Raw genomic sequence first — 72,089 nt, 5'->3', positions numbered from 1 at the left:
ACTTGCTGAACACTTATGTGCTCACCATTGTTGCTGGCCCTTTGCGTGCATTATCTCAGTGTCTTCAGAGCAAGCCCCATCTCACAGAGAAGCCCCTGATCATCAGAGAGGTTAAGTAACTTGCCCAAGGTCACACAGCAGAGTTAAGACTCAAAACCAGGCAGTCTGACTCCAAACCCTAAGCTATTAACCAATACAACATACTACTAAAAAAAAAAAAAGAGACTGTTTAATAACAGTAATGTCAAAAACCACCACCTGACCATCGGTTCATCATACCATGGTGGCTTGCGGCAACGTAACTACCAAGAGGGTGGGGGCTGGATCTGTCTTCCAAAAACCAAAAACCAAACCCACTAAGTCGATTCCAACTCACAGTGAGCCTGTAGGACAGAGTAGAACTGCCCCGTAAGATTTTCAAGGCTGTGATCTTTTTTAGGGAAGCAGATTGCCACATCTTTCCCCCACAGAGCGGCTGGAGGGTTTATGCTACTGGGACCTTTTGGTTGGTGGCCAAATGCTTTAACCACTGCACCACCAGAGCTCCTAGGTCTGTCTTACTCACCATTATATCCTTAGGACCCAGCACTGTGGCTGATGCGTAGTGTGCCTTTATAAACACTTGCTGAGTGAAGGGTTGTGTGGGTTGCAGGCAATATGTGATTAAATAGAGAAGGCTGTGCTCTAGAGGGTGACAAGTCACAAATCAGCTTTCCCTCCCCTCCTTCTCCTCCCCGCCCCCTGCTTCTTCTTTTTCTCCTCTCCTTTTCTCTCTTCTTCAGCTTCGATATGCAGAACACCAAGGATCCCTGCTGGTGCCACTGCCAAGTACTTCACTGCTAACCCAAAAGCTGGAGATTTGAACCCATCCAGCAGCTCCGCAAGGGAAAGACCTGGTGATCTGCTTCCATAAAGATTACAGCCTAGAAAACTCTATGGGGCAGTTCTACTCTGTCACATGTGATCCTTATGAGTTGAAACTGGCTCGAGGGTAAACAAGGGCAACAACATGCATAAAGTTAGAGTATGTCTTCTTATCTCCAGAAGTCTGATTCTGGTGTGTTCAGACTCCTCCAGCCCTCCAACTCCAGGGAGCGTTTTTGTTTTGTTTTGTTTTTCTCTTGTTGAATAATCAAACACAACTAAACAAAAGCAGCTTGTGGCACTTTTAAGTTAAAAGTGGGCAGGAGCACCCCCTCCAGCCCTACCACTGAACACATCAGCCCATGCTCACAGACAAAAATGGTTCTTTGGGTGTAGGCAACTCTGGCTTTGCATCTGTGATTTTCCAAATGCCACTCATATACCTAAGGGTATGAGTTGCCTCTTCTAGCGAGTGCAGTACCTTATAAACCCGTTCCAAACACGGTCCTGAACATCGCTCATTACTAAACACAGTGCTTTGAGGGAAAGAGAGGAAATGAACAATAAGAACAACCCACCAAACCAAAAACCAACCTGCTGTCTCTTGAGAAAAGCACAGCACACTCGTGATAATGGATTACTGAGGTGAGGTGCTGGGCAATTTTCTTCTTCATTCGCATTTCCCAGTTTTCTGTCATGAGACATTACTATTCTAATTTGAAGGATAATAAATAAGCTTGGCCCAGTCTGTTACTTAGTATAAACCACGCTGACCTTTTAAAGATGCAATTTGTTTTTTAACACCTAAAGCAATAAATGTTCCAGACGCAGGCTCCTACTGGCCAAGTTGCCATGTCAACTGCGGCCGTGGCGTCCACCCGTCTCTGAAATGCCAGCAAAGGGCTGCGGCTCAGGCCAACACGCTGCCTTGCCTCGAGTCTCCAAGTCCGTCTTGTCCTGAGAAGTATTTAAAGCAGTCATCCCCCTTTTGCTTTCGCCGCTAAAGAACACCACAGAGAATTACCAGTTTGGGTTTACAAGGCTTACATAAAACTAAACTTGCCGGGAGCTGAGTCTGCACTCTCAGACGTGCTGGATACTGGCTGTCAGTCTCAGATGAGAGCAACCCACAGGCTCCAGCATCCTTATTCATGGAACTCCATCCTCGTCTGGGCAAAGCCTGCCTACCTGCTCCCACTTTTCCACTGTGGACCGGAGTGGCACAGCCACTCATTGTGGGTTAGTTATTGCTCTTCCCCTGGCTTCAGCCTGATGGTCTTGCTTTTTGTCCTTTCACCAAGAACCCTTTAGATTATCCTATCGCCTGAGCCGCTGTCCTCAGTGTAAGGGGCTTTATAAAGAGCGTGGGTAATATTCCCTTCTGTTTTACACAGTCGGCCCTCTGTATCCACGAGTTCCACATCTGCAAATTCAACCAACCACGGATCTAAAATATTTGAGGAAAAAAAAAAAGTTCCAAAAAGCAAAACTTGAATTTTCCTCGCACCCAGCACTTTGCCAAATCTATGCCAATGAAATGATGTGTAGGCACCCCCTGCTGTAACCTCCTGCCAGGCCACAGCTCCTCAGTCCCTCTCCAGCACTCCTTGTTTGAGTTTGCAAAGCCTGAGAAGGCATTAAGTGTAAGCATTAACAACTATTTACATAGTGTTTACATTGTATTAGGTATTATAAGTAATCTAGAGGTGATTTAAAGCACAGGGGATGATGTGCATGGGGGTGGGGGATCCTGGAACCAATCCCCCACAGCTACCGAGAGAGGACTGTGTAAGGTTGCATTCTGCTATACAGGAGCGCTGACTCACTGCCAACTACCAACGACAGCTACAATCCAAAGAGGAGAGGTAGTCCCTACAGTGTCAAACATGGCAAACCCAGATATCTGCGTGAATTGCACTTGTTTGTCAGCATCAATTCTCCCTATATAGACAAGCTATGAGTGGTTCCTCATCAGCCCTGGAATCTAGTATAGTTGCTGATACGAAGGGATGAGAGTTCCATTACCATCTTGCAGTGAACTCACGTTCAGAGATGAGGGTTTGACGCTCATTCTGAGAAGAACAGTGGTCAAGAAATAAGCTAGGCAGAGGTTTGACTCACTGTGACCAGCCACAGAATGTGACTAGGAAGCATCCATAAATATGTCAGGCTTTAACATGAGAATATAACAGATTTTAAATACATCATGTTTTTTATTCTGAACTAAATAACTATTTCAGTCAGCTCACCAGAAGAAGCATAAATTTATTTTTTATTTAAATAAGGTATGTTTCATAAAAATTCCCTCCTGACCCTGTACACTTCCCTTTAGCACACAAAAGTATTGGTGATCCCATCTATCCTAATGGCTAAAGTATAGAAAATGCTGGATGATCAAAATCAAAGGAAAAAGATGGAACCATGACAAATAATTTAATTTGACATGGTACCGTATTCTCAATATTTGAGGGAAAATGTAAAATTCTAGGGCCACTGTTGTGATGATATTTGGTAAATGAGCAAACACACAAAAGTTTTTTATCACCTAGATGCAAAAATTCTTAGGAGGACTAGTCTACAAAACATAAATTTACCTGAATTACAATGCTCAACAAAAGGTCAAAATCGTGTAGTACACTTTATGGCCAGAAATTTCCATGAATTTGCCTCTCTAAAGCCAGCTGCTTCTTCGGGTTGATTTGCATAGTTCTGTGTTGATTTATCTGAGGACAGTTAATCTAAAAAGGAGGGTGACTTCTGGTCAGGCTTTACTGTCATCTGGCATTTGAGTATGCCCTAGAAACCATGAAATTCTGGCCTATGCTTACCCTTATAAATGCCCATGTTTGCTGAACAATATTAAGCTGTGTTTTCAAAAGCGAGGTACTCTGAAGTATATGAAATAATACTTGCATTTATTGGAATTTTCTAAAAAGTCCTCAATGCCGTATGTTAATAGCAACTGTAACATTTAACTCCCATTCCATGTCTTTTTTGAAATTGTTTTCCTGGCGGATCTGCATACTTTGGAGGAACAAAAATAGAAAATTTACTCAAAATCCCCTAGTAACAATGTACAATTAGTTCACTTCTGAAAAGAGCAGTTATGGAAATTTTTTATATTATGAATAGGCAAGTCACTTTTTTTTAACAAAAAGGAAAGTTTGTTAAAACAATCCCTATAAGAGTAAAAAAAACAAAAATGCCTTTCCATTGAATCTTAATTATGAAAGTAGATTTTCCTATATTTAATTTCTTAAAATGACAGCCATAGTTTCATTCCTGCACTGAAATTTTCACTCAATTCCTAAAATAACCAAGTTTCAGAAAAGTTTACATGACCTTGAAATCTCCCAGACAGAATTCCCCAGATATTATATTTTGAAAGTCTTTATGATAAAGAATGCTAAAATAACCTTGTTTGTTTTCTTTCGTTTTTGTTTTCTTTTAAGAGACATACTCAGTAGACAAGTCAATTTTTTGTTTCTTTAAGATGGCCAGATGGCTTCTTCTTTCCTTTCTCCCTTGCTTCCTCTTTCCTTCCTTCCTTCCTCCCTCCCTTTCTTCCTCCCTTCTCTCTCTCTCTCTCCCTTCCTTTCTTCCTTCCTCCTCTCTCTTTCCCTTCCCTCCTTCCTTCCTCTTTTCCTCCTTTGCCCCCTTGGGCCTACCTTTCTTCTGTCTCTCCCTCCCCTCCTTCCTTCTTTATAAGCATAATTGCCCAGTGCCTGCTTTATGCCAGGCATTATTCTAGGCATAAGGGTTAAGACAGTAAGCAAAACAAAACTTACCCCCTGCCCTCCTGGAGACACAGTGTGGCTAAAGGCTGCTAAAGATGGCTGTTCCCAAGCTGCCCAAAAGTATCTGGTAGACCTCCAGGCAGCCCCGGAAAAACTCCGAGCCAAAGGAAAGCCCACCTATAAGAAAGACAGCCTCGCATCTATATGGAGCACTGTTTCCTTAATGAATCCATTAATAAAGGAAAAATTAATGGAGAGTGTAAATTGGGAAATTGCAAATAATTAAACTATGAGGATAAAAGAAAATTGAGGAAATCGTAGCAATATTGATAGACTGTATTTTCCTTGTAAAATAACCACAATAGACCTATTCACAAAAAGTTTAGGGGGATATTGTTCAAGTTATTGGCACTTACAATCATAAATTTTCCCCAATTGACAGAATAATAAACGTATATATGGTTGTGTGAAGTGTCTTGAAAGCCTCTTATTTATGTGTGCAGCAGGCTGCTATAATTAGCCATTAACTGTCAATTTCTTAATCCTGAAGCAGCCAGTTTGCTCTAGTTAATGAGCTCTTTATTTTTATTTTTCTTCCTTCCTAAACAAACAACAGCTCTTCCTGCATTTGGTTTTAATGGATTTAGCTCTTAGCGGTCCACCCTTTTCAGGCAATCTCGTCCACAGGGAAAGGTTTCTCTAGGGAGACGAGGCTATAGCTTCAGGGAAGAGCGGAACTTCTCTTGGATGGAATAGAAAATACACCTCTCCCAACATATTTCATTAAAATAGCTTAGATATCAGTGCTCAGAGGTCAATTTATATCGATAAATGCACACACACAAAAAGAAGAAAGAGCCAAAATCAGAGAACTGTCCCTACAACTTGAACAAATAGAAAGTGAGCAACAAAAGAATCCATCAGGTACCAGAAGAAAACAAATAATAAAAATTAGAGCTGAACTAAATGAATTAGAGAACAGAAAAACAATTGAAAGAATTAACAAAGCCAAAAGATGGTTCTTTGAAAAAATTAACAAAATTGATAAACCATTGGCCAGACTGACTAAAGAAATGCAAGAAACAAATAACCCGAATAAGAAACGAGATGGGCCACATCACAACAGACCCAACTGAAATTAAAAGAATCATATCAGACTATTATGAAAAATTGTATTCTAACAAATTTGCAAACCTTGAAGAAATGGATGAATTCGTAGAGAAACAATACCTACCTAAACTAACACAATCAGAAGTAGAACAACTAAATAGACCCATAACAAAAAAAGAGATTGAAACGGTAATCAAAAAACTCGCAACAAAAAAAAAAAGCCCTGGCCTGGAAGGCTTTACTGCAGAGTTCTACCAAACTTTCAGAGAAGAGTTAACACCACTACTACTAAAGGTATTTCAAAGCATAGAAAATGACGGAATACTACCTAACTCATTCTATGAAGCCACCATATCCCTGATACCAAAATCAGGTAAAGACATCACAAAAAAAGAATATTACAGACCTATATCCCTCATGAACATAGATGCAAAAATCCTCAACAAAATTCTAGCCAATAGAATTCAACAACATACCAAAAAAATAATTCGCCACGATCAAGTGGGATTTATACCAGGTATGCAAGCCTAGTTTACTATTAGAAAAACCATTAATGTAATCCACCATACAAATAAAACAAAAGACAAAAACCACATGATCTTATCAAGTGATGCAGAAAAGGCATTTGACAAAGCCCAACACCCATTCATGATAAAAACTCTCAGCAAAATAGGAATCGAAGGAAAATTCCTCAGCATAATAAAGGGCATCTATACAAAGCCAACAGCCAACATCACTCTTAATGGAGAGAGCCTGAAAGCATTTCCCTTGAGAACGGGAACCAGACAAAGATGCCCTTTATCACCGCTCTTATTCAACATTGTGCTAGAGGTCCTAGCCAGAGCAATTAGGCTAGACAAAGAAATAAAGGGCATCCGGATTGGCAAGGAGGAAGTAAAATTATCTCTATTTGCAGATGACATGATCTCATACACAGAAAACCCTAAGGAATCCTCCAGAAAACTACTGAAACTAATAGAAGAGTTTGGCAGAGTCTCAGGTTATAAGATAAACATACAAAAATCACTTGGATTCCTCTACATCAACAAAAAGAACATCGAAGAGGAAATCACCAAATCAATACCATTCACAGTAGCCCCCAAGAAGATAAAATAGTTAGGAATAAATCTTAACAAAGATGTAAAAGACCTATACAAAGAAAACTACAAAGTACTAGTGCAAGAAACTAAAAAGAACCTACTTAAGTGGAAAAACATACCTTGCTCATGGATAGGAAGACTTAACATAGTAAAAATGTCTATTCTACCAAAAGCCATCTATACATACAATGCACTTCCGATCCAAATTCCAATGACATTTTTTAATGTGATGGAGAAAAATCACCAACTTCGTATGGAAGGGAAAGAAGCCTCAGATAAGTAAAGCATTACTGAAAAAGAAGAAGAAAGTGGGAGGCCTCACTCTACCTGATTTTAGAACCTATTATACAGCCACAGTAGTCAGAACAGCCTGGTACTGGTACAAAAACAGGCACAGAGACCAATGGAACAGAATTGAGAACCCAGATATAAATCCATCCGCATATGAGCAGCTGATATTTGACAAAGGCCCAGTGTCACTTAATTGGGGAAAAGATAGTCTTTTTAACAAATGGTGCTGGCATAACTGGATATCCATTTGCAAAAAAATGAAACAGGACCCATACCTCACACCATGCACAAAAACTAACTCCAAGTGGATCAAAGACCTAAACATAAAGACTAAAACGATAAAGATCATGGAAGAAAAAAATATCGACAACGTTAGGAGCCCTAATACAAGGCATAAACAGAATACAAAATATTACCAAAAATGACGAAGAGAAACCAGATAAGTGGGAGCTCCTAAAAATCAAACACCTATGCTCATCTAAAGACTTCACCACAAGAGTAAAAAGACCACCTACAGATTGGGAAAGAATTTTCATTTATGACATCTCCGACCAGCGCCTGATCTCTAAAATCTATATGATTCTGTTCAAACTCAACCACAAAAACACAAACAACCCAATCAAGAAGTGGGCAAAGGATATGAACACGCACTTCACTAAAGAAGATAATCAGGCAGCTAACAGATACATGAGAAAATGCTCTCGATCATTAGCCATTAAAAAAAAAAAGAAAAATGGAGAAATGCAAATTAAAACTACGATGAGATTCCATCTCACTCCAACAAGGCTGGCATTAATCCAAAAAACACAAAATAATAAATGTTGGAGAGGCTGCGGAGAGATTGGAACTCTTATACACTGCTGGTGGGAATGTCAAATGGTACAACCACTTTGGAAATCTATCTGGCGTTTCCTTAAAAAGTTAGAAATAGAACTACCATACAACCCAGAAATCCCACTCCTCGGAATATAGAGAAATAAGAGCCTTTACATGAACAGATATATGCACACCCATGTTTATTGCAGCTCTGTTTACAATAGCAAAAAGCTGGAAGCAACCAAGGTGTCCATCAACGGATGAATGGTTAAATAAATTGTGGTATATTCACACAATGGAATACTATGCATTGATAAAGAACAGTGACAAATCTGTGAAACATTTCATAACATGGAGGAACCTGGAAGGCATTATGCTGAGTGAAATTAGTTAGAGGCAAAAGGACAAATATTGTATAAGACCACTATTATAAGATCTTGAGAAATAGTATAAACTGAGAAGAACACATACTTTTGTGGTTACGAGGGGGGGAGGGAGGAAGGGTGGGAAAGGGTTATTTACTGATTAGTTAGTAGGTAAGAACTACTTTAGGTGAAGGGAAAGACGATACTCAATACACGGAAGGTCAGCTCAAATGGACTGGACCAAAAGCTAAGAAGTTTCCGGGATAAACTGAATGCTTCGAAGGTCAGGGGAGCAAGGGCGGGGGGTTGGGGACTATGGCTTAGGGGGACTTCTAAGTCAATTGGCAAAATGATACTATTATGAAAACATTCTGCATCCCACTTTGAAATGTGGCATCTGGGGTCTTAAATGCTAACAAGCAGCCATCTAAGATGCATCCATTGGTCTCAACCCACCTGGATCAAAGAAGAATGAAGAACACCAAGGTCACATGATAACTATGAGCCCAGGAGACAGAAAGGGCCACATGAACCAGAGACTTACATCATCCTGAGACCAGAAGAACCAGATGGTGCCCGGCCACAACCGATGACTGCCCTGACAGGGAGCACAACAGAGAATCCCTGAGGGAGCAGGAGATCAGTGGGATGCAGACCCCAAATTCTCATAAAAAGACCAGACTTAATGGTCTGACTGAGACTAGAAGAATCCCGGCGGTCATGGTCCCCAGACCTTCTGTTGGCCCAGGACAGGAACCATTCTGGAAGACAACTCATCAGACATGGAAGGGACTGGACAATGGGTTGGAGAGAGATGCTGATGAAGAGTGAGCTACTTGTATCAGGTGGGCACTTGCGACTGTGATGGCATCTCCTGTCTGGAGGGGAGATAGGAGAGTAGAGAAGGTTAGAAACTTGCAAAACCATCACGAAAGGAGAGCCTGGAAGGAGGGAGCGGGCTGACTCAGGGGGAGAGTAAGTGGGAGTATGGAGTAAGGTGTATATAAGCTTATGTGTGACAGACTGACTTGATTTGTAAACGTTCACTTAAAGCTCAATAAAAATTATTAAAAAAAAAAGAGGACAGGTAAACTGCAAAAAAAAAAAAATAGCTTAGATATTGTATTTAATATTCTTGTTGTTAGTTGCCATCAAGTTGGCTCTGACTCATGGTGACCTGCTGTACAAGAGAACGAAACGCTGTCCAGTCAGTCCTGCGCCATCTCCATGACCTTTGATACACTTGAGCCCATTATTGCAGCTACTGTGTCAATTCATCTCATTGAGGGTTTTCCTGGTTTTCGCTGACCCTCTACTTTACCAAACAGAATGTCCTCTTCTAATGACTGGACTTTCCTGATGACATGTCCAAAGTTTCGCCACCCTCCCTTCAAAAGAGCATTAGATTATTATTTAATATTGTTGCTGCTTACCGATGTTTACTGAATTCCACTCAGAGGACCCCGTTTCACAGAGTAGAACTGCCCCATGGGGTTTCCTAGGCTGTAATCTTTACCACAACAGGTCACCAGGTCTTTCTCCCATGGAGCCACTAGATAGGTTCGAACTGCTCACCTTTTGATTAGCAGCCCAGTGCTTAACCATTACAGGGCTCCTTTATTTAGTGTTAACCTGTGTAAAATATACTTCATCAGGAGAGAGGCATGGTGATCTAGGGTGTCCAAGGAGTGGCTGGTGGATTCGAACTGCCAACCTTTTTGTTATCAGCCAAGCTCTTAACCTCTGTGTTACCAGGGCTCCATATAAAAATTACAGCCTAGAAAACCCTAGAGGGCAGTTCTACTCTGTCACATGGCATTGCTATGAGTTGAAAGTTGACACAACGGCACACAACAGCAACAAAAATCCACGTCACATGGGTAATACTACGACTATTAGCAATTTATTTATATTTTATTTTCAATGAAACTTCAGGTTTAACTATCCAGGTATTCACTTGTCTCTTCAAATTTTTAACTTCTATTGGCCCTTGCTGGTAACAAAATAAAACTGTCTCAGGCCCAGGTTGTCTCGGAAAGGATTTGGCTTTAAAGGGGTAGAGCATCAAAACGAAAAAGTGAGATTAAAAGACAGCCTAACTTCTACATGCACACCTTTGGCCCCAGTGTTCTCTAGGCAAGAATCAAAGGCGTAAGGCATTCTATTTTTAATGTGTCCTTACCAAAGCACCATGAACTTAGCAATGCACAGAATTTATGACATGCTCAATTTTATAACACCGGGGCTGCTGAGAATGACTTTTCCATTGCATTTCCCATGAGTCTCAGATCGTTTGTAAATTACAGAGCCTGACATTTAAACTCTGCCATGTTGATGGTTCAGGTGACACCCTTACTCCCTCTTCTTTTTCCTTCCCCAACGCCAGGAGAACCGTGGCTGATATTTCATTTCATAAGGCAGCCTGATGGGGAGTCAGGGTCATGTGCAGCAGGTTACATCGAAAGCTGTTATCTTCTACTGAAGATCCAGAAAAGCCCATGTTTCCAGCTCTGAGAGGAGGAGAGATGAGCAGAGAGGCTCAGAAGACCATATGGCCAGCTTCAGCTGGCAGTCTTGACATCCTGGAAGACACCTGGTCAAAGGCCAGAACTCCGCATGGGGCATCCACGGCCATTTCTCGCCAAACGCTCATCTATTTCTGGAGACTTAGTTGGCCTTTCCGGGTGGCTGTCCTGAGATTCTAAATTCTACCATGATGAGTTCCTGCCAGCTAAAATCATATGTTCCATGTACATTTTTAGAATCGAAGATTAAAATGGCATCCATCCCTCAACCATGTAGTGAAAAAAAAATTTTTTTTAAATAGTGAATAACTTTGTTATTGTCTGTAGCTGTATTTCTGCGCAGCTTGGAGTTTTACTGTTATTGCTAACTGCCATTGAGTCACCCCACAGAATTAACAGTGGCTGATTTTCAGAAGTAAATCGCCAGGCCTTTCTTCCTCATCTGTCTTAGTCTGAAAGCTCTCTTGAAACCTGTTCAGAATCACAGCAACACACAAGCCTCCACAGACAGATGGGTGGTGGCTGCACATGAGGTGCACTGGCTGGGAATCAAACCCGGGTCTCCACATGGAAGGAGAGAATTCTACCACTGATCTACCACTGTCCTCTAGCTTCTAATTTAGCAGTATTTTATTTGAACAAATGATTTCCACAACAGCTGCTGTTCTGCAGTCTTAGAAATTGGAATGTTTTTTAATTGGTGCTTTCCATTTACTCTCTCAAGCCCCACATCTAGGCTGTAATTCTTCATACTGCCATGAATGTGAAGACATGGGAAATACATCTCATGCTAGTACACTTCCGAAATTATCCTTCTGTTGACACTAGGGGACAGCCCATCATACTGGAGAAACCCTGTAATTCAGAACCCAAGTATTATGGTAACTTTTAGGTAAATCATTTCAACCAACTGAGCCTCAGTCTTATCAACTGTAAAATGGACAAATCCATCCCACAGAGCTGTGGTAAGCATTGCAGGAGATGATTCATGGGCGTGGCCTGGAACGTAGTAGGTCTACAGGCCAGGGTACAGTGGAGGAGCCAGAGCTCCAAGCCAGTTCTTGCCACCATGTTGTGATACTTCCCGATGATGAGAAGAAACAAAAGTTTGGTGGCTCTTCAAAACCAGTTTGAGGAGTGAGGATTTCTTTCTGTAGCTGCTGGCAAATCTCTGCAGGTTTCGGAGCAGACAAAGGAGATGCCGAAGTGATTCACTGAGGGTAGCACAGACAGGGGAGAAGGCAAGAGCAGGAGGAGGAGAGATTTGGAAACAACGTTTGATGCCAAGAGCAGAAGCCAGCACAGGAAACAGAATACCCAAGCAAGATAAGAAGTATGTGCAACAGCGTTGAAACCAGTTCCCCAGCACAGGGGGAGCACACCATGGGCAGGGGTCCCCAAGTCTGCCTGGGCATCCAGAGAGTCACGTGGGCAGCTTTTTTGTTTGTTGTTTGTTTTGTTTTGTTTTTTCAATTACAGATCCTAGACCCTACTCCCAGTGGCTCTACAGAAGAAAGGCCTGGAGATCTACTTCCATAAAGATTACAGAGCACAGTTCTACTCTGACACACATGTGGTCACCATGAGTTGCAATTGGCTCAAAGGCAATAGGTTTTTTTTGCGGGGGTGAGGCAGGGGTTAGACCTTACTCCAGGTCTGTTGACTTAGACTCTCCATGCCTTGGGCCCAGAGATGTTTGTTGTGTGTGTGAGCCGTGTGTGTGTATGTCTGTGTGTCTGTGTGTGTGTGAGAGAGAGAGTGGGGTATGTGTGTGTGAGTGGGCTGTGTGTGTGAGAGTGGGGTGTGTGTGTGAGGGGGGGTGTGTGTGACAGTGGGGTGTGTGTGACAGTGGGGTGTGTGTGTGTGAGAGACAGTGGGGTATATACGTGTGCGTGGGGAGCACATATGTGTGTGGGAGTGGTGTGTGTGTGATTCAAATACAAGGTCAGTGTCATGGGTTCAACTGCATCCCCCCAAAAGACATGTTGAAGTCCTAACCCCTGGTACCTGTGAGCATGACCTTGTTTGGAAATAAGGTCTTTGAAGATGTTATCAGCTAATACGAGTTCATACCAGAGCTAGGTGGGTCCTAATGCCGTCTGAGTGGTGCCTTATAAAAGAGGGGAACAGACACAGGGACACAGATAAGACAGAGGAGAAGTGGCCACGTGACACAACGACGCAGGCAGATGCACCTGCATGCAAAGGAACAGCGAGGACCCCCCCGTCAGCAGACGCTCAGGGGGAGGCAGGGAACAGACTCCCCCAGAGCCCGCAGAAGGAGTCGACACAGCCGACGCCCTGAATCCAGACGCCCAGCCTCCAGAACGGGGAGACAGTCAACCTGCTCTGATATGCCATCCACTCTGCAGCATCTTGTTAGGATAACATAGGAAGTGAATATGCTCAAGTTTGGAAATGAGTGTTCAAGGGCAAAATCCAGAAGCGTGCTGTTCAGAAACTGGAAATTGCATGTACCCTAGCTGAGTGAAAAGGAAATGCAGGAACGGCAGTGCTTACTAGATTGTCCGCTCCGAGCCCTGTTCGTGTACTATACCACCAAAGGTAAAGTCAATGAAATTGTTCACCAATTCTGAGTAATTTTATGGAGGTAAAAACCAATTGCCATCAAGGTGATTCTGATTCACGGTGACCCCACGTGTGTCAGAGCAAAACTGAGCTCCATGGGGTTTTTGATAGCTGATTTTTTGCAAGCAGATCACCAGGTCTTTCTTCTGAGGCATCTCTTGGTGGACTTGAACCTCCAACCTTTTGGGTTGTGGCCAAGCTACCCAGTGACTCCTTTAAGGAGGTAGTGGAAAGAATATGGAAAACTACATGTAGACATTTACACCCATGCTTGCACTTGGAATCCTCCAGATATCTTCATTTATACAGATCCACTGTATCTAAAAGGGTACGCATGGGGGAAAGTTATAGATGTGGAAAAAACCTAGAGATTAAGCTTTTTAAAGAACGTATAGGTCATCTATTCCAATCTCCCCATAATGCAAGAATAGCCTCTATAACATCCTAGCAGAGAGGTGATCAGGTACCTGCAATACCTTTAGTGATGAGGAGCTCATTATTAATGTGTAGTATTGATCAGAAGGGAAATGTATTGTACTGGAGTAGTGAAATGCATTAGGATGCATAATAAAGAAATAAAACATTAGAGGGTTAGAGGCTAGAGGGTTTGTAGAGGTATAATCGTGTGGTTTAATAGGCTCGGAAATATTATTTGTGTCATGTTTGCAGAAATGAAAGGTAATAAATTAGTCGGGTTTTGGAGAGCAGATCTTGGCCAGTAAGCTCTATAAAGAGAAACAAGTTAAGGACAAGGAGGCTGTCAGACGTCTACATCCCAGTGACCACATAAGTGGAGTGAATCAAAGACACAGTTGGAATCCACCCAAAAGAGAAGGAGACATCAGCAAAGGAGGAATGTGCACGCTGTGCTCCTGGTTGCCCTGGTGACAGGCCCCCCTCCTCATGCTAATGGCATTCTGATGAACACAACCTCTTGAAAATAAAATAAATGGAGGGTTTAGCCATGGAGCAAAAGGTAGTCTTGGGATCTCCACCGTGGGAAGGACCTAGTGGGGAGTTTGGGGGGTAGTTGTTGGAGGACACAATGTAATCAATGAGGAAGGTACTGGATGAAAAATTATAAGGCATGTCAGGGAGAAAGAGAGAGAAAGGATATTGACTATGATAATGCCTTGGACAAGTAATATGTCTGCCATTTCTCTTCCTGACAGGCTCCACACTAGAAAAACCAAATTAAGCCTATTTGGCTTTTCCCTTGTTGCCCTTGCTACGTAGAAGGTAGCCTGGCCTGGGAAACTCAAATGAAATTCAATCTCTTAACAAGTTGGTATCTAGGGTAGCAAGCGTGGCAGCCTCTGCCTTCCTTGTGCTCTTGGCCTTGTAGCTGCTCCAAAAACATCAAGCCCATGGGGATGGTTTAGACTAGACTGGACAGAGATCAACCACAACCTTCCAAAGAAACCATTTATTTTTAGAAATCTCCTCCTTGGGACTTGAAGACGGACCTCTTGTCACTCTGATTGACCCTAGTTCTGTCTTCTGAAGCTATGAAGAACAATTTCAATGTCACCCAATTATTTGGACAGTTAAGTTTGATAGCTTGACATACCAGTTTCTTGACCTATCAATCAGTTGCTAATAGTGGGCCTATTAGACATCTTCCCTGCCTTTGTTACAAAACCTTCTTTGAGAAAAAATTTTGCTGTCAAGTTGACTCCGATTCATGGCAACCCCATGTATGTCAAAATAGAACTATGCTCCCTAGGGTTTGTTTCCTTCCTTCTTTTCTTCCTTTCTTTCTTTCCTCCCTCCTTCCCTCTATTTTTTTTTTTTTTCAGTGAAATACAGCCACAAAGTTTTCAATGGCTGATTTTTTGGAAGTAGATCACCAGGCCCTTCCTCCAAGGTATCTCTGTGAAGACTCGAACCTCCAACCTTCTGAATAACAAGAAAAAAAAATTGCACATTAACAATTTGCACCATCCTTGGCCTTTCTTCTCAGACAACTCAGCCCTGTACCCACTGCCAAGTGGATTAGGCACCAGAAGCCTATCACACTTGTTTAGTGGATTGAACTAGGGTGACTTCTGGAAACGGTCCGGCCAGCCAGGCTCTATCTCATTAACTTTAAGTCATTCATTTTATCAGTCTGCTAGGCACTGCTGGGCAAGCTTCAAGGCAGCCCTTCTTGCCCATGTGCCATATTCAAAAGATAAAAGTCTACAGAGAGAAAATGAAAGAAAAAGCACAGAAAGAAGCAGACAAAGATCCCAGGCAGCAACGGAAAAACAGTGAGTAACCTCTACTCATGTTGACTGTCCTTTCTGGTTTCAGTTCTTCATGAGGAACTGATTGAACTTTCTCCCACTGGATTCTGTGACTGAACTCTCTGCTTTTGGGTTCTGGGAAATGGTTCTGAATCTTTCCAAGATATTTTCTTGTCTTAAGATAATAAAAGTGGATTTAAGTTACTTGCCATCAATTGAATGTTAACATTGATGCTGATACTGCATTGCCTAGCAACGTGATCGTGTGGAGAATTTCTGTTTAAAATACCGTAAGCAAAGGATGAAGCAAGCATCAAAGTATATTGAACTGCTAACTTAGCGGTTGGATCTGAAGAGATAGACAGTTTGCAAAAGGTCAAGCAAAAGTGTTATAAGAACAGCAAGTCTTATAAGGTTATTGCAGGGATCTTCACCCAACAGTATAATAACAACTAAAAATAAAAGCTGACACCGTGAAGCATTTACTGCGTGCTGGGTGGCACAAGCCATGTGCAGCTGGTTGCTAACCAAAAGGTTGGCAGCTTGAACTCACCCAGCAGCTCCATGGAAGAAAGGCCTGGCAAACTACCTCCATTAAGATCATAGCCAAGAAAACCCTATAGAACAGTTCTACTCTGTAACACAGGTTGCCAAGAGTCAGAAATTACTCAAAGGCAACAGGTTTTAGGTGTTGCTCTGGGGGGTAATGGTGGTTTGTGGCAGAATTCTCACTTTTCATGCAGGCGACTCGGGTTTGATTCCCAGCCAATGCACCTCAAACACAGCCACCACCTATCTGTCAGAGGAGGCTTGCGTGTTGGTAGGATGCTAAACAGGTTTCAGTGGCACTTCCAGACTAAGAAGGACTAGAAAGAAACGCCTGGCGATCTGCTTCTGAAAATGAGCCAGTGAAAACCCTATGGACAACAACAGTTTGATCCACAAGAATTCACAAGGGTGGCGCAGGACTGGGAAGGATTTTATTGTGTTGTGCATGGGGTTGCCATGAGTCTGGGGCCGACGCTTTGGCAGATAACAACAGCATCGGGCATTGTCCTAGGTCTTTTACATACATTGACCCATTTAATTCTCACTCCAATGCTATGTTGTTTTGTTGTTGTTCGGTGTCTTCCGGTCGGTTCCGACTCATAGTGGCCCTACAGATACCAATGCTATGAGGTATCTGCTATTATTATCACCATTTTGCACATGAAGAAACAGTGGGTGTCCTCTTGTCCAAGTTGTGGCTAAGAAGAAAAGAATCATGGGAGCCAAATTTCAATGTGTAATAGCAACAAGCTCACTCCTCCTAATTGGTAAAAAAGCCTTCCCTTTCTTGTTACAGTAAAACTTGCAAAACCTGGAACCTAAATAAGTCAGAAACCTGTCAGAGAAGGAAAACTCACTGGGTGTTGATGAGGTAGGATTCTTACTAGAGAGCAATAGAAAAAAGTGGCAAGACAGCACCCTGTCAAAGGTGGGAAACTTGTGAGACTCAGAGAAGCAAGGCAGTCCAGTCGAGTTCTGGCTCTCACAGGTTTCACTCTACACGTTAAAATACACACACACACACACACAATATCCTTATCTAAATTTTAGATCTAAAGGGTGCCAACTACCTATTTTACTTAAATCATGTCTTATATTTGCTTCCAACAAATGAAGTGGCAAAGTACAGCTTCCAATCATTTATGTCAGAAATTTGGAGATTCTGTTTCCATCCTGTGCCCCCAGCCCCCATCCCGTAGCCACAATATCCTTTAGCTGTAAACATAAGGGCAGCTTGTCATAATTTCATACTTGCTGCATAACGAATGATCCTTCATTCTACCACCAAGTTATTATGGGTCTCAGAATACCCTTTCTATTCCTGGAATCACAGCTAAATGTTCTCTAAGCGGTGAAAAGTGATCCCTAACTTAAGTTGTGACATGTACATTATCTGAATGGTGAATTTGGCTGAAATAGATAAACAGATGGCCGAGGCCCTGTTTCAGCTTCTAAAAGTAAAACAGAGTAGAGAAAAGAAAGAAGAAACATCGTACATAAAGCCTAGAGATGCTCAATTTGAATAACCTCACATGTCAAAAAATGTATCTATTTACACAGAGAACCAATTTAACACATACTCTTCTCCCAACAAGCACAAATGGACTTCGAATACTTCTCCTTTTAAAACACTCACTTCCTCTTAAAAATACAAACTAAAAAAAGCGTATAGTCAAGAGAACATCAAAAACAAGCAAACCAAAACCCAAACCCATTGCAGTGGAATCGGTTCTGACTCATAGCAACCCTATAGGACAGAGTAGAACTGCCCCACAGGGTTTCCGAGGAGCTGCTGGTGGACTCAAACTGCTGACCTTTTGGTTAGCAGCCGAGCTCTTAACCACTGTACCACCAGGGTTCCAAAAAAGAGCTAACGACACTTAAATAATCAATTATATGAGACCAGCCCTGGTGGTGCAGTGGTTAAGGGCTCAGGCTGCTAATCAAAAGGTTGACAGTTCGAATCCACCTGCTGCTCCCAGGAAACCCTATGGGGCAGTTCTACTCTGCCCTATAGGGTTGCTATGGGTCTGAATCAACTATATGGCAATGGGTTTTATGAGACCAAACGGTCAACATTTACCCCAAAACAAAAATGAAAACCTAAGAAGGGGCAGAGAAGCTGATTAACGGAAACAGAACAAAAAGAATAGAAATAATGAGAACGTTAACACATTCGGGAAATGTAACCAATGCCATGGAACAAGTTGCATGAAAATTGTTAAACGGGAACCTAACTTGCTATGTAAACTTTCACCTAAAACATAATAAAATATTAAAAGAAAAAAAAAAGAAGATGAAAAAGAAACAATGCTATAAAAGAGATTCTGAGCAGGCCCTCTCTGTGTGAAGCAGCCTATTCCAGACTCTTGGACAAGACAATTAGGTAGTTACCTTCTCATGCTGTACATTCCTTTTAAATGCTTCAAGGTTTAACTTATTTTTATGACTACCACTGTTTAGCAGAGACTCTTTTGTTTAGAGATCAGGATTGTTCATCTCCTTTGTTTAGGATCCTCCTTTAGCACCACCCTTACAGCCAACAGACATTTTTAGTTCAGGGGAAAATTACAGCCTTCACTCTACGTCCAGATAATTTATTCACCCCTTCTACCCTCCCTTCTGCCAAATCTTGACCACACATGTACAATTATGACTTTTATTGGAAGAATACGAAAAGGGAAAGTGTAACAATTATCAGTAATTGCGGCGATGTTTACTTTTGCAAAGATGCGTCATCCATTCATCCATTTACATTCAGTATTTTTGCTGCTTCCAAGCTATATGGCCTGAGAGAGATGTTCTGGTTTCACTGACAAGAATGTAGAGGTGAAGTGATTAAGCAAAGCAATGCTGCTGCTCTTAATATAAACAGGACGGGCGGATGGGTGGGCGGCCGGAAGGACATACAAAATCGATCTCAATATTTTCTGGAATATGCTGCCTTGATGTCATCGAGAAATCATAACTTTTCACAAAGATGGATCTATAAAGATCTAAACCAGCATGAACAACAGCACAATATAAGAGATGGCTCTGAGTTGATGCAAGAAGTTGCCAAAGGTTGGATCTTTAGCACATTCAGATCTGAGAAGGAGGAGGAGGAAGGTAGGAACGGAGGGAGGGAAGGAGGCCGGGAGGGAGGAAGGGAAAAAGGAAGGAAGGGTGGGAAGGAGGGAGGAATGCCAGAAGAGAGGCATGGAGAGGGGGGACTGAGGGATAGGGATACAGGCAGGGATGGGGGCAGGGAAAGAGAGAGAGGGGAAGATAGAGACATAAAAATCAATAAATCCTCATAGTCCTGATAGAAAATAATTTTGATGAGAATTTTCATGACAAAAACATGTTACTTGTGTTTTGCCATTCCACCTCCAACCCCATCAAGTCCTCAAAAACTCTACTTCAAATACAATTCTTCTTTTCACAAGCCTTCTGTTGTCTGCCTTTCGTTCCTCTGCCAGTGTCCCTTTGAAATCTGGCCGTCTTTCAAGTGTGAGAACCTGGGTCAGGCCTTTGTCTGAAGTGAAGCCTCTAGGCTTTCTTTCTCTCTGAAGATTTTTCCTCCTCTTTGACCTTACCATCAGCAAGATATCTTGTCCTGCATCTAAAATTCAATTGAGGTGTTGCCTGTTTCTGGTAACCTGAACAAAGCTATGCTTGCCTCAAAGGAACACAGCACACCATCCTAAAATTTCAATAATGCTAAGGGGGCTTGGTAAAATGAGAAAATTGCAAGGTATTCACCCTCCGTAATCCTAGCAGAGAATTCTCCCATTCCATCTATGCCAGCTTTTTCAAGTATACTCAGATCTGATCTCTCCTAACATCTCACAGTCAGTGAATTCGAGAAACAATGTGGTTGGTATTGCTAGTAGCAGTTGGATCCCCTCCAACTCATGTCAACCTTATGTATTACAGAACAAAATGTTGCCACGTCCTGCTCCGTCCTCAACATTGTTGGTTGGTATGTTTGAGTCCATTGTGGTGGCCATTATGCCAATCCATCCCATTAAGAATTTCGCTCGTTTTTGCTGACCCTCTATCTTTCCAAACAAGATGTCCTTCTCTAGCTAATTGGTTTCTCCAAAGCAAGTGAGTTGGAGTCTCTCCATCCCTGCTTCTAAGGGACATTCTGGTTGTATTTCTTCTAAAGCTGATTTGAGAAACAATACATACCCTTACATGCCTGGTCACATTCTTGGCTCAGTGCCTTTGCTCTTCTTTCCCTGTTGGTAAGTCCTCTTTGGCTGAGTCCAACTCTGTTTTGTTTCAACAATGAATTCCCAAAGCCCAGCCTGGTGTCTATCACCATTGGAGTCCTTCGATAAATATTAGCTGAATAAATGAATGAATGAAGCATATACAGTAGGGAGAAGAAGAATGAATCTTATTGAATTTAGTCTGATATTAGAATAGGATTAGAAAAATCCTTTGGGGTTTGGAGCTTCTTAATAAACAGTTGCGTGATAGTAAGCTATGCAGACGGGGGAGAAAAAGAACCAGCTCATTGCCCTGATATTTGGTTCCTAACATAAAGGCACTGACGAGCTCCATGTAGACGAGGCAGAGGATATACCGAAGCATTGTGAATAGCAATATTAGAACACAGCCTCCACGCACTCTCGTCTACTCCCTCACACAATCCAACCTAACTGTTTTTGCATATAGGGATCATAAAAAATCACTAGATTTATTGCCTCCCCACCGTCCCCCACCTCCCCACCATGTTTTCTGGGAACATTCAGTGATACATGGATCTGTTTCTTTGGGGAAAAAGAGACTCTTCCATCAGGATGTTTACGAACACAAACTTACTTTTCACCCCAGGGCTAAGGTGTCATGAAATGGGTGTTTATCAATTGCTACACCAGTACTTTGGTTATTAATCTGCACACTGTTCTTTTTGTTTGCAGCTTACCTTCGAGGTCTAAAAAACAGTCTTAATTCTTCATGAAATGGTCAGTCAGTGAGGTCTCAGATATCTCCGATGATCACTATTAGCAGTCAATAGGATAACAGGAGATTTGATTTCATAATGCACATCCCCCAGACAATTTTATTTAGATTTTCACAATGCTTACCACAACCAAGACCTGTAAACTTAGGCTCTACAGGATCATTTTCATTGATTTGGTTAGCATCCTTGCCAGTCTCTTCTAACATTACCTGCAGACCCACCAGGAGTTGGGAAGTAAAGGGAGAAAAAATAAAGGAGGACAGGGCCAGGCGATATAGTGTCTAAATACACTGTAAGGTTTGTATTTTCTTTTTCCTGGGACATCCTGATGTGACCTTAACAGAGACCCGTTATTCAAATACAAAAAGGCGAAGGAGAAGAGAGAGACAAAGTGGAAGAGAGAGACAGAGAAAGAAGAGGGAGGGGACAGAAGGAGAGAGACAGAGGACAGAAGGGAAGAGAGAAAGAGAGGCAGTATAGAAAGAGAAGGAGAGAAGGAGTTAGGGAGAGAGAAAGGGAGAGAGATGGAGAGAAAGACAAAGGAGAAAGCAGGTACTCTAGCATCGATCCCATGTTAGAATCTTGCCTACCAGATTCCAGAACTCAACTTTGAAGGCAGTATCGTTGGTCGATGGATCTCATACACACCCTTGCTTCATCCCCACACCCCACACATTTCCTCCCTTCAAAACCTGGCAAACACTCAGGTCTGATCACTATGGAGAGAGATGAAACTGACAACTACCCCAGAGAGCTTACAGAAAAACGAGATGTACTGACGGACAGACCTTGCCTGGCAGTTTACTATGTTACTTAAATTTGGCTATCCTCACCAAAATGGTTCACTTTCCTCTCAGAACCTTCATTGAGTACAAAGGAATGAAATCAATTCTGCCACAAAGTAGGTTAAAAGCATTTTCAAAACTAGAGACGTAATTCATATATTACCCTCCCCCCCCAAAAAAACCCCAAATGTGCACCAATAGTGGGTTAGTAAATTCAAGTGTCAAGCAAAACCTTAAGAGCAAGTATGGTTGTGGGTGATTTTTGTCATCGTACTTTACTGTATTTTCTGAAATAAACCACAATACCATTCATTTTGTGCACTGCCCTCTACTTACTTGGTTGTCATTACTTGTTGTAGAGTAGATTCCCACTCGTGATGACCCTGTGCATTACAGAGTAGAAGTGTCCCACAGGGTTTTCTTAGCTACAATCTGTACAGGAGCACAACATCAGGTCTTTCTTCCCCAGTACCTCTGGGTGGGTTCCAACCACCAACTTTTAGGTTAGCAGGAGAGCACAAATCTTTCACGCCAGCTCTGGTGTTGTGGTGGTTAAGAGCTCAGCTGCTAACCAAAAGGTTGGCAGTTGAAATCTACCTTCTGCTCCTCGGAAACCCTGTGGGGCAGTTCTACTCTGTCCAATAAGTTCGCTATGAGCTGGGGTTGACTTGATGGCAAGAGGTTTGGTTTTTTTGGTTTTTCCTACTTCACAGTCTTGGTGCCAGCTGGTCCTTCTTCATGGAGTCTTCATCTTTCCTTATTAGAATCATTGCATAATTGTCTTTTCTTACCATGTTTCTTCGTGACTGCAGACTCCTGAGAAAGGAGGAAATGGACTTTGCTCATTTCTGTCTCCCCAGACCCCAGCACATAATAGTAATTTAACACAAATGGGTTGAAAGTAGAATGAACAGATAGCTTTCTTAATGAGAAAACTAAGAATAAATTCTTCTTAAGGTTTAGTTGGACCATACAAAGTCTTCATGTATTCTAAAATCCTACAAAAGAGCTCTAGGATGAGTTTTGTATCCTAGAAAAGATACTACAGGAAGCACCATCCTTACACAGGGTCCCATCAAAAGGACCCAGGAGGCAACCCAAAGATGCTCCCATGGGTCAAAGATAGGATAATCTGAGCACCAATTATGATAATAATTGCAATCCTTGAGTTCATAACAATACTAAAAAAAAGGTATAGTCACCACTGGAAAATGTTCATAAATGAGATTAATTTGAAAACAAAAAGGGGAAATCAAGCATTTTCCTACATTTCCAACATAATCTATATCTCTGAATATCTTACTAGTAGGTAGGGAATTTTTTTTTTTTTTTAGAGGTATTTCAGTTAACTCATGAAGAAGGAAAGATCCATTAGAATTTCACCATTTTACAATCCCTAAGGAATTCATACAGAGCCTTGGTGGCACAATGGTTAAAGCGCTCGGCTGCTAACCAAAAAGCCAGCAGTTGGAACCCACCAGCTGCTTCACGAGATGGCACAGCTGTACATATGGCCGCCATGAGTTGGAATCAACTTGAGGGCAGCAAACAACAACATAGTGATGTTAGATTAAGATTTCCTATCATTTAGAGAAGCAAACTGAAATCTTTATGGAAATAATGACGGAACGTCTGCAATTTGCCTCAAAACAGCATGCCAGGGGGGATGGAGAGCGGTCAATGGATAGATCAAACAAGATTAACCATAGCTTGATAATTACTGAAGCTGGGTGGTGGTTCTTTATGCCATTCTCTCTACCTTTCTATATGCTGTAGGTGCTACATAATAAAGGGTTTTAAAGAGAAGACCCCCCCAAAAAAGATGTAAGGTGATGATGATCAAAATGATGGTCATGTTTCTGACAGCCTGGCATTGCTACTTCTAAATCTAGCCCCAGACTGAGAGACACTGTAGAACTCTGTGTCTAAAAATGATGAAAACTCACTTTAGCCAAGATAACGATTTACATTCCATGCCCTTATGAAACCATCACGGGCTGTGTCATAAGAGAAATAACGCAATGCCTCTCAAGTACATGAATTATCAGCATGAATGAATGAAAACCATATCCACCTCTTACAGGTATTAACACCCAAAAGCTGCTGCAACTACCCTTCTCAGCTTTGGAAAGGTCACTGGTATGTAATGAATGATAAGGGTCACTGAAGGTCATAGCATATGAAAAAACAGCTGAAATTTAAGAGTTTACTGCAAATAAAATTTTCTGCAGGGAATTTATTAATCCCAACCAAGGTTATTTGTGGTACTTTAATGCTACCTTTATTAATAATAACCTTCCCAGGGTACATCATTTGAGAAGGCACACACGGAAATCCAGAAATGTGTGACCAGTATTATTACCAGGAACGTTAAATAATGAGGTTTCAGTAGCAAAATAGACAAGGAAATCAAAATTTGCTAGGTTACTGGTACCCAGAAAATATGAGCTATTCTTAAAGCGAAAAGAGCATCAGACGCTACAGATAATGCAGAGGCATTGATCACTGAAAGGAAATCTAAGATACTGAAAATAGTACTATAAATTAGAATTCATAGTTACATTCCTGTTTCCAAAAGATCAGTGAACTTCAGGAGGCACAAAGAGCTCATACTATATGCCCCGCTGGGTTTGGGAGAGAAAACCAAGTCTCCACTTGCACTTACGTAGTACCGTATAATGCCTAATGGCATGAGTAGTAGAGTCAGAGATCAGAATTCAAATCCCAGCTCAACCAATTTTAGATGTCTGACCTTGACCAATGAGCTTTGCTGAGCCAGCTTCCTGAAATGCAAAATGAAGATAATAATACCTATCCTATAATCGACTCGACGGCAGTGGGTTTATGGAGCTGTTATAAAGATAAAATCGAATTATAGATGTCAAGTGCATGGCAAAATCCCTGGCACATATTAGCCATATTGTTGCTGTTGTTAGGTGCTGTTGAGTCAATTTCCACCTATAGCCACCCCATGTGACAGAACAGAACTGCTCCATAGGGTTTTCCAGGGGGGAGGTAATCTTTATGGAAGCCGAGGGCTTAACTGTTGTGCCACTGGGGCTCCTTATGCTATCAAATAAAAAATTTTTTTTTACATTAAAACTATTTTAAATCTTCAGTTTTCATAAATGTAAAACTTTTAAGTCGAAGGCCTTGGCCTTTGTTTCTATGTACCGTTTTCTTCTCTCTCTATCTTAAGTGAGTATATTCTCTATCATGTACAAATTGAGCTCTAAATTAAGTGTCTAAATTCTAATCCATGACTACAATTTTTACTGGCTATGAAACCCTAGGAGAATTGTCGTATCTCATTTCCTTATGCATAAAAAATATATATAAAACAGTTGCTGTTGAGTCAATTCCAATTTATGGCAATCCCATGTGTGTCAGAGTAGAACTGTGCCCCATAGGGTTTACAAACGCAGATTTTTTTGGAAATAGATCGCCACGCCTTTCTTCTGAAGTACCTCTGGGTGGAATTAAACTGCCAGCTTTTGGGTTGGCAGCCGAGCATGTTAAGCGTTTGCACTACCCATGTATAAACAGAGACAGTGATTGTGTTAGTCATCTAGTGCTGCCGTAACAGAAGTACCACAAGTGGACGGCTTTACCGAAGAGAAATTTACCCTCTCACAGCCTAGTAGGTTACAAGTCCAAATTCAGGGCGTCGGCTTCAGGGGAAAACTTTTCTCTCTGTCAGCTCTGGAGGAAGGCCTTTATCCTCAATCTTCCCATGGTTGAGAAGGGACAGACGGAGGCATCCCGGGTCCAAAGGACGCATTCTGCTCCTGGTGCTGCTTTCTTGGCGGTATGAGGTCCCCCACTCTCTGCTTGCTTCACTTTCCTTTTATCTCTTGAGAGATAAAAGGTGGTGCAGGCCACACCCCAGGGAAACTCCCTTTCCATTGGATCAGAGAGGTAACCTGAGTAAGGGTGGTGTTACAATCCCACCCCAATCCTCTCAATATAAAAATTACAATCACAAAATGGAGGACAACCACAGAATACTGGGAAGCATGGTCTAACCAAGTTAATACAAACATTTTGGGGGGGGACATAATTCAATCCATGACAGTAATAGTACCTCTGTGTGGTTGTTGTGAAGATTAAATGAGATACCAAACCAAAACCCCTCGCTGCTGAGTTGATTCCAAGTCATAGTAACCCTACAGGACAGAGTAGAGCTGCCCCATAGGGTCTAAAAGGCTGTAATCTTTACGGATGCAGACCACCACATCTTTCTCCCTCACAGTGACTTGTAGGTTTGAACCTTTTGTTTAGCAGCCAAATGCTTTAACCACTGTGCCACCAGGGCTCTTCTTAAATGAGACAAGGGATGCAAAATCCTTAAAACACGGCTGCTTGTAGAAAATATTCAATACACAAAACTGGTTGCTATGGTAATTTTCGGTATAGCTAAACCAATATCGTCTACTCTTAAAGGGTGCCACATAAGGTGATTCCATTCATCCTAAACAATTTCATTTTGGGGTTAAAGAATCTGATCTGTGAGGAAATCATCCCTCATTCCTGACCTCCTTTTCTCTCTCTGTGTTTCTGCCTGTTCCCTGTTGGCTCTGCCCTTGTTGCAGGTGGAAGACAGCCAGTCTTGGCGTGCCCATCACCAAAAATCCTGGAGTTTTCTAAAGCTTTGGTCGTGTGGCATCTGGCTTCTTTCCTCAGGAACACAATTCAAAGGGATGAGTTTTTCAGAGAATCTCATCTTTCATCGTCTGCCAAGAACAACCACAGGGAAAGGATGTATCTAAAAGCCAGCTCACCTCCTCATGCATGATTTCATGGCAATGAGTCAGACATGGGGAAGGGGAAGCTGGGCGACTGAATTCTGAATATTTGTGTGGGGTTGGCTCAAACAAGCGGGTGAGCATGCAACAACACACGCACACACACATATATATATATATACATGCACTGACATTAGCACTTGTTTATAAAGAACATTAGAATGTCAGGTGCCGGTTTAATTCGCTTTGGAGTCAATTTCCCTGCCCCTCAAGGTTCATTAGCCAAGTAATCATTCCATATGATAATGTGTCCTCTGTGTTCCCTCCTTGGGTCCAAGAATACATCTTCAGCTCCATTTCCAGCAGTGGGTGTCCTTCATCGGCAACCTTGCTTGGCTTCGCTGAATGGGTGCCAACACTGCACATGTGTCTCTCTTTTCCAACATCTATTAACTCTGTTTACCATATACTTAGACATCTGGCCAAGGAACCAACAAGCATTTTCCCCCCACCCTCCATAACAATCCAACAGAATATCTGTTGCCTTGCAATTTGTCCCTCTGAGAGAAACATCTAGATAAAGCCAACGTCATTTCAAATTACATTGGTTTTGGCCAGATGTTCCATGTCTGGGAAATAATGTTTATTGAAAGCTTACATGCTAATTATTATTGAAATTGCTGCGAAGGTTACCTTGAGTCTAAGGTCTGGGAACCCAGGCCAAGATGGGTTTCAAAAATATTCCAAAGTTTGCCTCCCTAACCTTGGGCCAATGTTTCTTCAGAACCATATTTCTTTGGCACTAACTCTCCTCCAGCTACATTCTCTCTCCTTGAAAGCTAATTTGATAAGATGGCTTTTAATATGACAAATATGTGGATAACTCCCCATTCCCAAAATTCTGTCTTTAGACCTGAATTTATTGCTGAACTATAGTCTTGGATATACAACACTGTTCTTGAATCTACACTTGAAAGTTTAATAAGCATTTCACACTTGTCCAAAATGGAACTCTTGAGTCTTGTCACAAATTGGTTCTTCTGCTAGTGTTCTGATTAAGTCGTTATCATTTACCCTGTTGGTAGGAGTCACCTTGCTTCCCCCCTTCCCCCCTTCTCCCATACAACAGCATTTCCACCAAATTATATCAATCCCTACGCCTTTATTCTAAGAAGCCCTGGTGGTGCAGTGGTTAAGTAGATGTTAATAGAAAGGTCGATGGTTCAAACCCATCCAGCAGCTCCATAGAAGAAAAGACCTGGTGACCTGCTCCTGTAAAGATTATGGCCTAGGAAACCCTATGGGGGGAGTTCTATTACATCACATTGGGTCACTATGAGTCAAAAATCGACTCGATGGCACCCAACAACAACAGCATGTTTTTTATTCTACCCACCATCATCACTCATCACTCTAGGAGTCTGCTGACTGGCTTCTCTGTGTCTGCTTTTGACTCTTTCCCCTCCAATACATCATCCCCATAGCAACCAAAGTAATTGTTTTAACACGTAAATCAGAACATGTCTCTTCCTTGCTTAAGACCATCAAATGACTCCTGTTGGTGCTCAGAAAAGAACTCAAAGTCCTTACGCTGGTCTGCAATCCCTGCATGGTCCATCACCTGCCCATCTCTTCATACCACTCTCCATCACTCACTGCATCAAGACTACACGGACCTCCTTTCTGTTCTCCGATAAATAATCTTATTCCCATGGCAGGGCCTTTCCTCTTGCTCCTCTTTTATCAGAATTATCTTCCCCCACGTCTTTGCGTACCCAACTCCGATCCTTCATGTCTTAGCTAAAATTGTCATCTCTTCAAAGAAAGTTTCACAGACCACCTATCTACAGTATCAAAGTAGATCCCACACCCACACCCTCCTCAATATATCACACTTGATTTCCTTCATAGCGCATATCGCCACCTGTATTTCTCTTGTTGCCTTATATTTTCTTGCTGAGTATCCCTTTCCTACTCCCTTCACTACACTATAGAAGTAAAAGAACCTCATTTATCTTTGTTATTGATCTATCCTCAGCACCGAAAAGATTCCTGGTGTATAACAGGTGTTCAATACATATCCCCTGAATGAATAAATGAATGACTGAATGAACTCACATTGTTAATGTGACACTGATGCATGTGGAAAGGCTTGACTGTGTTTTGATATTGAAGACTCCATTGAGTCTATAACCCTACAACCCAAACTAGACAACAAGTTTTCTGTTTCCTAGAGAACTCTGAGCCTTGATTAAAATCACCAAAGACCCAAACATTAACATGCAACCATCCTAAGAAGTTATCAGTAATCACCTGAACGCTCTATCCCCTCACTACTCAAAGTATGTTCCATGGATCACCATCAATGGCATCACACAGAGCTTACTATAAATACAGAATCTCAGGCCCTGGCCCAGACTTACCGAAACAAGATCCTTGGGTGATGTGCCTGCACGTTAAAATCTGAGAAGCCCAGCTTTGGTTCAGCTGCCCTCACCCCTGGATCTTATTAGAAGTCCCATCCCAGAACCATTAGATCAGTATCTGGGGCCATGGACTGGGCATCATTGGTACTTCTTAAAGCTCCCGCAGGTATTCTAATGTGTAATGGTTAGAACCACTGATGAAGCACGTTGTTGTTAGCTGCTGTCAAGTCAGCTTCTACTCACAGCAACCAGTGTACAAAAGAAAAATGTTGCCTGTTCCTGGGCCATCATCATGATCACTGGCATGTGTGAGTCTATTGTTGCAGACATTGTATATTTTGAGTGCCTTCCAACCTAGGGAGCTCATCTTCCAGCACTATATCATAAAATATTCTGTTGTGATCCATAGGGCTCTCATTTCTAAGCCTTTCTTCCTAGTCTCAGTCTGGAAGCTCTGCTGGAATCTGTCCACCATGGGTGACTCTGCTGGTATTTGAAGTACTGGTGGTATGGCTTCCAGCATCACAGCCACACACCATCCATGATATACAACAATGGACAGAAGGTAGTAGTGATAGAGCACCTGGACTTGGCCTAGGTGTATCCAGAGGGAACTGTTACTCCAAAGCTAACACACTGAACAATGCACAAACACCAGGGAGTAATGCCAACCTGAGCACTGCTGATAATGGACCAGGCCATGCCCCAAGGAGGATGACAACTGAGAGCTCCTGAATCACAATGAGGGAGGGGCTTGGGATGTGTTTAGTTTTCAAGGTTCTCAGAAGAAAAATGTATATAAACACATTTTATAATATTTCCTCCACACTCAAAAAAAAAATTTTAAAAAAGGAAACCACCTGAAGTACATGAACATTTTCAGATATTACCCATAATTTTGCACCTTTTTAAAAGTTTCACACCTTAATCAAAGGCAGATGCTGTTTATTTGTGAGATGCCAATGTTTTGAAACTGCTACCTGTAATTAGCTCATTAGCTCACCTGTGGAATTGTTTGGGTAAAAATATATATATATACAGATAGATAGATGACAGATAGACAGATATTTTGTTTAAATTAGGTCTTCTAAGTCCAGGACATTGGCCCACCACAATTGAGGGGTTCTCCAGCTTGTCCTATAACAAGAGAAACTTGAAGCAAGAACATTCAACATCCTGGGAAACTCTTGAGTAAGCGGCCAGAAAGTGCTGCCTCAATATGGAAATCTAATTTGGTTTGTGAAAACAACAAGACAACACAGGATTCTGGATTCATGTTAACATCACCATCAAGGGGTTAAGTATGGTATATTGAAAGACGCAGCTTCCCGAAATTTAAGACATAATTTTTTTTTTTTTAACATCAATTATGAATCCCTTAGTCACTGTTATCAGTCAGGGTCTCAACAAGAAGCAGATGGCATACTCAAACTAGGAAAATTTAAGGAGGACTTACTTATACAGGGCTTATTTTCAAAGGTGTAGGCAGAGCGTAGGGGAACCAGGAAGGATGTACGGCAACCCTGAATTAGTAGCAGCAGAGCTGTTACCATCCCTAGGCCAAAAGGGTTGGGGAGAGGGAAAAGCTATGGGTTCCCAGAAAGACAGAAGGCTGCTTAGAGAGGAGTGTTGTTCGCTGCTGTCCTTAGTCCCCGATTCACGATGACATCATGCACAACAGAAGGAAATGCTGCCTGGTCTTACGCCATCCCTATGATCCATTAAGGATCGGACTATAATGCCCCACAGAGTTTCTTCCAGCTGATTTTCAGAAGTAAATCGCCAGGCCTTTTTTCCTAGCCTGTCTTAGTCTGAAAGCTCCACTGAAACCTGTTCAGCATCATAGCAACATACAAACCTCCACTGACAGACGGGTGACAGCTGCACATGAGGCGCACTGGCTGGGAATCAAACCTGGGTCTCCCACATGGAAGGTGAGAATTCTACCACTGAACCAGCACCACTGCCCCAACTTAGACCTGAAAGTATTGAGGCTTTCTCTTTCTCTCTCACCCTCTGCTTCTCTCTTTCTTTGTCCTGCCTTCTACCTTCTTCTCTCTCTCCTTTTATCTCCTTCCTTTTCTCTCTCTCTCCATCTGTCTCTTCTCTCCACCTCTCTCTCTTTCACCAGCTCCCTTCCATCCTTCTCTGTCTCTCTCTCTCTCTCAGCAGAAAGCTATCATGTTGTGAGCTTCTCTATAAAGAAGCTCACATGGCAAGGAATTGAAGCCTCTGCCCAAAAGCCAAAAAATATTTGAGTCTGAAAGCCACTCCTCCAGCCCAGTCAAGCTTTCAGAAGATGGCAGCACTGGCCAACAGCTTGTCCTCAACCTCATGGGGACTCTGAGTCAGACCTTCCCAGCTGAGCCTCTCCAGCACCCTGCCCACGGAAAGTTTTTGAGATGACAAATGACTGTTGTTTTAAGCTGCAAAGTTTGGGGATAATTTGTTAGGCAGGTATAGATAACTACTAAGTTCACCAAAAAAAAAAAAAGAAGCATCATAAAAACATAAAAAAAAAAAAAAAAGAATTCAAGGTAAATGAGCTTGAAAATTTTGTAGCTTTCCTCAAAAATACACCCGGGGTTGTATCTGGGGTTAAGAGTCACTGTTGAAGAGGCAGGCAGTCTAAGAAAACCCAAAATCCACTGCCGTTGAGTCGATCCTGTCTTATAGCGACCCTATAGGACAGAGTAGAACTGCTCTAATTATTCAGTGGCAAAGAAAGGTTTCACTTTAAATGGAAAAAAAAATCCTTTTGCAATCCCAAACCTCACAAATGGTATACCCTCATCACAGAACCTCAGTCTCCAAGCTGGGCGGATGCAGGGAAGTACAATCATTTCCAGTTCAGTATTTTACCCTTGAACCTTCTGCCACACTGACATGTTGGGTTTTTTTCCCAGCAGACAGGAAGCTAAGAGCATATCCCCAGATACTCTGCCAACTTTCCAGCCCAACTCCTATCTGTCTTTCCTGGGCGGGGTCCAGAGAGCTGGACAGAAGTCACGACTTTGGCGCCTCCTGTCCTGAGCAGAGCCCCAGGATGCGCCCTGACCAGCTCCCCGGGAAGAGGAGGAGGAAATGGGCTCTCGCGTATCCCAGATGGTTCTCCGCTGACTTCATTCTACTGGCCATCTTGTCTCCCTGTCCTGCGATACACACAGCTTGTTCTAGGAAGTGGAAGCTTTCTGAGGGATTTCATAATTTTTTGCTCTGCTGGGTCTTTCTTTTTTGCACAAACCAGGATCCACGCAGAGTGGAGGACACTGGCTGGTGTGTAGTATCATAGTGGTTGCCCACATATAGAAATTGCACAGAAAACCAAAGGTGCCAATTGGCAAGGGTCCAATACAATCTGACCATAGTGAAAACACAGCCATTCAAATTTACTGGGATTATTGGGTGTACTTCAAATATAGAGGACAACCAAAATCCAACCCTAACTGACTAACCAGTTGCTGCCATGTCAATTCCAACTTACTGTGATCCCATGAGTGCCAGAGTGGATCTGTGCTCCAGAGGGCTTTCAGTGGCTGTGATTTTCCTGAGGCAGATCACCAGGCCTTTCTCCCGAGGCATCTCTAACCTTTCAGTTAGCAGCAAAATGTATTAATGGTTTCCAGAGCCTAGGAACTCATAAGTCCAAACCAAGTGGTAAATAATTTTCTTTTTCTGTGGAATTCATACAAGTCAAAAATCAAACCTCTTAACCGATCTAACTGAGTTTCATTTAAATGGGTTGTTTTCTTTTTTAATATAAAATAGCAGGTCACTAAAGCCCTTACTAAGTGCCTCACAAATACATATTACTTAAAATGGATAATAATTGGACTTTAAGACAAACAGACGTTGTGGTTCAAATAAGCGCCATATTCCTACGGCTAAATCAAAGACCTGCATAATCTCCTCACAAATATCATTACACTCTGGAGCCCTGGTGGCACAGTGGTTAAGAGCTACAGTTGCTAACCAAAAGGTCAGAAGTTTGAATCCACCAGACGCTCCTTGGAAACTCTATGGGGCAGTTCTCCATCCTATAGGGTCGCTATGAGTCAGAATCGGCTTGAAGGCAACGGGGTTTTTTTTGGTTTGGTGACACTGTATCATTACCACTGTGTTCTCTTTCCCTTTCCTTCTCCTCCCCCACTCCCCCATCAGAAAATTAAAATAGGTAAATTGGTTAAGCGAAGGAATTATTTTCTGTGCCTAAAGCGAGCCCTGGTAAAATAGTGTGACAGTTATCATTCTAGGTGGGTTCTGAATCTTCTTTGGGCCTCACACTCCTTTGAGGGTCTCATAGAAGCTAAGGGACTTCTGCTCGAATGAAAGCATTTCTTCTCACAATTTTTAATACCATTTCATTGATTCCTGAAGGCCATCATGGTGCCCAAGTTAGGAATTCCTTTCTTGGAAGAGGAAATGCAAGACAAAACATTATCCAATTTGCCCCTATCTCACACTGACCAAGCCATCTAAAAGTGGAGAAGGAAAACTATCACTGGCCCCAAAGAAGGGACACGCTCTGACCAGTGCTTTTGTCTTTCCGGGACTACATTCGCCAGTTTTCCTAGGGCTGAAATCAGGAGATGCGTTAATAACAATTTTGGTGGCAGGTGTGTGCAAATATGTTAGTCAGGTCACCAAACCCATACAACCAATTCTGTGAGAACCCCCACCACACACACACACACACACACACACACACAAGCAAAGAAGAAAGGAAACATTTTGCCAGGATAGATGGTTTGAAGGAGCCACCTCAAAGCATCTTCAAATCTTAAACACGCGTTCCCACCCCGGAGAGCCTGGCCTAGGTGCGTTTTTACATCAGACACTTAGATGGCCAACCCCCGCTTCTCGCTTCTCGGAAACAACAGTTCCCTTTTAAAGCGGCCTCGCGTGCCCCATGCTGAGAACTGACACAGTCCCAACAGTGCCCCATGGCTTCTCGGCATCCTTTGCTGAGGGAATTGCCTTGGTTCCTACCGTGTACAAAGCATTTCCTACCACCCTTGGTTGGCTGCCTCATGGAGCTTAAAAAGGAGGGGACTGTCTTTTGGTGGGGATAAAGGGGGGCACAGTAAAAATAACAATATACAAGAGGGTCAAACCAAAACCAAACCTGTTGCTGTTGAGTCAGTTTCAACTCATAGCCACCCCACAAGGACAGAGTAGGGATTCCGAGGTGTTATCTTTACAGAAGCAGATTGCCAGGTCTTTCTCTAGCACAGCCACTGGGTAGGTTTGAACCACTGATCGTTCTGTTAGCATCCACACACTTTAACCACTGCACCACCGGGGCTCCTTTGCAAGAGGGCAGCAGACGTAAAAAGCCCAGGGTACAGATGCATTCCTCAGAAAAAAAAAAAAAAAGCTCCACTATTATTCTAAAACAGGCTATTAATTCCAAATGCCTTCAGAATAGACATTTCTTCCTCGCCATGAAGTACATTTCTCAGACTAGCTGAAAAATAAGCTAATACCTAATGATAAGCCAGTATCTTTAGAAGGCATAATCCTTCTTCGAGGCCAAAAAGGTGCTATGTAATAGAAATGGCAAATAAGTTTCCTTTCACATCGTAATTCCAGTTGGCTGATATACATGCCTGCAGCGATATATTGAGGATTCTAAGGAAGTGTCTCTGATGAGGGGGGAAAGGAATTGATTAGCAATGGCTGCCACATGGATAGAAGAGGGGGGTGGTATCAGGTACACCCCCATGCTTACCATCTTTGATGGAGAACGTTACTGAACAGTGGATAAAATGCACGAACAGGAAAACTGTATGATATATAAGCTGGGCTGTACTTGAGAACACGACTTTTTATTAAGTCTTACTTTGCTAGGTCATTTTTCACGGTTATGTCTAAACTACATTTTAGGAGATATTATCATGCTCCAAGGAGCCAGGTTAAGCACTCAGCTGCTAACAAAAGGTTGTCAGTTCAAACCCACCCAGAGGCTTCGTAAGAGAAAGACCCGGTGATCTGCTCCTGTAAAGATTACAGCCTAGGAAACCCTATGGGGCAGTTCTGTTCTGTCACATAGAGTCACCAGGAGTCAGAATTGACTTGAAGGTACCTAATGACATCATGCTGGGGAACATGACTGTGATCAGATGGACCACGAAAGTGGCTGAAGTGCACCAGTGTCATCTGCTCCACCCCTGGGTGGGAACCCAGTGCCCCAAATCTGGTAGCTGAAAGAAAGAAGCTCCCCGTTGTATTTCTTCACCTCCATGTCTCTGGTGTTACCACATTTGCTCTTTCTCTGAGTTTGTGGTTTTCAGTTGGGGCAATTTTGTCCTTGGGGGACATATGGCAATGTCTGGAGACTTGATTGTCATGACTAGGTGGATGTGCTACCAGTGGGTAGAAGCCAGGGATGTTGCCAAGTATCCGAAGTGCACAGGGAAGTGCCTCCCTAAAGGATTATCTGGCCAAAATGTCAAAGGTACTGACATTGAGAAACCCTGGTCTAAGTCAACAAAATGGGGGCATTGGTGGTTCAGTGACAGGATCCTCACCTTCTAGGTGGGAGATCCAGGTTTGATTCCCGGCAACGCACCTCATGTGCAGCTATCACCCATCTGTCAGTGGAGACTTGCCAGTTGCTATGATGCTGAACAGGTTTCAGGAGAGCTTCCAGACTAAGATGGACTAGGAAGAAAGGCCTGGTGACCTAGTTCCAAAAATCAGCCAATGAAAATCCTGTAGATCACAGCAGTCCGCTCTGCAACTAACCATGGGGATGGCGCAGGACTCCGCTGCATTTCGTTCACTGTTCATGGGGTCGCCGTGAGTTGGGGCCAACTTTCTGGCAGCTAACAACAGCAACAAAAAGTCGGCAATACTGTCTGAGCTGCTGAAAACATACTGAAACAGAACAGCATGCTGGTTGCAACACTCGGGGGCTCTGAGTGTGAACTTGGCCCAACTTCTGACCACAGCCCTAAGCAGAGCACCTGACTTTTCTCGGCATCCACATCCACAGCTCTGATATATACAGGAATGTGGCCAGTGTCCACTTCACATGCTTGCTTTAAGGACAAAATGAGGAAATGGAATGATAGCTCTTTAAAATGCACTAAAAATTTAGCCAGCTGCTGTGGAGCCCACTCCAACTCATGGTGACCCCATGAGTGTCAGAGTAGACCTGTGCTTCATAGGGTTTGCAACGATTGTGACCTTTTGGAATCAGATTGCCAGGCCTTTTTTCCAAAGCACCTCTGAGTGGACTCGAACCTCCAACTGTTTGCACCAGGGATTCCAACCCAAACAATGTCTGCAGAGGAGGTGACTGTCAGCACACAGATAAAATCTGTTAACAAAAAAACAACAAGAACTACACAGTATTCAAGCAGGCAGACAATCCAAAATGGCCACACACCTGACACCATGGGAGCCAAATCACAGCCAGAATATAATACGGCTGCATCTGGTTCCTAAACCACTCACTCACCAAGATGTAAGGGCACACTTTAGGCAAAGCATCACGTTTGTCAATGTCTGTAATGACTAAAGGCACCTGTCGCATCATATGAGGAGCCCTGGTGGTGCAGTGGTTAAGCACTTGGGTACTAACCAAAAGGTTGGTGGTTTGAACCCACCAGCCACTCTGCAGGAGAAAGATGAGGCAGTCTGCTTCTGTAAAGATTTACACCCTTGGAGATCCCATAGAAGCAGTCCTACCCTGTCCTATAGGGTCGCTTTGAGTTGGAATCAACTGGACGGCAACAGGTTTGCATTTTTTTTTTTTTTTAAAGCCCTTTGACTCAGCCATTTCACTTCTGAGAATTTATCCTGCAGACAAACTCACATGTGGGAGAAATGGTGATGGCTAGAGTGATGTGATGTAGCACTGTGGTTACACAATATTGGACACAACCCAAATGTCCACCTAAAGAAGACCAATTAAATAACAGAATAAATAAAATACATGCAGTCAAATACTACGTATCATTAATGAAAATGGAGGAGAGAGAGATGCACTGATGTAGAATAATCCCTAAAATATATTATTAATGTAAAAAGAAAGGCAAAGAGTGAAACTATGAGTGTCGTATGTTGTCTTGGGTCTGCTTACGTGTGTGTGTGTGCATAATAAATGAAAGAACGCATAAGAAACCACAAGAGTAGTAGCCTCTGCAGAACTGGAAGGCAAGTGGAAGGGGATTTAGTTTTCTCTGCAACCTCTTGCACTCTCCACTGCTGTCGAGTCGACTCCAATTCACAGTGACCCTATAGGACAGAGCAGAACTGCCCCACAGGGTTTTCAAGGCTGCAGTCTTTACAGAAGCAGACTGCAACATCTTTCTGCCACAGAGCAGCTGCTGGGTTCAAACTGCCAACCTTTCGGTTAGCACCCAAGTGCTTAACCAGTGCACCGTCAGGGCTCCTCATGGGCATGTGAAAGCTGGACAATGAATAAGGAAGACCGAAGAAGAACTGATGCCTTTGAATTATGGCGTTGGTAAAGAATATTGAATATACCGTGGACTGCCAAAAGAACAAACTAATCTGTCTTGGAAGAGGTAGGGTCAGGGAGGATGGCAAGACTTCATCTCACATACTTTGGACATGTTATCAAGAGAGACAATTCCTGGAGAAGTACATCATGCTTGGTAAAGTAGAGGATCAGCTGAAGAGAGGAAGACCCTCAATGAGATGGACTAACACAGAGGCTGTAACAATGGGTTCAAACACAGCAACAATTGTGAGAATGGCACAGGACTGGGCAGCGTTTCTTTCTGTTGTACATGGGGTCGCTATGAGTTAGAACTGACTTGACATCACGTAACAAAAACTACTCTTGCACAGTTTTTTAATATTGTTCTAAGTTAATGTAAACTATGAAAAACAAATACATAAAATGAAGCACCAAATACGCCTTGTTAAAGACCTCACGCCCTACCTAGAAACTATCCTACTTCTTTTGCGCTTGGCTTTTTGTAAATGTTAGCAAATCATCCCTTGCTTACAATGAATCATTTTTAATACTGAGGTCAAGTCTTTTCTGTATTAAAAAAAAAAAAAAAAAAAACAGCTTCCATTAAGTTGATTCTGAGTCATGGCAACCCCCTGTGTATCAGAGTAGAACTGCACCACAGGGTTTTATAAGGTGCCACTGGGTAGATTCAAACGCCAGCCTTTGGGTTAGAAGGTGGAGCTCTTAACTGTTTGCAGGGACTCCAATCCAAACCATGTCTGCAGAGCAAATGGCTATTTCTACAGTTTGCTGTGCTCCCGACTATAATGGAAACTTAAAGGTTCTCATATAACTCAGAGGACAAATTCCAAGACTACTTACGTCCAACCCTTCCCCCCTTTGCAAACTCCAGCTTTCAAATCAACAGCGGTATCAATTAGCAGAGCCAGTCGATTCTCAAAGCCAAGCTGTGTTCTGGGCTATTATTAGTTTCTGAACAATGGCTTGGAGGGAAGGAGAAAAAAAAAAAGCTTACACTAGGCTTTGGATTTTGGAGCCATGATTCCAGGAAAAGGCAAAATTATATTTCACAGTTAAGATAATTTAGAGGATTCATCTTATGAAATGAGCTCGGCTGGTCTCCCCCTCAAAACCTGAAAACATGGGCTTTATAGTCTCTTAATGTATGACTTTAGGGAAACGTGCTTGTGACTCCGCTACTGAAAATAATTAACGTCGGTCTACAAAAGTTAAAAGGAAAAAAAAAAATCAAATGGCAAGGACACACTGACATCTGCTGGCATTTCATAAACTTATTCCTTTTTTATTTTATTTTTTTAGGTAAGCGCCCCATTTTGCTTCCAGCTTAGTGCTTATAACAGGTCGTGTGCCTCATCCATTATTTGTGTTCATGTTTCCTGTTGGTCCTTCCCGCTACGACTTAAGCCTCACGAGGCACCCAGTCTGTTGGTCCTGGTGACTGGTTGTATTCTCAGTGTCCTACACAGTGCCTGGCCCAAAGTATGGGTCCAAAATTATTTGCTGAATGCATGAGAAAGCAACCAATGGTCCAATGGGGTTGGACCTACCCATTATAAGTAGTGCTCCAGGAAATTTTTTTGAAAAAAAAAAAAAGGTTGAAAATAAGAATGAATGTCCATGTGCAATGTTGGGACCCAAAATCATATTCGTTTACTCTAGGTCTAGATCAAGATGCCAAGCACTACACTTTATGGCTCTATTTCCCAGGGATCCCCAGTGTTTTAAAGGCTGCAATTGATTGAAGTGTCTTCTAACTTTGACCTGTCTTACATATCTTTATGTTGTTGTTGTTAGCTGCCTTCAAGTCAGCCCCTAAGTCACGGCGGCCCCGTGTGCTACGGGATTGGACAGGCGTGATCCATAGGGTTTTCACTAGCTGATTTTTGGAAGTAGATCACCAGGTTTTTCTTCCTAGTCTGTCTTAGTCTGGAAGTTCCACTGAAACCTGTTCAGCATCATAGAAACACGCAGGCCTCTGGTGACAGGTGGGTGTAGCTGCATGTGAGATGCTTTGGCTGGGAATCAAATCCATGTTTCCACATGAATTCTACCACTGAACCTCCACTGCCTCCATTTCTAAAATTCCCCAACCTGTGACATAGAGAACTATTTTCTATCCCTTTGGGAATTCCTGCCTGTGACCATCCTCCCCGCCACCTCACCAGCCTTGGCAATCACCAGCAACTTGGACTGGACTCAGTCTTCTAAGGATGCTAACGGGACACATGAGTTCTTCACAAAGCCATCATCGTGACCTTCCCTCACGAAAGACCCAAGAGGGATCCGCTCATTCCCAGAGCATCTTTAAGAGATTCACTCTAGAATATAGACAATGACCTCAGCATCAAGATGGGGGCTTGGCCCAAGGGAAACAGATGCACAGCTAGCACCCCTGGAGCTGGCTAGGATGTGGATGCTGAATCAGCCTTCCTGGTACCCTGCTCTGTCACTTTTCATAACGAGCCTAATAAATGACCGTTTCTTTCTGCCAATCAATCAGAGCCTGTGCGTACGGCTGTCATCAGCAGCTCTGCAGGTGGAGCTCCATAGAGAGACTCAGTCAGCTCCCACAAGGACACATCTGCAGCTTTGCTGGGCTCTTCTCCCTTCGCTCTCAATTCATCATCTTGGTTATAGTCAAGAGATAAGTGTGGGAATCACATTTGGGGCCTATTTACTGCCCCCAAACAAACAAACAATAAAAGCAAACCCTTTGCCATCAAGTCAACTCTGACTCATGGTGACCCCACACGTGTCCGAGTAGAAGTCCGCTCCATAGGGTTTTCGATGGTTGCTTTTTTGGAAGCAGATCACCAGGACTTTCTTCCGAGGTACGTCTGGGTGGACTCAAACCATCAATCTTTCAGTTAGAAGCCAAATGCTTTAACCGTCTGCACCACCCAGGGGCTCCTCACAGTCCAGATTGATACTGAAATACTATCAACAACAACAATACTGATATTATTATTAAATAATAATAATAATATTTTTCATTTTTAATCATAGGAAGCACAACAGGTCCTTAAAACGTACTATGCGCCAGGCACTTTGCTGAAATAATTTACATGGCTGATTTAATTTAATCATCAACTAACCCTGCAACACAGGAATAATTATTATCTCTACCAATAGGGGGAGACTGAAACTCAGAGGTTAAGGAAGACCAAAGGTCAAAGAGCTAGAATGTGATGGAGCCGGAATTCGAACTCGGATACTCTGATTCTAGAATCCTAACCACTGCATTACATCATTTCTTACCTCCCTGCTATTGCTGTTGTTGGGTGCCCTCAAGTAGATTTCAATTCCCAGTGACGCTATAGGACGGAGCATAACTGCCCCATAGGGTAATGAAAGCAAATCACCAGCTCTTTCTCCCATGAAGCTGGAATCCTTGGGTGGGTTTGAACCACCACTCTTTTGATTAGCAGCTCAGTTCTGAGCCATCGCAGCACCAGGGCTCCCCCTTCCTACCTCCCCAGAATCTCATAATGATCCCTTTGCTATGCACCGTCACAGGCAACACACTCTCTCAGGGCAGAGCTGGGGAGCTAAGCATAGGAACTCTGGAAGTAACTGCTTGAGTCTGCAACCTGGCAGTCTTGGGGCCTCAGTTCTGCCATCTGTAAAGTGGGGATAGTACAGGGGTGCGGTGAAGCGTTAATGAGACAATGCCCATGAAGCATTCTTCTCTGCCCTCTAGCACAGAAGGAGCGTCCAGTAAATGGTAGCTCTTAGGTTCTGATGATGGTAGAAAGAACTAAGCCTGTATAGTCTACATTTCAAAGAGAAGAGACATCATGAGGAACTACAGACCTACCAACAAGCAAGGTGAGCGCACAAGCTGATCTATAAAGCCGGCAAAGGTCCCATTTTGCTCAGAGAAAAATGAAAAGAGAGCTGATTCAGATGAGAATGATTAGACGGCATGAGTGGCAGTTTGCATGCAGCACTGGGAGTGGTTATCAGAGCCACTCCAGCGGGGACTGGGGGATGGCAAAGGACAGTCCGTAACCAGAATTCAAACCAAAAACCAAGCCTATTGCCACCAAGTCAATTCTGACTCATAGTGACCCTACAGGACAGAGTAGAACTGCCCCATAGGGTTTCCAATGAGTGGCTGATGAATTTGAACTGCTGACCTTTTGGTTAGCAGCCAAATGCTTTTCCACTGCGCTACCACAGCTCCATAGCCAGGCTAGTGGCCCCAAACGTCTCCTCAAGATCACACAGGGAGCATGAGCCTGGGGCCAGGGCCAGAGCTGCTCTGAGGAAACCCAGAGCCAGTTTGCACCAATGCAGCCCTCTAGGACCAGCCGCTCTATGCGATGGTGAAGAAATGCTGTTGGGCCCTGTTTTCCTTTCTGCCTCTGATGGACTTAGCACCAAGCAGCAAGACCCCTTGACCGCACTGCACTGTCAATGACCAGCACCAGTTGCCATCACGTCAACTCTGACTCATGGCGACCCCGCGTGTGTTAGAGGAGAAATGTGCTCCACAGGGTCCTCGATGGCTGATTTTTCAGTAATACTTGCAGCTCTTTCTCCATATAAGCCAATCTCTCTTCTTGAAGGGAAGACTTTGTTGCAAGTCCCCAAAGGAAGGGGGAAAATAAAGTTTAATTTCTTAGATGTTGCAGGGCTTACCCGTCCCAATGCCAGGAAACCTGCACCCCAAAGTGGTGGGTTATGGAGATGAATCAGAACTCTGAGAAGAAAAGTGGCTGGCCAGGAAGACGTGTGTATTTCTTTATCCTTCTCAAACACAGCTGACAATGCTTCCTGTAACATTTAAGCCATAAATATATCATGGTGCAATATTCCCCTGCAGAAAACCTTTCTCAATGACTCCCTGTTGGAATTACACCCAAACTCTTCACCAGGACTCTAGGGTTTTTACAATCCAACCTCAAGGATGGAATTTCATCACTAGTCCAGCCTCTGGGCCCTTGCGCTTGTTCTTCCCTCTCTCTGAAAAATTCTTCACGCTGACACCACTGTGTGCTGACCACTGTGTATTCCAAGTGCTTTGGTACATAGTTGTTTTTGTTGCAAGCTGCTGTCCAGTCAGCTCCCGACTCATGGTGACCCCATAACAAAGTAATGAAATGCTGCCCAGTCCTTCACCATCCCCACAGTCAGTTACAGATCAGATCATTGTGCTCCATAAGGTTTTCATTGGCTAATTTTTAAAAGTAGGTGGCCTGGCCTTTCTTCCTAGTCCATCTTAGTCTGGAAGTCCGCTGAAACCTGCTCAGCTTCACAGCAACACACAAGCCTCCACTGACAGATGGGTGGTGGCTGCCCATGAGGTACATTGGCTGAGAATTGAACCTGGGTCTCCGGCATGGAAGGTGTGATCCTAAGTCTGTTTGTCAACCTGGTTGGGCCATGATTCTCAATGGTTTGGCAGTCATATAATGCTGTAATCACCTCCATGATGAGATCTGATATAATGGGATCACCTCCATAATGGGATCTGCTGTGAGTAGTCAATCGGTTCAAAGGGAGTTTTCTTGGGGAGTGTGGCCTGTATCGAATACATGTGGACTTTCTAGCAAGGCTCATGGGCTGTTGCTCACTCCGGATCCTACAGCCAGCTCCTGTTCATCTGACCTCTGGTTTTTGGGACCTGAGCTAGCAGCTTACCTGCTGATCTTAGGATTCATCAGCCTCTTCAGCCTATGAATAAGAGGCCTGCTGTCTAATCTGCTGATCTTGGGTTTGCCAGCCCCTGCAGCTACATGAGTCAGGAGAAGCCTCCAGCCTGACACAGACTTGGGACTTTTCAGCCTCTAAAACTGCATGAATCATTTCCTTGATATACATCTGTATCTATCTATCTATCTATATGTGTAGCCCTGGTGGTGCAGTGGTGAAGAGCTTGGTTGCTAACCAAAAGGTTGACGGTTCGAATCCACCAGCCACTCCTATGGGGCAGTTCTACCCTGTCCTAGAGGGTCACTACAAGTCAGAATCAACTCAAGGGCAACAGGTTTAGGGGTTTTTTTTTGTTTTTTGTTTTATATATGTGTGTGTGTGCGTGCATGTGTGCATATATGTATATATATATATGTACACACACACTTCACTGGTTTTGCTTCTCTGTAGAACCTAAAACAGAATGCGAGAATTCTACCACTGAACCTCACTGCCTTTTGGCACATAGTAGGTGCTCAATAAATACCCACTGGATGAATGCATAGATTGATTGTTTCTTGTCCCTTAGGTCTCAGCCCAAACCCTTCCTCCTTAGAAAGCTACTCTCCATCCCATCCCCACATTATATTTTTGTAATCCTTGTTATATTAACCTTATAAAAGTACTCCCTCGTCCTTTGATTAATGTCTGGTTTCCTCCCCTACAACAGAAATTCCAAGATGGCAAGGTTCTTGTCTGCCTTGTTCACCAGCACTGCTCCAGACACAGGGTCGGTTTGGATTATTTATCACATGAGCCATCTCAGTCCCCAAAACAGACGCTCCATCTGTGTTAGTGGGCAACAGCCATCCATGTCTCTTGTGTCTGGTGACCAATGACAAAGCAATGGTAATTATGGTGCTCAAAGCAACAATAAGGCACAAAATACGAAGGTGGCTGTCCTCCAGATAACTCCAAATGTCATTTTCCCCAATAACCCCAGACTCAATGATCTAATCTAACCATGTTCACTATTAAAGTCATCTGAAAGCAGTGTTGGTAGGTGCCATCAAGTCAATTCCAACTCCTAGTGACCCCATGTGACAAAGTAGAACTGCCCCATAGGTTTCTAGGCTGTAACCTTTACGGGAACAGATGACCGGGTCTTTTTCTCACAGAGAGGCTGGGTGGGTTCGAATCACCAACCTTCCGGTTAGCAGCTAAGCACTTAACCGTTATGCCAGGGTTAATGCCCCTCATTTTGAAGCACCATCACTGACTGATTCTTTAATTAAAGTTTTAATATTCATACTTGTGTTTGTAGGCAGTATTTTAAATAATGGCGGTAGGAACACTGGGGAGAACCTCACAGCTTCTTTAAAAACATCACTTCCATGTTTGAGGTCTTCTGCACAACCAAGTTCTGTCTCAGGCAACATGGGTGGATGTGAATGTGGTGGAATACTGGATGACTTTAGGGATGTCAGCTGGTATTAATTTGGGGAGCATGCTTACTGAGTAACTCCCATGCTGGGTTGCAATGGCAGGACTTGCTTCCTGGTGTCCTTCAAAGCAAAATGCATTTGGATTTCAAAGGTGCCTTACACACCACTGGGAAATCACCGTGTCCCCAAGGTATTTTCTGTGTCAAACACAATTTCCCTCTTAGAATTTGTTCATTATACCATACATCATCTTAACCCATTGCCATTGAGTCAATTCTAACTCCTAGCAACCCTATATGACAGAGTAGAGCTGCCCCATAGAGTTCCTTAGAGGATGCAAATAAATTGCTCTAATTTTTGGAAAAGTGGAATGTCAGACATATTTACACAGGAGAGACCGAATTTCCTGGTTGCAAAAAAAAAAAAAATTACCTGAAAGGACTTTTATAAAATCTAATGGTTTGCTATGGCATAATCCAAATGGGTTAAACTTGTTAAAAAAAAAAAAAAAAAGTCATCAGAGACCAGAGACCTGAGGATGCCTAATAGGCCTGTGCTCAGTCAGACTTTAGAGGAATAGGTTAAAAAAAAGAAAGAAAGAAAGAAAATAGCATCAATTATCATGAATAGAAAATAGGGCAGAGTGGGTCAATTCCAGGCCGAGGCATCTGCTCAGACCCATGTTTTGGCTTGGTTTCTCCGTAAAAAAAACTCTGGGACCACAGGATGACGTTAAGGTCAGTGCATTCTGAGGACAGCAAAATTTACTAAGATGAGACTTTTGTCTCAGGAGGACAAAGGGACACAGGCCTTTCAGCTGATCAGGAGAAACACAATTATTGCTGCAAAAACTTAATTTTAGGGTATACGATGCTCCTAGCGATGATAAGTCAAACACGGCCAGCCAAAGTCCCTGCCGGCGAGCAGCGTGTCCCTACAGGCCAGCCGAAGTCCCTGCAGGCGAGCAGCATGTCCCTGACCCCCTCCTTGGAACATGCAGAGGGTGAGACAGGGGAGAGGAGACATGAAGCTTTCTGTGGTGCAAGCCTGCCTTTATGATTAACTAGTTCATTTCCACATGCAAATTTGTATGTTATTTAAAAGAAAATGTGTGTACCTGCCTTTCCTATCCCATGAAGTATCAGGAGATCCCAATAAGAAGTCCCTGGGTAGCACAAATGGTTAAGTGTTGGACTACTAACGGAAAGGTTGATGGTTCAAACCCACCCAGAGGCACCTCAGAAGTAAAGCCTGGCAATCAGCTTCTGAAAGGTCCCAGCTTTTGAAAAACCTATGGAACACAGTTTTATTTTGACATACATGGGGTCGCCATGAATTGAAATCCACTCAATGACAACTAACACAAACAACAACATGTAAAAAAAAATAATAATAAAGAAAACTAGCATTATTCAGGCAGGTAACCATGCACCAGACTGTGTTCTATGGGTTTATTGCTTTATTGAACTCTCCTTTTTTTAATTCAGAGACCAGTATGACTACTGCGACTCACATTTTACACGTGAACAAACTAAGACACAGAGTTTAAGTCACCTGCCCAAGGTCACACAGCAGGCAGGTGGCAGAGCTGCGATTTATGCATCTCTAAGCTTTTTTGAGCCACAAAAAAAAAAAAAAAAAAAAAAAATTTTTTTTTTTTTTTTTTTTTTATTAAGCCACAAAGCTCTATTATCCCGACAATTACAGGAGAAGATGCCTTTTTTTCCTAAGTGAACTCAGCCATAAGCTAACTCAGGGAGGTCCAATGGATTCTACTGGACCCAGTCTCCCCCGCCCCAAAAGCTCAAAGTGCAGAAAGGCTTGAAGTCAGACACTGTTCACTGGCACAGCTCATCCTGTGCCACCTTTACCCTTCATAGGCCCCAGGACCTTTTCCTCTGAAGAAAAAAAGATCTTGGCCAAAAATAAACCAGCCAGAGGCTCCTGCTAGGCCCTCTGTGGTCACTTAAAAATTGAAAACATCCAGGCCCTCTCATCTTTTTTTTTAATCCTTAGTGGCAAAGATAAATGGGAATAGAGGAGGAGGAGTGGTGGGGGGTGGGCGGCAGGAGCGAAGTCAGGCTGGGGCGTGTCTTAAACTTGTGCGGACTACGCCAGGCCTATTTGCGCACAATATTTAATTTTATTTATTTATTTACCTGTGTACAGATATATACGTATATCTATATATACATATACATCTGTACATAGATAAAAAATAATAAAGGAAAACCCAAGTTATTGTGCACCATACTTCGGCTCAAACAATGCTATTCTACGACGCCTCCCCCACTTCTTTCCAAGTTCAACTGAAAAGACCCGTGGTTGAGTGCCCTGTCTCCCCTCCAGTGGGGCGCGGATTTCCGCGCACGTGAGCAGCCCCACCTCAGACACTTATGGTCAGGCGGGTGTATGCCGCTTCTTGCCCGCGCAGGGGTGAGGGGCCCCCCACTCTCTGGCGGTAAGGAATGCAATTGGCGGCTCCAAGGTCCATTGGGATTAGGATTTTCCCCTCCCTTCCCGTGAGGGCAGCTTCCGGGCTCCGCGTGACATCTTGTCCTGGGAGCTGGCGCCTCTGGGGTTCCAGGCACATCCTCGCCAAGTGGCGGATAGATGGAAGCAGGCGACGAGCCCCACGAGCCCCGCCCTCGCCTTGATACCTGGACAACCGGGAGATGGGAGCCGGCAAGGGCGACCCCAGCCTGGGCTCTGATGCAGCGTGGAGATCTAACACCGCCTGGGTCTCTCCTCCCCTGGAGTGAAGATGCTGAAGGAAACAGCTGACGCCTCAGGAGTTTCCAACTCAGGAGTTTCCAGGCTGGCCACCTCCTCCTGAGGTTGAACTGGGACCTTGGGGCCTTTATCCTGGTGCCAATCAACAGGAGACTCTCTCCCTCCAGCTCAGTGACCCTCCTCTAGCCTCCCCGCCGCTCCCCCAGCCTTCCCACAAAGGGCTCTGTACTTCTAAACGCCCTCCCTGACCACCAAAGTGCTAACACACCCCCCACTCCCCACCCCCCCGCTTAGACCTTCAGCAGGGTGGTGGAGAAGGGAGCGACTCCGGGAGTGCGCGCTTCCAGCCCGCCCAGGAGGCTGCCCCAAGTGCGAAGGCAGGTTCCTGCTGCTCCCTGGGAGTGACTCCCAGGGGGGACAGACAAGGCAGCTTGGGCGCTTCTGGGGAGGGCTCGGTGGCGAGGGAAGGAGGGAGTGGCTTCTGGACTCAACCGGCTGGGGTCTTGTAATCATTGCCCTCTGGAGGGTAGAGGGAGGGGGGCGTTGCTTCACACCCTGAAAAAGTTCCCAGTCCAGCTCGCCCAGATTCACGCTAGGAGGAGCCCGGCTCTCAGGGACTTATCTCTCCCCTTGCTGGGGCCCTCTGGGCCAGGTCAGGGGGGCACAGAGGCGGCGACTCCGCCTGGACTTACCTAGAACTCCCGGCAAGCCAGGCTCTGTCTCCAACTCCTTGTCCTCGGCCCCAGACCCCCTAATTCCCCTGCGCTCTCAGCACCCTCAGCCACACTCACCATGAGCTGGAGGCGGCGAAGAGGGGTGCTGGCTTATCCTACACCTTCTGCAACTTCGCGGGCAGGTCAGCCCCGCCCTGGCGCCCCTGCCTGGGCGCAGCTGGGCGCAGCTGGGCGGGGCGAGTTCGGATGGCCGGGGCCCTGCCGACCGCTGGGTGGGGGTCTGGAGCGCACAAGATCGCTCAATCCCTGGACTCCAGGTCCGCTCCTCCTGGCTCTTCCTCGGTTGGAGGCTCCAAGTTCTCTCGCTCCGTAAACCAAGGCGGGGCACACGGCTGTCCCTTCCAGGTGTGGGGTGCCCTGCTCACTCCTTCCTCTTTCTCTGGCTGAGGAGACGCACGCGTGGGTCCTGAGCCGCCGCCGCCGCCGCCTCTGCGTTCCGAGCTAACCAAGCACCCCTGAGGGTCGGGGTGAAGGGAGAGGGATTCCCTCCGCGAGTCCGGGTTTCCCCACCCCGCGCTGGCCCCGGACTCCGGCAGCCACCGCCGCGCACAACGCTCGGGGCAGCGCAGCCCGTTCCACCGGCTCCGACTGGAGGAGGCGGAGGCGGCGGCGCGGCGCGCAAGGGGACTGGAAAGGAGGTGACCTTCAAACCCCGCGCTCGATCGAGGAGATGAGGAGGAGGGCTGAGTGGAGGGGGAGCGGTGTGCACCCCGTCGGCCCGGGAGAGCGCGAGCAGGCGGGCGGGAGCGAGTGAAGAGGAGATTTTAGAAAACCAAAACAGGGATAAGAAAATAAACAAAGGAAAGCGAGAGAGCGCGAGCGAGAAAATATGTGTGTGTGAGTGTGTGTGTGCGCGTGTGTGCGCGCGCGACAGGCAGTGAGCAGCCCAGGCTCCGGAGCCAAAAATAATCCGGAGCGCGAGGGAACGCCCCCCTCCCCCTCCCAGCGCCGCCGCCACGGTCACACTTGCAGCCCCGGATTCCAGCGAGGGGCTGCGGCCGCACGACCAGGAGCCTCAGTCTCCTCGCCTAAAGGGAGCGGGGGACGGTTGGAAGAGGGCTCAGGTCTTTAGCGTCCAAGACCCCGAGTCGCTGCGAAGCGGCTCGCTCCCATGGAGCTCGAGCGCCCCCCTCCATCCCGACCCCCAGTCAGAAGAGACAGGTCCCCCGGAGGAATGCCAAGTGCTGGGAGATTCCAGCTCCAATGCACTTCAGGTCTGGCTGGGGAAGTCTTCCGGCGAATCTTCAAATCTCTCCGTGAAAAACGTAACGGAAGTGGCCAGGAAAGGCTGGAACGCTATCCAGATCCAAATATTTAGTCAAGGCCCCACGGACCTAGTGAGTGACAGGTGCGCTGCCCTCGGCCTGGGCCTCCCCTATGCTGTACTCCCAGGACCACCTAATCTTTCTCAGGGAGCTGGCTCTGCAAGGGTTTGGAGAGTGTCCTCTTAGCAACTGCCTTAGAGCCAGGAGAATCATGACCCCTTAGCAAGGACTACCACTTAACAAGCACTTACTTCTTGCAGGTGCTGTTTTAAGCACTTTATGCAAAATTATCTCACTGAATCTTCTCCACAACTAGATGAAGCAGGTGCTAAGGTTTATCCATTTTACAGATCAGAAAACTAAGGCTTAGAGAGGCTTCTCCCTTTCTGAGACCCATCCTGGACCCACTGAGCCAGAACCCCTGCATTAAAAAAAAAAAAAAACCCTCCAGGTAATTATGTTGCACAGCAAAGTCTGAGGTCTAGTGAGTTTTTTGATTTGCTCGAAGTCACATGGCTGGAGGAGCCAGGATTCCCATGCAGGTCCCCACCTAATACCATGTGGTGAGCCACTGCACTTCTCTGCCTTCTGAAGGGCAGATGGGATAGGAGACAAGGCCACATTCTGGGCTTGAGAGCTTGTCCATTTTCCTATTCTATGGTTTGACTATTGTTTGACTGTTTTTGCATTTACTGCATGGCTTCTCTTCCAAGTAGGACTGTAAAATTTCCTAAAGTAGGGACCAGATCACATTCATTCCTTTGTACCATATATATATGTATATTTTCTAGTGCCTAACATATTGCCCTGGTGGCATAGTGGTTAAGAGCTTGGCTGCTAACCAAAAGGTCAGCAGTTCAAATCCACCAGCTGCTCGTCTGGAAACCCTATGGAGGAGTTCTACTCTGTCCTATAGGGTCGCTATGAGTCGAAACTGACTTGATGACACCTAACAACAACAACAACAGCATATAGCAGTGGAAGACAGGCCTGGCTATCTGCTTCCAAAAGGTCACAGCCTTGAAAAGCCTATGGAGCAGTTCTACTCTGCATACATGGGGTTGTCATGAGTCGGAATCATGCAGCTAACAACATCAACAAACAGGAGCTCCTCTACCACCCTATCAGTCTAGGGTTTCTTCCAACATTGAAATCAAAGAAAGGGAACATCTACCTACACCTGGGATATTTAAAAACCATAGGACATTTTGTCATCATTCGAGATGAAAAGTTTGCAAAATCCAGAAAGACACCTTTATCACTGGCCCTAATGGGCGATTTTGCAATCTGAGCTGCTTTTACCTTATGATTCCTTAGGACTCTCTTTGATAATAATATATTTGTATGTAAACAACTTTTTTTTTCTTTATACTAGTCTCTTCTCATTCAATGATAGCACAGTGAAGCCATAAATCTGGGTTAGTAACATCATAATCATTTCCTGCAGAAACTGTCTACAAAGGGAAAACCACCAAATTTAAATGCAATTGTCTAGCTGTGCAGGGAGATGAGATGGGTTGTAAAAGAGGTATTCTCAATTTAAAAGCAAATTATCAACAGTGAGAGAAGAAATTAATGGCAGTTAACAGGAAGTTCTGTTGAAACATAATGTTTTGTGCAAATTCACCAACAGGAATTGTTTTTCTACACTCCTTCATTTTTATTCCAGAAAAAAAAAATACAATCATTCAAGGCAGAAACGCTGGCCGTTGTTTCAATTAGAGTGGGTAATAGCTGGTTGCTTTTATTATTTTTTAATATATATATTTTCATTGGACATAAAATAAAACATATTCAACTATCTCAAAATCAAGGTCAGTCAGAGTCTGCTCTGACTTGTTTATTTATTTTGGAGTCGAAACAGGCTTAGATATATTATCAATTAGTCGCAGGCATGACTCACCAGCACCGGTATCGCTGTGCGGATTAAGAAAGCTTAGCACGAGTGAAGGAGACATTCATTACAATTTAAGACAAAATTAGAGTAAAGATCAATATAGCAGGCTATTATGCTATTCATTTGGAAAGTACTAGCTTCTTGTTCACAATGACCTTTCGCATTTCAGATAGAGTTTTTCTGTCATTTCTCCGTTTTGAACCACTTCAAGGTAAAGCAGTGCTGAACTGGACAGCTCCTAGCACAACCCAGGGCAAAGAAAGGTCCACGGTTGTACAGAACATGGAGGCTTTGGCTCCTCCTACTGGACATGAAAAATACTTTGCACTTTGTGATAAAAGCAGATGTCAAAAATGGTGCCTTCCATAAAGCTGGTGGCAAAGAATGACTGTAGCCTCATGCTTGAGTGATAGTGCACTAACCCTGCTCAGCCAAGTCAAGATCTATCTAACATGTAAATGGCATCATCTCACTGTCAATTTAGATACTTCCTCTAGTTCCTCACTGCCCCCAGGAGTCTAAAGTCCTCAACATGGCTTATAATTGACTGGACTGTTTGAGTCTCATTTTACATGTTTACCCTGTGGTCTAGGACACTGTCCTCTTGCTTGTTCCCCAACCATTGTACGTGCTGGTCCTCCAACCTGGAATACTTTTGCAATTTCTCTTTTCCTGAGTAACTTCTTTTGGCTTTCTAGTGCCCCATCTGGACATCAGTTTCTCCCTGCCACCCCCCAGCCTTCCCCAACATAGATAGGGTCTAGCACATTTTTTAACTTTATCAGATCAATTGTCTCAACCTATTTTAAAATGTTGTTCTGCATTAAACTGAAAGCTGCTTGATGTCAAGGACTATTACTTGCTCCCCAGTACAGAGGGCCAGCCACATAATAAACTCACTAAATGTTTGCAGAATATTCCTTCTGCTCTGCAGTGGATTGGTGTCCAAATGTGCTAACCATTTTGTAATGGGTTGACAGATGAACCCACTCACCCATTCATTTACTCCTCCATTCTTCCAGCCACATGTATCTTACTCCAGGCTAATCCCTCATGCAAACTATTTGGTACATACACTAGACACAGAATCTGCACTCAAGAAGCTTACAGTCTAATGGTATAAGCAGGCACATAAATAAGTGACTGCAACAGAGTTTCAAAAGATGTCAGCCAACACTGGGTGGGAGCATATATTCAGACAGGGATGGGGAAGGTCAGGCAAGATTTTTTAGAGAAGAGCACCTTTAAACAGAGGAAGAGAGCCAGGAGGTACCAAAAGAGTTGGATGAAGGACAGTCCTGGAGAAAAATGAGGCTTATGAGAGTGCTTGAAAGAAGAGAATGTATAGCTCCTTCAAGCAACAGCAAATCTGTTCAATATAAATAGAGTCATGGTGGCTGAAAGGTGGTGGGGGAGGCAACACAGTGAAAGGTGAGGCTGGAGAGGAAGGCTGGGGAAAGTCCACAAAGCGCTCTGAACTGAACTGTCAGGCATATTTACTTTACGATAAGATAGTGGAAAGCCTTTGACTAGATGACATTAAGGTTTGCCAAGACCCATCACCCCATAATTCCCACTGTCATTGCCCCAAACATTGCTCTGCCTTTGCTGATGTTTTCAGTGGTCATTTTATATATATTTTTAAGAACTTTGCCAGATGGTCACAGTAAACATCCAGTGAATTCTGTAGTGTACTGTGATTCTTAGGGGTGATTGGTGATGTATTCAGCAAGATAGAAGAAGGAAGCAAAAAAGCAAACTAAAAGAACATCAAAATAGGCAAGCATCCTTCCTCTTCTCCTCCCAAGGATTCTTTTCAATAGTAACCACTGAAGACAGGATGGTGTACTTGAACTTATTTATAAACGACTCTTGATTCAATAAAATTCTTTGCACAATTGCTGTATTATATGAGACCTGCCTCACCCTCAAGTTCTCAGTCTTCATTGTGGGCTGAAGGTTCCCTGAAAGCTTTGTCACAGTCTGGGTCAAAGTAATGAACTGATAAAACAGTCCAAGGGCCACAAGGGAATTGAGGGTATCTCATACTCTATCCTCCCCATAGTCCCAAGGCACATGGCAGGTACTCAATACATAGTTATTGATTGGTTGAACTAACTCACCATTTGTCATGTAATTCAGAGTTTTGATATTAACCAAGACATTTAATACTGAGAATGAGCCATCCATAGTGTCCAGGGATGAATTTTTTTTTTTTCTTAAAAGACACATACTTTCATGTTCAGTTTAAAGAATGTCTTCGAAATAGTAAACACAATGGTTTCTCCTCTTCTTGGGAGCTTCCCTTTTCCTCCCCTGCCTGTGTCCCTCAAAGCACCCCAGGCAACAATGAAGATTACAGTAACAGTCACAAAATAACATACTGAACAATGATGACAATAAAAAGAACAGTAAGAAAATAACAAGCATATGGCATTTACTATATAAGTTCTTCCGATGCATTATTGGCATAAATACTATTATGACTTTCTTTTTGTAGATGAGAAAACCAAAGGTAAAGAAAAGGAAAAAGTCGGTGACTTGGCCAAGCCTGAAGAATTGGCAAATGGTTAAGCCAGGACTCGGAATTAGGTCTGTTTTGAGTCACAGCAGGGTTCAGGAGGCATAACTTACGACGTACCTTGCCTTTCTGTTCACTAAGGGGGCCCTTATTCCATGTGAGTTGTCATGGATTGAATTGTATCCCCCCAAAATCTGTGTCAACTTGGCTAGGCCATGAGCCTTAGTGGTTTGGCAGCTATGATATACTTTGGTAGCTTTTTAATGATGTAATCACCTCCATAATGAAATCTGATATAATGTGATCACCTCCATGATGAGACCAGAGTTGTGAGCAGCCAATCTGTTGAAAGGGAGTTTCCTTGAAGGTGTGACCTGCATCCAATATAGGTGGACTTTCTGGCAAGGCTCATGGGCTTTTGCTCGCTCTGGATCCTGCAGCTGGCTCCTGTTTATCTGACCTCCAGTTCTTGGGACCTGAGCTAGCAGCTTATCTGTAGTCTCACCTGCCTATCTTAGAATTTGTTGGCCTCCACAGCCTGGGAGCCAGAGCCCTCCTATCTGATCTTCTGATCTTGGATTCGCCAGCACCTGCAGCTACAAGAGTCAGGGGAAACCTTCAGCCTGACCTATGAACTTGAGACTTTCCAGTCTCTACAACCACATGAACTATTTCCTTTATATAAACCTCTCTCTATATATAAAAATATATATATATATTTAATATATATTGACACCTTTGAATTATGGTGTTAGTAAAGAATATTGAATATACCATGGACTGCCAGAAGAACAAACACATCTGTATTGGAAGAAGTACAGCCTGAATGCTCCTTAGAAGCAAGGATAGTGAGACTTAGTCTCACATACTTTGAAAATGTTATCAGGAGGGACCAGTCCCTGGAGAAGGACATCATGATTGGTAAAGTAGAGGGTCAGCGAAGAAGAGGAAGACTCAACAAGATGGACTGACACAGTGACTGCAACAATGGGCTCAAGTGTAACAATGATTGTGAGGATGTCGCAGGACTGGGCAATGTTTCCTTCTGTTGTACAAGGGTCACTGTGAGTCAGAACTGACTGGATGGCACCTAACAACAACAACAGATATATATTTATATGCTGTACTTTTGCACCACTTCTCTAGAGAACTCAGCCTAAGACATAGGTAATCTAAGAATGATGTAAGTGATTCATAATCATGAAAGTAGGAATTCTTAGTCCATGAATCTTGGAGTAAGAAAAATTAAAAGAGAAGTTTCTTGATCTGCAACAATAAAGGGAGTCCGCATATATAAAAAGCATTTTGGAAAAAATATTTTGAGCTGGGCCAGAATCAAGTAAACAAGGATTCTCAAATGTTTGTCCAATAATAAGTAGAGACTAAGCTGTATCTTAGTTTTGGGGATGCCAAGTAGCATAGTAAATAAAAATACTGGAGTAGGACAGCCTGCTTACGTATTATACATCTACTACTCATCACCTATGTGAACTAAGCAGGATTTTTCTTTTTAAACATCACCAATCCTCAATTTCCCTGTGTGTAAAATGGGGACAACTCGTTTAAGATTATATGGGGCCTAAAGCAGGGTTGCTCCAGCTTGGGTTTCTCACATTTTGGGCCGGATAATTCTTTGTTGTGGTGGCTGACCTCTGCATTGTAGGATGTTCAGCAGCATCCCTGGCCTCTACCCGCTAGATGCCAGTAGCATCCCCTCCCAGTTATGACATCAGCCAAGTTTCATTATTATCCTCATTTTACAGATGAGAAAACTGAAGTTCAGAGAAATGAAATCTTTCACAGTCACCAAGCTAGTAAGCAGTTAAGTCAGGATTCAAACCCAGCTTGCCAATGATCCCTCTCACCCAAGGAAATCCTGAGAATGGCATCATATAATTCATGAAAAGATGCTCAGCATCATGCCTGGTGCACAGTCACTGCTCTGCTGAAGTTAGCTGCGACTTTCACAGAACAGCTCTAAAGCAGGGTCATCCTTAAGGCATGCAGTGTTGGTCTTGGCAACTCCATTGCCTTCTGCACTTCCACAGATTTTAGTTTGCCCCACTGGGTGCTACGTATTGGGCTGAGTGCACCAGCCAATGTCAGAGTGCCTCAAACCAACAAAGAGGACAAGGTCACTCACCACTGTGGAGACATTCATGATGACCTGTCAACACAACCTGGCAAGGCTGATCACAAACCTCCCTTTGTCCAGCTTTGAAAATAAGAGTAAGTCCTGAGTCTAAGTGGCCATTAGCAGAAAGTGTTTGCTAATTGCTCTCACTTGTTATAGAACAGTGAAGTGGGTGATAGATGCCAGTTTTGTTTCTTTGCTACCTGAGACAGTAGATGAGCAGATGCAGTGGTGGTTCAATGGTAGGATACTCACCTTCCTTGTAAGAGGCCTAGGTTCGATTCCCAGCCAATGCACCTCATGGGCGGCCACCACCTGTCTGTCAGTGGAGGTTTGCGTGTTGCTAGGATGCTGAAGAGGTTTCAGCAAAGCTTCCAGACTAAGAAGGACTAGGAAGAAAGGCCTGGCAAGCTACTTCCAGAAATCAACCAATGAAAATCCTATGGATCACAACAGCCCAATGCACAACTGATCTTGGGGACAGGGCAGCATTTCATTCCATTGTGCATGGGGTTGTCATGAGTTGGGGGCCAGCTGGGTAGCAGTTAAAAACAAATAAGATAGTAAGAAGTCTATGTGTCCTGTTTAGGACTTTTCAAAAGAGAAAAACTAAAAACATTTTGAGAACTTACTTTACTATTTTTAAGCCTGTCATATAACATCAGAGAAGCCCTATAAGGTAAGTAGTATTATTATTCCCGTCTTATTACAGATAAGAAAACTGAGGCTCAGACAAGAAAAGTAAATGTCCAAAGCGTACACACCTACCATGCTGCAGACCTCATTTCTACATTCTTTGCAGTCTGATTTCAGGGCCATAGCATGCTAAGCTGCATCTCCAAAGACTCTTGCTTTACAGGTGGTTCAAAGACCAATGAGACCATCACCCTTATCTGTTCCCAAAACAACAATATGAACATAATTAATGTCACTGAGCTATACATGTGAAGATTGTTGAAATGCCAAATGTTTTGTTACATATGTATTTACAACAATAAAAAAAGTAGAAAACAACAAAACAAAACAGACAAATGAGACTGAAGAAGTGTGTGTATATTCTTGAGTCCAACTAAAAATAGTTTTTAAAATATCATTAATGCTATTGTGAATAGTTCCAACTAATGTCAACCATGAAGGCCGAAATGAGGCTTCTCAAGGAAAAAAAAGTTTCAAGTCAATGAGGTGTAAATAGTTAATGAATTTATAAACAGAACATAAATAGTTTTGCCTTAATGTACTAACACCTCAAGGGGAAAAATGTTCTATGTATTAACAGCACAGAATATTGACAATCGATTTGTTTTAAACGCACTTGCTTTATTTTAAGTCCTAGTCATTTTATTACAAATAGATAAGTAAAGATATTTAAGCCATTTAGGATGAAATATGCAACCCTAAGACGAAGAGTATGTATTTGCAGTGGTTACTGGTGGGTTATAAATGCCCTGGGCAGCAAAATACCTGTAAATCATGGTCAAAGTATGCATTACTAAGCTCTCCATGTACACATTTATCATTTCTTTTTATTCCTTATACTTCAATTAAGCCGCATAAACCTCTAAATAAAAAATAATAATAATGAAGTATATTTCAAGACTCAGTAGTAATTAGTATGAGGAAATATAAGTAAATGGCTAAAATCAGCGTTCTGATTCTAGAAACTGAGCCTAACCATATAAAGCATACAGTGCGGCGTTTGGTTAAAGGTGAACTTTCTAATGAACTCCTGAAACTACTGCCCTGAAATAAGCCTTAAACCTTAAACCAAAAATATTCCCTGAAGTCTTCTTAAACACCAAACAGTAGTTTAGCTTAACTAGTAAAGAATGTCTGCCTCGAGCATTATGCTCTTTTAAGAACTATCTATATGGGATCAAATTGACGACAGCAACTTGAAAGATTAGATAGGAACTTAGGGGCAGTGAGTTTATGTTAATTGGAGAGGAACAATTCAAAAGAGGAGGGTGAGAATGGTTGCACAACTCGAAGGATGTAATCAGTATCCCTGAATTATACATGTAGTAATTGTTGAGCTGGTGTACATTTTCCAGTGTATAGTCTCAACAACAACAACAACAAATAATATATATACATTTTCAAAGTGAACTTTCTTCTGTATATCATGTTTCCATTAACTCCAGCCTTCTCTGATAGGGTTTCTCCACACTGTAACTCTAAGCTTGGCTCAAAATACTCTGTTGCATTAATCAACAGAGGTTCTTTTGGGTTCCCCCAGAAGTGGATCCGGAGACAAGTATTTGAGTGCAAGTGGTATATGACAGGGGGTGGGGGAAGTGAGACAGGTAAGGGAAGGAAGTCCATAAAGAGAGTGTTCTCAAGCCAGCTACAACTGTAGATAACTATGGATTCCCACTAAGGAATTCTGGGAGCCAGTGTGCAACATGGCCCCCATATTTAAACCACCCAAGGGGCAAGGGAGCTTGAGTATTTATACGCCTATTCCCTTCATCATTGGTTGAAGATTACTGACAGAGGCAGGGAGTGGGTGGGCGTTAATTCTGTGCCACTTCCAGCCTTAGCATGAGGCAGAGTGGGCTCCAATGGCCAAATAGCACCCTCAAGCAAGGAACTTCAGGTGCTGGCATTTGGAAGTCCAGACTGCATGCATGCTGATGGTAAATACCTATGGATATGGGGGGCGGGCATGGCAATGGCAGCATACTCTATACTCTCAGTGTCCCCATGAGGTAAAAAGGGACAAATGTGGCTTTTGAAAGATCAGTTAGTGAGAAGTGGTAGAAAAGAAAACCCCTGTATGAAGCTGTACTGATTTAGCATTCAAATGTCCTGTGGTTCCTAAACTCTGGTGTATATAAGAATTACCTGTGATGCTTATCAAAATTCAGATGTTTGGGAATTACCCTAGAGATTCTAACTCAGGAAGTCTGGGATGGGATGGGGGAATCTAAATTTTCAAATGCCCCTCCAACACACACACACTCATACACATACACACCATGGGTTCCTCTCAAGGTGTTCTAAGTATCTCATGTTGGACCCCAGTACATTTAGTCCAGCAGCATAATGACTTGTGGAGAGAGATGGAAGTTTGGGAGGTGGGAGCTTAACATTGATCTAATAGGTTTGTACATGGATATTTGCCCTCTTTTTAAAAACACGATCGCTTGCTGCATTCTCAAACTCACAGGAAGGAGGTAACTGTTAAAGGGATCGTGAAGCACTGATGATACACCATGAATACATTAAAATCACACAGGTATTTTGCAGTGAACTGGTGGGTACACTCGGGAAGTCCCATTTCAGAGTGCCTGGAGCAACAACTAAGAAACACTGATGTCACGTATTAGAAAGAATAAATAAATCAGGCATCAGGAGACTCGAGTTCTAGTCCCAAACAAGCAACACAAACCTGGATGAACCAGCTGCTTCACATCCAAGTCCTACTTGGCTCACAGGTGTAAGGATAAAGTGGGATCAAGTGAAAATGCACTGGCAGCTTGAGGCAGCAGACAAAGCGAGGGAGGCACCACGGTCACTTTTTGGTGGGTCTTCTTAGAGCACATAAAGTGGCAGTAATCCTCAAGTTACTGTCAAAGGAAGGTGCAGAACTGGCATTTGCACCATAATTTATTTTACAATGGACAAAAGGAGGGGAAAAGTAAAGCGCAAACCAAATGCTTTCTGATAGCAGGTAAAATGTTCTTGCCCGTCTCTCTATTTTTAGTTTAAAACGTATTTCCCAGATGTCAGCAACCATTAACAGACTGGCAAGAGAAGGGGTAGCCAACTTGAGGAACTGTCAATGAAAAGGCCATCAGTCTATTTGATATCTCTACCTCTTCCTGCTTTAATTCATCTGTGTTCAAAAACTCTAAGACTAGCTTGCTTGCCATTATTCCGCAAGGCAATTAAGCAACTTGGCAATAAAAGCAACCACATTTGTCTGGAGTAGTTCACAGAGAATACAGAACAGCCCAGGACAGATGTTGAACCGAAATGTAAGTACTTATCTGAACACACTTATTTCCAAGGTTAAATGCTCTGCCTGGGTGCTCGATTCAATCTTTCCTCTCCTGCTCCAGAATCTTTCTTCATCAGTTAATACCTCCCTCTGCTCTGTCTTCAAACTCTCCTGGCCCTCAGCGATATAAACATGGTCAAGCTCTCTTATATCAACATCCTCCCTCGACTCCTCCTCAGCCTTAAGTATATGGCTGGCTTTGGTCTACCTCCAGCAGTAAGCTTTTTGAAAACAGTTGTCAGCTGCTGTCGAGTAAGCTCGGACTCATGGCAACCTCACGTATAATGGAATAAAACATTTCCTGGTCCTACCCCACCTTCGTGGTCTCTGGTGAGTCCCCATTGTCTGTAGTGCTGAACTTCCACTTCACCACCTGGCCAACCATTATTCAAGTTTCAAGACCCAGCTGAAATGCTATCACCTTTTTTGACAAAACACTACCCAGCTTCTCCTGGCTGAATCATCTGCTCCTTACCTGAAGACCTGTGTACCTATCTTTATCAAACAGTGTTTCTCAGGTCTGCCCCCTAGGGGACATTTGGCAATGTCCTGAGACATTTTGGTTCTCATGATAGGAGAGGGTGTGCTATTGGCATCTCCCGGGTAGAGGCCAGGGATGTTGCTAAATGTCCAAGGCGCAGGACCAAAGAACCAAACCAAACCCATTGTCATCAAGTCGATTCCGACTCATGGGAACCCATGTGCACAGGACAGCCCCCACAAAAAAGAAAAAAGGATAATCAAGCCCAAAATGTCAAGAGTGCCAAGATTGAGAAATTCTACTCTGTCATAACATTTAAAGAGCAGTGGCGGTTCAGTGGCAGAGTTCTTGTCTTGCATCCAAGAGACCCAGGTTCAATCCCCAGTCAATACGTCTCATACGTAGCTACCACCTATCTGTCAGTGAAGGCTTGCTTGTTGTTACCATGCTGAACAGGTTTCAGCAAAGCTTCCAGACTAAGACAGACTAGCAAGAAAGGCCTGGAGATCTACTTCTGAAAATTAGCCTAGGAAATCCCTATGGGTCCCAATGGTCATATCTGCAACTGATCATGGGAATGGTGCAAAACCAGGCAGTGTTTTGTGCCGTTGTGCATAGGGTCACCGTGAGTCGGGGCCAACTCGATGACAGCTAACAACAACACTGTAACATTCAATGCCTCATATTATAACTACCAATTTTATATCTTCCCAACTAGACCATGTCCTCCTCAGGGACAGGACAGTCTCATCTGTCAATGTACTCCCAGCACTAACAGTTCCTGGCCCATGGAGATGCTCAATAAACATTAGCAGAATCACTGAATAAGCAACTGAGTGCCCAGATGGTCATATGAAGCATTATCCAAGAAACTGAATTCCTGGAAGGCATGATGGCTCCTTAAATGGCTATTATATTAGAAAATCTCAGCTGCAGGGTGTTTTTTTTTCCCCCTCTCCAAGAATAAATTCAAACAAAAAGTTTCTGAATTCGAAGTCACATGAGTCTCTTCGCAAGACAAGCTTGTCTATTACCATATATACTTTTCATACTACGGATTATCAAGAAGTGGCTTCTTGGCTTCTTTTGATTTCTAAACACAGAGGAATGAGGCCGTGGTGGTTCAGCGGGAGAATTCTCACCTTCCATGCTGGAGACTCAGGTTCAATCCCGGCCAGCGCACCCCATGCGCAGCCATCGCCGTCTATCAGTGGAGGCTTGTGCATAGCTGTGATGCTGAACACGTTTCAGCGGAGCTTCCAGACTAGGACAGATGAGGAAGAAAGACCTGGTGACCTACTTCCAAAAATCAACCAGCGAAAACCCTGTGGAGCACAGCGGTCTGATCTGCAGCTGACCGCGGGGATGGTGTAGGACTGACCAGCGTTTCACTCTGTAGTGCATGGGGTCACCACGAGTCCGGGCTGACTCACCGAGAGCTGACAACAACAAACACAGAGGAAATGGCTATAACCCCATTACACGTACACCCCTCCCACAGTTACTAAAATTTTTTTTCCATCAAAACAAAATTGCATGGCTCCTTTTCTCCATCCAATTTTAATTTTCCCAAGGCTGTGTGTGTGTATAATATTTTCATCTAAGCCTTTGCACGCCTGAATGGGGTAGACGCACCTCACCAGGATCTCAGCCTGCTGCGTAAGGGCTAACACGTTTCTCAGAAAGGACGTTCAAATGTCAGATGGAATGATTTACAGTGCATGTCAATAAAAAGTACTCCAAGGTTCACCAAGTCAATAAAGCTTATTAGAACCTTCTCAGGGCCGAGTATCAATATACTCTGATGAGGACCTCTGAAGCCAGACACTATCTGTAGGCAAGTGGCATTAAATAGACCATTCTGGAGGGAGAAATAAAATAGAAAGCTTCCATTATTTTGAGAGTTCATGTTAACTTAATAGTACCTACGAAGTCGAAGAAATTTGCGTTTAAATTCCCATAGTTAAAACCTTCTTGGCATTCATTTCTTTAAGCTACCATATATTGAAAATCTCTGATAGGCCAAGCACTGTACAGGCACGTTGTGTTTATTCATTTTTTATTTAACACACATATATGTAGTGTTTTTTAATGCTCTAGACAGTCTTGTAAATCTTTACAAATATGAAATCATTTAATCTTCATTACAACCCTATGAAACAGGTATAGCATCAACCCCATTTTACGGGTTAAGGGAACTGAGGCCCAGAGCAGCTAAGTAAAATGTCCAAGGCTACCTAGCTAGTAGTTAGCAAAGCCTTGGTTCGGAGCCAGGTTCAAGTGCTAACCAAAAGTTTAGAGGTTCAAGTCAACCCAGAAGCCCCTCAGAAGAAAGGCCTGATGATCTAATTCCAAAAAATCAGCCATTAAAAACGTTATGGAGCACAGTTCTACTCTGACACACATGGGGTCGCCATGAGCCAGGATCGTGTTAACAGCAACTGGTCATAGTAGTAACGGGGACCTAAGAATTAGGAAGGGGGGTTTGAAGAGGGACTTGGATGTTCTGAGGCCCTTTGGATATTTAATTTGACACAGTGCAATGCTGCCCAAACTTTAGTCATTCTGCACTGCTCAAATGACTTTTACCATATATTTGTACCAGCTGTACTCTTATATATTTAAGATTTTTCTTAAAATTAAATAAATTCTTCATTTAAATAGACAAAGTACAAACACATCACTATCGTAAATTGAAGGCTAGTATTTTATCGTTCTAATAATGGAGGCCTGGTGGCACAGTGGCTAAGAGCTCAGCTGCCAACTAAAAGGTCAACAGTTTGAATCAGTGCGCTTAAGGAGGTAACGGAAGCACCATGGAGGCTACCATAGACTAGAGGGAGATTTGGAGAGAGTGCGAGGGGACAGAGACTTTACGGTGAGTAAACCCAGAAATGTGTACTCTCTGACCCTTTACAGAAAGTGTGTCGACTATTGGTTTATGGCCTCACTACTAAAAGTGTCGTCCAGGGTCCAGCAGCCTCAGAATCACCTGCAAGCTTGTCAGACATGCAACAATCTCAGCTCAGCCAAGATCTAATGAATTAGAGTCTACATTTGAAGAAGCCACCCATTACACTTTGAGAAAGTCCCATCTAGAAGGTCAAACAGACCTTGCAGTTTCATTCTTATTTTCTATTATTCAGACGTTTGTGGAGTGGGGGGGTGGGCAGTGGTGGTTCAGTGGTACAAATCTCAACTACCATGCAGGAGACCTGGGTCTAGTCCCAGAATATGTACTTCATACGCAGCTGTTGTAGATTGAATTGTGTCCCCCAAAATATGTGTCACCTTGGCTAGGCCATGATTGCCAGTACTGTGTGGTTGTCCTCCATTTTGCGATCCAGTATAATTATTCTATGTGTTGTAAATCCTAACCTCTATGATGTTAATGAGGAAAGATTAGAGGAAGTTATGTTAATGAGGCAGGACTCAATCTACAGAATTAGGCTGTATCTTCAGTCAATCTCTTTTGAGATATACAAGAGAGAATCGAGCAAAGAGGAGACGGACCTCTTGCAAACAAGAAAGAAGAGCTGGGATTGGAACATCTCCTTTGGACCCGGGGTCCCTGCACTGAGAAACTCCAAGACCCAGGGGAAGATTGACGACAAGGACCTTCCCCCAGAGCCAACAGAGAGAAAGCCTTCTCCTGGAGCTGGTGCCCTGAATTCAGGCTTCTATCCTCCTAAACTGTGAGAGAATAAATTTCTGTTCGTTAAAGCCATCCACTTGTGGTATTTCTGTTATAGCAGCACTAGATGACTAAGACAGCAGCCACCACCCGTCTTTCAGTGGAGGCTTGCTTGCTGCTATGATGCTGAACAGATTTCAATGGAGCTTCCAGACTAAGATTAGGAAGAAAGGCCTGGTGATCTCCCTCAGAAAATCAGCCAATGGAAACACTATGATCTGTGAACAATCATGGGGATGGCGCGGGACCGGGCAGTGTTTCCTTCCATTGTGTGTGGGGTCATCATGAGTCAGAGGCTGACACAAAGGTGGCTAACAACAACAAATGTTTGTATAGACATAATCTCTGAGTTGTAAAAGGCTCCTCCCACTCTGCCTTCAGGAGAATCTTCTTGAAAGTGCCAGCATCCTAGCAGCAAAGTACCTCACTGAAGCAATCCGAGCACTGAACCCCACCCCCCACCCCCCAAGCAGGGCCTGCTTCACTAAATAAGAACTAATACACATTATCTGCCCAGCCGTACCTATCTTATATTAATTACAAGCTCAGCACTTAACTTAAATGAACCGTTCGGCCACATGAGCAGCAACATTCGAGCTATCAATTTTATGGCACTGCTCAGGCAAATGCAGTGATACATCACCCCACCCTAAATACAAAGGTCAAATGATATTAATGAATGCAGCGACACAATTCGCTGCAGCTAAATGGGTATTCTTGATTATGGCTTCTTGATTGAGAACTAATGCCTCATTAATCTTGAACATATCAACCTGAGAACATCAAAGAAGTCAAATAGAATAATGGCCAACATTTCAATGAACACAGCCTCATGCTTGCTAGGTAAGCAGGCAACTCCAACAGGCACGCTGTGCTTTCTGCCTCCTTCACCCAGATGGGTTTATTGAGAGCGTCCTAAGGAAACAGCCTTGAAAATCTCTCTCTCCCTATCTTTCTCTCTCTCCCCTCTGCTCTTTCTGTCTCTCTCTCCTTCTCTTCTCGATCTCTCTTTTCTGCTCTCTATTCCTCTCTCCTTTCTTTCTTCTCCTTTCTCTCCTTTCCTTCTCTCTCCATCTCTCCACTCTCTCTTTTCCTTTCTCTCCCTCTATCCTCTCTCTTTCTCTCTCTCTCTCACACACACAAACACCCACATCATTTTCAGAAAGGCAGGCAGGCAGGCGCTTTCTCTCTTGTGGTTTGCATTTCCATGCTACAAACAGAAATGGATAGGTCTCTGTGGCTCAGAGCCCAGTGAGTAGCGTTCACTCCGAGGTCCCTGTCTCACACACCTCTGCTTATTCATCATGTGTAAGTGGACAGGAGAAGCAGACCAGAAGACAGAAGGTTGCTGGCTCGACCTTGTGGGTATGGCACACACTCTATCCATTTCAGTCTGGACAGGATGGTCCTCGTGGGTCTGAGAGGGCCTGGGGGTGAAGAAAAGGGAGCAGCAGGCTGAGACCCAAAGTCCCCTGGCCTGGACCAGCTGTGTTCCCCACACAGACTCAGGTCGGCAGATGTCCACTCCATCTTGTGCGTCTTAATAGTGTCTCTCCTGTCATAGAATTTTAGTTTCTCTCAGGTTTCTACAGAAACAACAGTGAAAACCCCAACACATGCACACACACACGTACACACATACATACACATACAGATATACATTCTTACACACACACACATTAATGCACACACATACACACATGCATGCCCATACATGCATACACATACAACATAGACACACATGCACACACAGTGAAGGCTCAGTGATTCATTCCAAATGAGGTGAGGTCCTTTAAAAGGCTGCAAGGTCTAAACTGGGGGCAACTCTTCAAAGGCAGTCCCTGGATGGTACAAATGGTTAACACTCTTGGCTGCTAACCTAAGGGTTGGAGGTTCGAGTTCACCCAGTGCCACCTCAGAAGAAAGGCCTGGTGATCCACCTCTGAAAAATGAGCCATTGAAAGCCCTATGGAGTGCAGTCCTATTCTGATACACATGGGGTTGCCACGGGTTGGATCCAACTTGATGGCAACTGGTCAACTATTCAAAGAAATTTGGACTTACACATTTTCATTGCACACTGTACATACTGATGGCTAAGAAAGGGTTACCCACTACCAGTCTCACTTTAATGAATAGATACAATTTGAGTGGACTACAGAAGTAGCTTTTGTTGAGGAGTTGCCTAACCAATGTTAGCCTTTCTTTCCAAGATTGCAGTCCAGTGCAGCTTCATCCTTTTCACATAAAACCGAGTCGTCTAAAGACCTAGAAAGCTCTTTGTTCTTTGAAGAAGGAAGTTATTCTTTTCATTTCTTTCTCTCCTCTTCTTTAAGGGTTTTTAATGTTTTGTTTCAAGGTAAATTCAGCCTAATTTCCTCCTAAAAGATCAGTTTGTAGGAGAATTTTTACAGTATATCTCTCCATATATTTAAGCTCAACCCTTAACTCTTAGTGCACAGAATATCTGCTTAGTGGATAATTCGTTTTCAATTTTTTTTTTAATTTCAGATATGTATTTTTTCTCACTACCTGATACACCCTATGATGTGTATGCTCAGTAATTCGTATTAACAAGTTCAAGTTAAAAAAAAAAAAGTGATATTTAATTGTTGCTTTTGAGTATCTTCCTTACCCAAGTTGTTGGAACTTTATATACATATGTATTTGTATACATCATATCAAATATCCCTAACAATGTTTCCAGATAGTTACTGTCTTAGTTTCCTAGGGCTTCTGTAATAAAATACCACACAGTGATATACCTTTAAGGACCAGAAACTTATTTTCTCACAGTTCTTCAGGCTAGAAGTCTAAATCAGGGTATCGGCCTTGTTGATTCCTTCTGCGGGCTCTGAGACAGAAACTTCTCCGTGCCTCTCTCCTAGCTTCTGGTGGCTCCTGGCGATCCTTGACATTTTGTAAATGCATCTTCACATGGAGTCTTCCCGCTGCGTGTCTCTGTGTCTATTCTCCTCTTTTGTAGGACAAGACTTAGATGGGATGAGCACTGCCCGACTCCAGTATGATCTCCTGCTACCCTAACTGACATCATCTCAGACTCTATTTCCAAACAAGGCCACCTCACACGTAGCAGTGTTTACAATGTCACTGAAAATTTTTTAGGGGGACACAATTCAATCCATAACAGTTACTTAGACTCAAAGAGCCTTGATTACCCACGGCCACACGGTTCATTATTGGGAGGGCTGGGATTTGCCCAAGTCTGCCCAGCTCCAAAGACAAGCTCATGCCACCAGAGCATACTCCCCACAGAAGTTTTGTTTCCCAAACAAAACACCGAAACTACATAATAACTTCCCAAACCAAAGAGCAACATCTTTTGGTGATGAGAAGAGAGGCTCACATTGCATAGAGGCTCCACCATGAGCACTGAGTATAGAACTCCCAACTCCTGTCAGGCTGTTCTGCATGTTTCTTATCAATAAGTAATACTTCAGCAAAGGTCTCCCGAGATATCAGTCCCAACAAACTAGAGGCTGATTACCATTTCCCAGCATAGAGCTGTAAGGATGATCATTCCTTAATTCTCTTTCTAAATACTTGCAGTCCAGGGCACTCTGCTCTGCTCGCTGACTGTGAATGCAGCTCACTAGAGGGCATGGGAAGAGGCAGAACCAGACCAGAGGGACCTGGATCCAAATCATGGCTAGCCACCTCCTGACCGTGTGGTCTTGGGTTAGAGCCTTGGCACTCCTCTGTAAATTAAGAATGTGAAAATCTACCTAGTAGGGTCATTGAAGCCCTGGTGGCGCAGTGGTTAAGCATTCGGCTACTAACCAAAAGGTTGGCAGTTCAAAGCCACCAGCTGCTCCTTGGAAACTCTATGGGGCAGTTTTTTGGTTAGTGGGGTCATTGTAAAGGTCAGTGCAGTACAATGCATTGTAACCCTACGGTCATGTCCCAAATGGTCCAGGCTTAATAATGGGAAAAACAAAATGAAAGTAAAAAAAAAAAAAAAAAAACAGTCAAGCACACAAAAAACTGCTTTTAAACAAACCCAGTATTTTTGTTTCATAAGAACCCAGATGTAGAAGCATAACTGAAAACACTAATTCTTACTTAAAAAAATTTTTTTTATTGTGGTAAAATATATGTAACATCAAAGTAGCCATCTTAACCATTTTTAAGTGTACAGTTCGGTGACATTCATTATATTCACTATGTTATACAACCATCACTACTATTTCCAAAAGCTTTAGCACCCCAAACAGAAACTATAGCTCTTAATCATTAACCCTCCACGCACCCCCACCCCATATCAACCATTAATAAACTTTGGTCTCTATGGGTCTGCCTATTCTAGATACTTCACGTAAGTGTGATCATGCAATATGTGGCCTTTTGTTTCTGATTGACTTCACTCAGCATAATGTTTTTGAGGTTCATCCATGTCATAGTGTATCTCAGAACTTCATTTCTCTTTATGGCTGACTAAAATTTGAAAACACTCGTTCTTTACAAGCCCCCTCCCGCCTCCTGCCCTCATACATGGCAACTACTTCCACTCCTGTCCCTGAGAGCCCTTCAGCACATGTGCTCCTCTCTTCCGTCTCCTCCTGATTCCGCAGCCTAGAGAACTGGTCTGGCTGGAGCAGAAACCTTTTTGGAGAACAGGAAAAGGGAAGAAATTGAACAGGTCAAGTCAGAATCCAATTGCCAAGAGGGTAAAGGCTGGGGATCCGCAGATGTCAGTAACTTCGCTCACGGTACACATCTGGAATACTTCACTCAGTGTCCGGCCCATGATATGTAGTGCTGTTATGATCACTACCAAGGCCAGCTCATCTCTTCAATGGTAGCCAGTGGAAACCTACCTATTAGCTGGTCTGGGAAATTTCATGGAGGAAGAGTCACCAAATCCCATTGAACTTTTCTGGGTTTAGACCATTCTAGGTGATTCTATCTCTCCTAAAGCAGAAGTGTTGTGTGTGAGAGTTACTAGTCTTTCACTTCCCCTAAAGAGTTCCATGAATACCAACGGCTACCTAGGTGACTACAGGATCGCTATGAGCTGGAATCGACTGGACAGCAACAGGTTCGGGTTTTTTTTTTTTTTGGTTACCTAGGTGACTAAGTATGGGATCGTTCTCACTACCAGCATCAACAAAAAAGCCAAGGAGCAAGATGAGTGTGGGAGGTAACTTTCTCCTGCCCCCAGAGAAATTTAAGCTCACATCTGCCTGCCACTACCTTCTATCGCTTAGAGGTGGAAAAGGGCAGAAAAGCATGGGGGAAGTCTTCTGCCCTACCCCACCCAAAGTCAGTGAAACCCACTGCCATGGAGTCAATTCTGACTCATAGTGAACTTGTAGGATGGAGTAGAACAGCCCCATAGCGTTTCCAAAGCTGTAAATCTTTACAGAAGCAGACTGCCACGTATTTGTCCTGCGGAGCAGCTGGTGGGTTTGAACTGCTGACCTGTTGTTTAGCAGCCAAGCATTTAACCACTGTCCCAACAGGGCTCTTCAAGTCAGTGATGAAGAGTAGAAACAGGGGCCCACAGTCTCACGTTCTTGTCCTAGAATCCCATCTCCAGCAGCAACAACTGCTGAACAAAACATTTAAAATGGTCTCCATTTCCTGTGTCATGCAACATCCAACATTTATTAAGCACATTTTTATGCTAAGTTCTTTATTCATATTCTCTCATTTTATGTAGGGAAAAACTGTAAGTTAAGTTTTTATCTCCCCATTTACAGAAAAGTGAACTGAAGCCCTGGGAGGGTAAGTAACTGACCCGAGTTCACAAAGTCACACAGCTAGTACGAAGCAGAGGTGAGATCTGAAACACAACCATCCTAAACCAAAGGAATGTTCTCTCTACAACAAACAGCTGCATTAGATACTCTCTAATGGGACAGTGGTGGTTCAGAGGTAGAATTCTTGTCTTCCATGTGGGAGACCAGGGTTCAATTCCTAGCCAATGCACCTCACACACAAGTCACTACCCATCTATCTGTGGAGGCATGCATGTTACTATGATGCTGAATGGGTTTCAGTGGGGCCTCTAGACTAAGACGGACTAGGAAGAAAGGCCTGTGATCTGCTTCTGAAAATCAGCCAGTGAAAACTCTATGGATCACAATAGTCCCATCATTGGGATGGTGCAGGACCAAGAAGCATTTTATTCTCTTATGCTTGAGGCCACCATGAGTTGGGGTCCGACTCAACACAGCTAACAACAACAAAGTCCCTATAAGGGCTATGTAAAGTAAAATCAAAATGAGATATCAATATAACCTATCGGAGTGACCAAAAATTAATAATTGTAATAATATATTGATATTGTAATAATAGTGACAACACCATCTATAAACCTAAGCTTAAAAAAGCTTAGTTTTGTATAAAATACTTGAGAGAGGGCAGAGCAAGGACATCTCTCTGAGTCACTCAGATGATAAATCCACAGGCATGGCGCCATGCCAGACACACCCTGGGATTCGACCTCTGGCCTTTGATTCCTCTAGCTTACTTACTCTCAAGCAGGTTTTGGGGTGCTCACAAGGACACCAGGCTGTCTTATGTCACTGTCCACTCGCACTTACCTCAGTGCAGATCTGTGCTTAGCCAGGGTGGCAGGGAGACAGACAAAGGCATGCAGCCCTTATCAGAGGGGACCTATGTTCCAGGAAAGAGGGTGGAGTGACTGGTAATATCAGACAGGAATCTGTCCCAACCAGAAAGCACTTGCACCCCAAAAGTAAATAAAATTATATTAAAGACAGAAATATTAGAGGCCCTGATAATGTAATCATAAAGTAATCATTTTGAATTAGGATAATGTCTGTGTCCAACTCCTTATTTCATTTATTTTGAATATCACATTCTTTCGACTCTCATTATTTTAATTATGTTCAATTACAGGCATTTGCATGTGCTTTATTATGGATATTAGCGAGGAGGAAAAGACTTCCCTGAGTTAAATGATGAACAGATATTCCATATTATATTACACCTGCACCTCCCGAAAATTTGATTTAGCTACAGCCCAGAGAGGTCCCGAAATAGATGCAGATTGGAAGCGAGTCTGAATTTTCTGTGATGGTGTGGGAAGCACAAAAGTAGGGGCCCCAAAAAAACCCAGTGCCATCGAGTCGATTCCGACTTATAGGGTCACTATGAGTTGGAATCAAAAAGTAGGGGTGGTTGCTAAAACTGGAGGTGGTGGGGGGCAGTAGGCTGGAGTCAAGCAGAGATGTGAGATTTGGCTCTGGGTGTGTGGCCTCAGCAAAAGTAAGCAACCTCTCTGATGCACAGACTCTTCATCTATAAAACCTGGAAGAATGATAGTTCCCTACTTTTAGGATAACTGTGGAGATTACATAAAATGATGCTTAAAAAGTGCTTGGCTCACAGCCAAGGTACAATAATTGGTCTCTATTTATTCACCTGGAGCCACAGAGGAAGAAGGAGAGTCAGGAATCGGAGAAGGAAATGGAATTCATGGTTGATTGCCTCCATAAACAACTGCCTCCTTTGCTATGAGACCAGAATTGTATGGTGCCCAGATACCATAACTGAAGGTTTTGAGCAAAGATTCTAAAGAAGAATCCTGATGAAAAGCTGGGAGGCGGGGGGCGGGGAATCTGGAACATAATTTAAATTCCCATGGGATCCAGACTTTGTGGAGCCCTTGAGGCTGAATGACCCCCAGAAACTACTGCCCTGAGATAATCTTTAATCCTGAAACCAAAAATATCTTCTCAATTGTTCTCTAAACCAAACAACAGTCTACCTTAACTAGTAAAGACTGCCTACCTTGAGCACTGTGCTCTTATAAAGAACTTACTATATGGTTTCAAATTGTTAACAGCAACTTGAATGGTTAGAAAGGAAGCTTAGGGGGCAGTGATGTCAACAGGGGAAGAACAAATTGGAAAAGGAGGGTGAGAATGGCTGCACCATTCAAAGAATGTAATCAATGTCACTGAATTGTACATGTAGAAATTGTTGAATTGGTG

This window comes from Loxodonta africana, chromosome 12 (assembly GCF_030014295.1).
Source record: "Loxodonta africana isolate mLoxAfr1 chromosome 12, mLoxAfr1.hap2, whole genome shotgun sequence".
NCBI lineage: Eukaryota > Metazoa > Chordata > Mammalia > Proboscidea > Elephantidae > Loxodonta > Loxodonta africana.
This window is presented reverse-complemented; position numbering follows the sequence as displayed.